This window comes from Hyla sarda, chromosome 1 (assembly GCF_029499605.1).
Source record: "Hyla sarda isolate aHylSar1 chromosome 1, aHylSar1.hap1, whole genome shotgun sequence".
Taxonomy (NCBI): domain Eukaryota; kingdom Metazoa; phylum Chordata; class Amphibia; order Anura; family Hylidae; genus Hyla; species Hyla sarda.
In genome coordinates this window covers 195,889,459-195,957,358 of record NC_079189.1, presented here as the reverse complement: position 1 = coordinate 195,957,358, position 67,900 = coordinate 195,889,459, and the positions used below count along the sequence as shown (strand labels likewise).

At 43.6% G+C, this 67,900-nt stretch overlaps 2 protein-coding genes and 1 non-coding gene across 5 annotated transcripts in view; all 3 read right to left on the bottom strand.

Annotated features, from left to right (window-relative positions):
* Positions 1-1,007, bottom strand: part of DNAJB14 (DnaJ heat shock protein family (Hsp40) member B14) — a 49,033-nt gene extending 48,026 nt beyond the window's left edge. The window contains exon 1 of the mRNA XM_056566613.1: positions 777-1,007. Within this exon, the coding sequence (XP_056422588.1) occupies positions 777-924 (148 nt within the window). The 5' untranslated portion in view covers positions 925-1,007. The remainder of the gene's footprint in view (positions 1-776) is intronic.
* Positions 1,008-21,504: 20,497 nt separating this feature from the next.
* LOC130303511 (histone H2A.Z-like) lies at positions 21,505-30,699 on the bottom strand. Of its 3 annotated transcripts, none has more exons than XM_056551829.1 (5): positions 30,549-30,699; positions 29,211-29,288; positions 25,916-26,029; positions 24,315-24,444; positions 21,505-22,244 (listed from the first exon to the last, which is right to left on the bottom strand). In XM_056551829.1, the coding sequence occupies exons 1-5, from the start codon at positions 30,549-30,551 to the stop codon at positions 22,183-22,185; spliced, it is 387 nt and encodes a 128-aa protein (XP_056407804.1). In that variant the 5' UTR covers positions 30,552-30,699; the 3' UTR covers positions 21,505-22,182. The 3 variants fall into 3 exon arrangements, with proteins under 3 accessions (XP_056407804.1, XP_056407803.1, XP_056407796.1); XM_056551828.1 differs by lacking the exon at positions 30,549-30,699 and adding an exon at positions 30,290-30,483; XM_056551821.1 differs by lacking the exon at positions 30,549-30,699 and adding an exon at positions 30,358-30,481.
* Positions 24,549-24,631, bottom strand: LOC130345587 (small Cajal body-specific RNA 18). The gene has a single exon (XR_008884280.1). It is a non-coding gene; the product is annotated as a small Cajal body-specific RNA 18 (non-coding RNA).
* Positions 30,700-67,900: the final 37,201 nt, after the last annotated feature.

The window sequence follows — 67,900 nt, the reverse complement described above, 5'->3', positions numbered from 1 at the left end:
GCAGTCTCTATATATGACAGGTCTATAGGTTCCCAGCAGTCTCTATATATGACAGGTCTATAGGATCCCAGCAGTCTCTGTATATGACAGGTCTATAGGATACCAGCAGTCTCTGTATATGACAGGCCAATAGGATCCCAGCAGTCTCTCTATATATATATATATATATATATATATATATGACAGGTCTATAGGATCCCAGCAGTCTCTATAAGTGACAGGCCTATAAGAACCCAGCAGTCTCTATGACAGGCCTATAGGACCCCAGCAGTCTCTCTATATATATGACAGGTCTATAGGATCCCAGCAGTCTCTATATATGACAGGCCTATAGGATCCCAGCAGTCTCTATTTATGACAGGCCTATAGGACCCCAGCAGTCTCTATATGTGACAGGCCTATAGGACCCCAGCAGTCTCTATATATGACAGGCCTATAGGACCCCAGCAGTCTCTATATGTGACAGGCCTATAGGACCCCAGCAGTCTCTATATATGACAGGCCTATAGGACCCCAGCAGTCTCTATATATGACAGGCCTATAAGAACCCAGCAGTCTCTATTTGTGACAGGCCTATAGGACCCCAGCAGTCTCTATATATGACAGGCCTATAGGACCCCAGCAGTCTCTATATACGACAGGCCTATAAGAACCCAGCAGTCTCTATGTTACTTGACATAGTGAGCGGACACGTACACCTGACCTGTATGTAGGTGACATATAGACTGTAAACACTCTCCCCATCACTCCTATAGGACAGGCCGCTCTCCGCTCACCTCGGGCTTCCGCACTCGGGTACAGCCGCTCAGCCTTGCTGAAGAACTTGCGGGCCTTCTCCCGGTCCCCCTCCAGCAGCGCCGCTTTCCCGATCTGCAGGCAGCGGTCGGCTTCATCCTTATTGCTCTCCATGGTCCCGGGGCTCATCTCCTCCTCCAGCCCCGGCAGGTCAGTCGGCAGGAAGAAGGATTGGGGCGGGGTTATGGTGCACGGCCCCTCCTTCCCCAGGCTCCTCCCCCCGAGCGCCATCTTTCTACTCCTGTGAGTCTGTGCCGTCTTCTGGAGGAGTCGCCCCCTTCCGCATTGCCGCACTGTGTGCACTGACATGAAATACAATAATGTGTACAATAATCTGATAATACGCCTGCCTACTAACTTGGCAGAAGGTCCTGTGGACCGCGCATTACTACATATTTCACAGCAGATCAGCCCTAGTTGTGGAGGTAGGCTGTGTTCATACTGCACGTTTGCAGCGTTTTACACATTGGCACTGTCAAAAAAAACAAAACGCAGCAGCAAATCAGCCTTATAGCCTCCTCATAAACGTGCAGCCATGTTCACACTGTGTGTTGTTAGGTTTTCTCTTGTGAATGGGGATCTCCCAGGAGTTCACAAATAAAAACATAAAACGCTGCAAACTTGCAGTGTGAACACAGCCTACCTCCACATCTAGGGCTGATCTGCTGTGATATATGCAGTAATGCCACTTTAGTAGGCAGGTGTATTATCAGATTATTGTACACATTATTGTATTTCTTGTCAGTGCAGCAATGCGAAGGGGAGCCACTCATCCAGAGAGGACCCCCGCGATCTCCCATACGGGGAAGTGGCATTGCCGCTACTCTGCTCGGTTAAAGGGGTAGTCCAGTGGTGAAAAACATATCCCCTATCCTAAGGATAGGGGATAAGTTTGAGATCGCGGGGGGTCCGACCGCTGGGGCCCCCTGCGATCTCTCTGTACGGGGGCCAGGCTCTCCGGCCAGATAGCGGGTGTCAACCTCCGCACGAAGCGGCGGCCGACACACCCCCTCAATACATCTCTATGGCAAAGCCGGAGATTGCCGAAGGCAGCGCTTCGGCTCTGCCATAGAGTTGTATTGAGGGGGTGTGTCGGCCGCCGCTTCGTGCGGAGGTCGACACGCCCCCTTCCCGCAGGCTGTCGGGGCTCCGTACAGGAGATCGAAGGGGGCCCCAGCGGTCAGACCCGCCGCGATCTCAAACTTATCCCCTATCCTTAGGATAGGGGATAAGTTGGTCACCACTGGGTCACCACTGGACTACTCCTTTAATGCTCGTGTCGCCGACCACACTGAGGTCAATGACACGCCCCCTCCATACAGCTCTATGGGAGAGGCGGGGATACATGAACGCTGCATCTCCGCCTCTCCCATAGAGATACATGGAGGGGCGCGACGGCTACAGCATCATCCTGCGGCCGACACACATCCTGCATGGGAGAGCCGAGCCCCATACAGGGGATTGTGAGGGGTCCCAGCATTCAGACCCCCACGATCAGACACTTATCCCCTATCCTGCGGATCTCACCTGCCCATCTCTAGCCTGTTGGCAGCCTGCGAAGATGGTTGGGTGACAAAAACAGGCTCTTAGGCAGTTTATCTCCAAGCGAGTTATGCTGATAACATAAAGGGGTACTCCAATGGGGAAAAAAATATTTTAAATACACTGGTGCCAGAAAGTTATACAGATTTGTAAATTATTGTAAATTAAAATGCTCCAGAAAAAGATTGTGTAGTTCTTTCCAGTCTGACCACAGTGCTCTCTGCTGACACCTCTGTCCATGTCAGGAAGTGTCCAGAGCAGGATAGGTTTGCTATGGAGATTTGTTCCTACTCTGGACAGTTCCTGACATGGACAGAGGTGTCAGCAGAGAGCATTTCCTGTGAAACACTGCAGCCAGGAGCAGTTGGTGTCGGGCGTGTCCATTTTTGAGCTCCTCCAGCCCTCCACACAGAGCAGCGAAGATGTTTCATCAGCCTTTCCCAGGAGCGTGGCAGGCTCCTGGGGAGGGCCTTTCCTGCATGGAGCCCCGGGCTTCTACCTCTTGATCCAGGCTGGCGAGAGGGGGGAAGACAGTGTCTACAGCCGGTCCCAAGGTCAGGGTGAGACGTTCTAGCAGGGCCCGTAGAAATGTGGAGCCCATGTGGGGGTTTGCTGAGAGCTATTGTGCAGCAAGAGTCACCCACCCACTTTGAGGATTTTGGCTTTGGTGAAGATCTTGTAAAGGATGATTTAGTACGGAAAAAGAAGCAGAAAGTTCAGGAAACTGTATTATTTGTGTTTCATCCATTCAAGCAGTCTGGGCCAGCTGTGAAGTTGGTTCAGGCTGCTGGGCTCCCCAAACTGCCAGACCCTGTTCCTGTCTTGGACCGGGGCCAGCAAGGGGGGTACAGCATATCGTCAGAAAAGGCTGCAGGCGCAATAGATGTGAAAGCCCACCCATCCTGCCGGTAGGGAGGGGCAGGATGAGCTCATGGTGGGCAGTGGCGAGGCAAGCTATGCCGCCCTGTGCTCAGGGGGCAGTTCCCCGAGTGCTGTGGGCATTACCGGTGCTGCAGGGCACTCCCCTGTGAGGGGGGGGGGGTGAGAGTGTCCGGGCGCTGGTGGCACAATCGACACAATCTCCTCCCCCTCCTTGGATTTGCAGCCTTTGATTTGCTCGGCCGCGTTAAAGCCGACATTTTATTTTTACAGGAGACCAGGTTGTCAGATCTAGCCTCTCTGGTAAAAGCCAGAAGAGAGTGGAGGCGCGGTCCCTCCCACTGGTCTCTTGCGGCTGAGCCGTATAATGGGGTGGCGGTCCTTTTTACCCCTCCTGTTGAATGCCAACTGGTTATTGAATTAGAAATGGGGAGGTGCCTTATCTTAGATGTCTTCATGAAGGGACAAGAGCTCCGGCTCATTAACATCTACGCCCCACAAACTAAGCGGGCCGTAAAGATCTCTTTATGAGGATTAAGCCCTTTCTTTTTACGAGTCGGCAAGTGATCTTTGGAGGGGACTTTAATACTGTCACAAGGTCCCAAGATCGGAGAGGCTCCAATGGTCCGCTGACTTGTGATAGTGTGGCACTGATTAGCATAGCTAGAGAAGCTTGCCTAGAGGACGTCAACATCCGAAGCCCCTCGGGTCACACGGGTTTCACCTATCATCAAGGTAGTCGCAGGTCTAGGATAGATAAGTTTTATTTAAAGGGGGAAGCCGTCTCTTCCGCAGTGTCCATGGTTGAGGTGGAGTTCTCCGATCACTGTATGATTTTGTTTTCCCTTATTGTTTCAGAGACCCCCGGATGGGAAAAGGTTATTGGAATCTGAATTCGTCCCTCCTGGAGGAAGCGGAGGTAAGACAGTCCTTTGACGATTTTCCTCAGAGTCAGGTACCTTTACTGGATCTTTGTAGTAATAAATTGGAGTGGTGGGAGATATTCAAGAAGCGCGTGGCGGGGTTCTTCCGCCAGCTCTCGAGCCTCAGGTCCCTGAACAGGTATCGCTTGTATCAGGGTCTGAGGAGGAAACTCGAGCTTCTCGTCTCGACTGGAGGTAGCCGAGAGGATATCTCCAGAGTCAAATCCTTGCTGATGAGGTGTCAGTACGATACGCATGCATCTTACGTTTTTGAGAGGGATTTCGGGAAGTACTGTTCGCCCGACCCTTACAGAAACTGTAAGATGTCAGTGAGTAGTAAAGTAATTTCAGGACTGATTGATAGTACAGGATCTCTGAATCGGTCCAGATCAGGGATCTTGGAGGTCGTCAGATCCTTCTACTCACACCTCTTGGGAGGAAGGATCTAGATCGAGACAGGATGTCGGTTTTCCTGACTGAAACCATTCCTGAGCCAGGGGTAGACCCTTCTCTTGATGTTTTGGCAGAAGAAATCAGGGAAGAGGAAGTGAGACTGGCGATCGAGGGGCTTGTCGCTAAGAAGTCGCCAGGTCTGGATGGCTTAACATCCGAGTGGTACAGGACCTTTAAGGAGTCTTTAGCTCCCCTCTTGACTGAAGTATTCAATGAGTGTCTCTCCTGGGGCACTCTGCCGAATTCAATGAGGAGGTCAGCCCTGATTCTTCGGTCAAAGGGTAAAGATCTTAGCCATATTGAGAATTGGAGACCCATAGCTCTTCTCAATACGGACAGGAAGCTTCTGGCTAAGATACTGTTATATCGGCTGGTGAAGTTTGCACCCCGACTCAGCACTGCTCTGTTCCAAGCCGAAGCACCTTAATTGATGTTCTTAGTGTCAGGGAGGCAGTGGAGCAGAGTAGTGAAGGTCTCTGGAAGGGGTACCTGCTGTCCTTGGATCAGGCCAAAGCATTTGATCGGGTGAACTACGAGTATCTCTGGTCCGTCCTCCTGAGATATGGCTTACCGAGTAATTTTGTTAATTTGCTTAAGATCTTGTATGCAGGGGAAGAGTTTCCCTCTGGTGAACGGTTGGTCTGGCCGCTCTTTTGAGGTGGGGTCCGGAGTCCATCAGGGTTGTCCTTTGAGCCTGCTCTTATATGTGTTCGTGATCGATCCCTTCCTTAGGAGGGTGAGTCGCGGACCATTGGCAGGAGTCGAGATGAGTCTGGCAGAGCTGGATGTCACCCAGAGAGTTGTGGCGTACGCTGACGATGTCACAGAGAGGAGGTCGATGTGGTGATGTCGGAGGTGGACCGCTACTCGAAGGCATCCGAGTCTAAGATCAACCGGGATGAGTGTGAGAGTCTCTGGCTGGGAGGGGGATCCCACTTTTGATCTCCCGGACACCCTTTCAGGGACCCAAGAATCAGCAAAAGTCTTAGGCATCGCATTCGGCCAGGATGATTATCCCACCAAAAACTGGGATGGTAAGCTCCAGGATGCCGCTCAGAAGGTGGACCAGTGGAAGGGTTGGTCTATGACCCTCAGGGAAAAGGTACACCTGATCAAATCGTACCTGCTCCCTTTGTTTATCTATCTGGGCAGCGTATGTATCTTGCCAGAGGCTTACTATACTAGGATCTACAGCCTGTTTTTCCAACTGTTATGGGGGAACAGGATGAACCTAGTCAAGAGGGAGGTTACGTACCGCACGAGGAGACTAGGGGGTTTATCTATGGTAAACCCAGTGGTGTTCTTTACGAACACCTTCTTGAAAGCTAACATCGCTAACCTCTGGAAAGAGAGGGCTCCTCCGTGGCTACTCTCCTGCAGGGAATGGTTTCAGCATTTCTTCCAGGAATGGGAGAGAGGAGGGCGAGTGAAGGACCTCTGTACGCCCCATGGATATCTTCCGGCTTACGCTACCCCGACTCTGAAGGCGATACGTCGGTGGGGTCTGGTTCAATGTGTATACGTTAGTATGTATAAGTTTGTGCACAAGTTGGTTGGGAGGAGTGCTAGGTGGGGAGGGTGTATTTGTGGGTGGTGGTCTTTTGCTTTTCTTTTGGGGGCCTGACATGGGTCAGTTAAGGGCAAGACTTTGTGTACGAACGGTATGGACTCTGACCCATGTGCAGGAGAGGCGGTGTGGGAGAGGGTACAGTTTTAGTGTTGAGATTTTAGTAGGGTTTTCTATTGTTTTTGTAGGTTTTCTGTAGTGTATATTTCTATTTTTAGTTAAATACTATATTTTATTTATATATTATGTTTATGTGATAGGCCTGATGAAGCGCCCTTTGGCGCGATAAGGGACCGTGGCCACCATCCGAGCTTTCCCCTATTCCATCTAGCCTTCCTGCAGAGGGTCCTCATGCTGAGCCCTCCGTGAATACAGTTTGAAGACCACCACCATCAGCAGTGTGAGTGCTCCGTTTTTCCTTTTCTCTTGTTGCTTCAATATCTGTACTTACATACGCGATGTACCATTAAGATATACATGCTGGGTCATTGACCTCCTATCCGTCCACTTGGATACATAAGGATTTATTGCCGCTGCCGACTTTTGTCACTACCTTTTTTGCCTCTGTGCTTTTCTCTGGTTGCTACATATTGTCTATATATTGTTTTTAAATTATATAGCATTACAGTAGTTATGGCAGTCGGACCAGTTATTGTGTTGATATTTTATTTAACCCCTTAAGGACGCAGCCCTTTTTCACCTTAAGGACTGAGACCTTTTTCGCAATTCTGACCACCGTCACTTTACAAATTAATAACGCGAAAACGCTTTTACCGAATATTCTGATTCTGAGATTGTTTTTTTGTGACATATTCTACTTTATTTTGGTGGTAAATTTTCGGCGTTAATTGCATCCTTTTTTGGTGAAAAATCCCAAAATTTCATGAAAATTAAGAAAATTTAGCATTCTGCTTGTAAGGAAAATGGATATTCCAAATAAATTTTATTTTTCTTCACAAATACAATATGTCAACTTTATGTTGGCATCATTAAATGGACATACTTTTGCTTTTTGAAAAAATTAGAGGGCTTCAAAGTAGAGCAGCAATTTTCAAAAATGTCATGAAAATTGCTAAATCTGAAGGGACAGATGTTACAGAACTACAACTCCCAGCATGCCTGGGCAGTCGAGGCATGCTGAGAGTTGTAGTTTGGCAACTTCTGGAGGGCTACTGTTTGGGCACCACTGTAACAGTGGTCTCCAAACTGTGACCCTCCAGATGTTGCAAAACTACAACTCCCAGCATGCCCAGACAGCCTTTGGCTGTCTGGGCATTTACTTTCACTTACTTTCACTTTCAATCCCCCCCACTGTCGATTCCCTACCTGATCAGGATCCTGCAGGCTCCAGCAAAGATCCCAGGTCCCCAGGCATCTTCTCCTGCAGGTACGGCCTCCATCTTCTTCCCAGAGCCCCTCGACATCCAGGGGCGGGCAGAACGGGGGGTTGCCATGGCAACCCCCTGTCCTGCGCTGCCATTGGTCAGAACTCCGTTCTGAGTAATGGCAGGGGATAGGAGTAGATCGCAGCTTTGCGATCTCACTCCAATCCTTTAGGCTGATCGGGGTTGTTGCTGACAACTCCGATCAGCCCTATTTTCCGGGTGATCGGGTCACCAGAGACCCGATCAGCCCGGAATTGGAGAAAATCGCATGGCTAGCGGTGGGGACCGGATTTCCCACGGGCGTATGGATACACCCTCGGTCCTTAAGGACTCGGAATGCAGGGCGTATCCATACGCCCTGTGTCTTGAAGAGGTTAACATTTTTTCCCTTTCTCTCTTTCTTTCTTTCTTTTTTTGTAGCCAGGTAGTGCTAAATTTAATGTTTATGTTTATATTTTGCTAAGCCAAGTGTGTTTTTTTTTTTTTTCTTGTAGAGTGTGTTTCCCGAGTATGGATGTTTTGAGGTATAGCCAGGTAGTGCTAAATTTTATTTTTATATTTTGATAAGCCAAGTTGTGCTATTTTTATGTTCATTTTTGGTATGTGTGTAAGTGTGTTGTTTTGTTCGGTTAGGTGGGTTGGTATATTTTAGGTTTTTGTAAAGCTGGGCTGGCCGGTTAGGCAGAGTTCTGTTTTTGTGTTTTTGTACTAGTGTATTTCTTATTTATGTTATAGCTGGTTAAGCTTGTTTTGTGTTCTTGTATAAGTTTTGTACTTTTATAATAAAAAAGAGTGTCAGCAGAGAGCACTGTGGTCAGAATGGAAAGAACTATACACCCTGTTCCAAATTATTATTCTATTTATGTGTCACAATGATTAAATATTTAGTTTTTCAGTTTAACTCATGAATGGCATTGTGTCTCAGGGCTCTTTTGATCACTAAAAACAATCTTGGACGCCTGTGAGCCCAATTTAAGGAAAAATTACTAAAGGTGGGTGTTCCACATTATTAACCCCTTCCCTCTTGGGCCATTTTTCATTTTTGCACTCTTGTTTTTCCCTCCTCACCTTCTAAAAATCATAACACTTTCAATTTTCCCCCTACAGACTCATATGCTTGTTTTTTGTGCCAATTTTACTTTGTAATACCATTAATAATTTCACCACAAAATCTACGGTAAAACCAGAAAAAAAAATTTGTGGGGCAAAATTGAAAAAAAAAAAAAAAGCATTTTTGTTAATTTTTGGGGCTTCTGATTCGACGCAGTGCACTTTTCAGTACAAATTACACTTTATCTTTAGTCTGTAGGTCCATACGGCTACAAGGATGCCTAATTTATATAGGTTTTATTTTATTTTACTACCTAAAGGACATGTCCAGTGCTCAATTTTCTTATTTCATCCGTTCCGGGCTGCAAAAAAAAAAAGAAAATAAGCTTTCTCTTACCTGCCTACGCTCCCCCGGTGCTCCGGTACAGGTGTTCGGTCCCCGGGCTGTATTCTTCTTACTTTCTGTTAGCCCAGCACGTCACATGGAGCTTCAGCCTATCACTGGCTGGGGCGGGACATCGCTGCGGCCGGTGATAGGCTGAAGCTCCGTGTGACGTGCCGGGCTAACAGGAAGTAAGAAGAATACAGCCCGGGGACCGAACACCTGTACCGGAGCACCCGGGGAGTGTAGGCAGGTAAGAGAAAGTTTGTTTTCTTTTTTTTTTTGCAGCCCGGAACGGATACAATAAGAGAAGTGAGCACTGGACATGTCCTTTAAAAAAAAATGTATAACTACATGCACCAAAATTATGTTTCAAATTGTCATCTTCTGACCCTATAACTTTATAAATTTTCCGTATATGGGAAGATATGAGGGCTCATTTTTTGCACCGTGATCTGAAGTTTTTATCGGTACCATTTTTGTTTTCATGAGACATTATATTTTCATAGTTTGGACATATGCACGTGGCGATACCACATATGTTTATTTTTATATTTTTTTTACATATTTTTTTTTTAATGGGAAAAGGGGGGTGATTCAAACTTTTAGTAGGGAAGTGGTTAAATCACATTTATAATTTTTTTTTTACACTTTATTTTTTTTTGTCCCCATAGGGCACTATTACATGCAATACTTTGTTTGCATACATTGAACAATGCTATGCCATAGGCTGGAATTCCAATTGATTTTTTTTTTCTGGGGGGGGGAACGCCAATTCTGCCGCATGGTGTTTTTTCAGCCCAAAAACTCTGTGGCCAGATGTTAGCTGTAAATCAATTAAAAAATGCAAAATTCTTTTCCCACTTTGCGTTTTTCAGTTTGTTTTTTATATACTTTCAGCATTGTTTCACTCTTTTTCAGATCCTTGGCGGTTTTGCAAAATTGCAGTATGTTGAGCCTGTGGCGTTTTTTCCCTGAAATTGTGGCGTTTTTCTCCCATAGATGTCTATGGGAGTAAAAAAGCGCCAAGAAAAACACCATGTGGGTTTAAACTTTGGCATTTTTACAGGCAGTTTTTATTCTTTTTTTGGACTTTAGCGATCCAAAAAAATGATGGAGATACCTTTTTTAATAAAATTTCGTAGGGTACCATTATAAAAAAGATACAGTAGTGATAAAAAAAATTGTATTTTACAAAATTTCGCTTTTTTATAACGAAATTTTCAATTTTATCAATTTATGGGGGGCAGGGCGCTAAAAATGTAGCCGACAATAATAAAAATGTAGTGTGTGTGTGTGTTTTTCACTTTTTATTCTTTATTTTTTATATTTTTTAGGTAGTACTACTACTCCCAGCATGGAACACACTGTTCCATGATGGGAGTAGTAGTACCTGTACTAATTGACAGATCGCCCTGGGTCTGTAGCGATCCTTCTGTATAATTTATAGATGATGCCGGCCGCTCTTCTATGGTCCCCTGCACTGACGTGTATATATACACCTATTCATATTTCCTACAGAGAGCTGTGATTGTCCAGATGGTTCCAGACAATCACAACTCTCTGTGGGAAATATGAATAGGTGTATATATACGTCAGTGCAGGGGACCATAGAAGAGCGTCTGGCAGCATCTATACATTATACAGGAGGATCACAGCGGGTATCAGGAGTGACACCTGCTGTGACCTGTCATTAACTGCAGGTACTACTGCTACCAACATGGAGAACACTCTGCTCTATGCTGGGAGCTGTAGTACCTGCATTAATAGACAGATCACAACAGGTATCAGAAGTTACACTCGCGATCTGTCTATGATTGCAGGTACTACAGCTCCCAGCATGGAGCAGAGTGTGCTCCATGTTGAGAGTAGTACCTGCAGTTAGGGACAGATGACAGCAGGTGTTACTCCTGACACCCAATGCGATCGTTCTATCTATTGCAGAGATGCGGAGCGGCTTTCTCCTGCACTCCGCATCTCTGTTCTGTACTCCGGCCAGTGATATGAATAGAACATCACTCATTCATATTTCCCTCTGAGAGCAGTGATTGGCTGCCACCATCGGGCCAATCCCCACTCTGGGCGGAAAATATGAATGAGTGAGGTGAATTTCTATTCACATCACTGGCCGGAGTACAGAGCAGAGATGGGAGCGCTATATAGAGCCGCTCCGCATCTCTGCTATACTATGGACGATCGCTCCTTACATCCAGGGAGCGATATGTCTATTAGGACAGGTACTACTACTCCCATCATGGAACAGTCTGATCCAAAGAATGTAAAAAAAATGTAAAAAAGAGGGGAAAAAAGTGAAACACACACACTTTATTAAACATTTATTAAAATGTTGCTATAACAAATATTCGTAAAATTTTTTTTTCTTTAAATACATTTTTTCCCCTCCCTACTGCATCTTTTTTTATTTTTTTTTTGGTACCCAACAAATTTTGAAAAAAAATGCCAAAGGGGCCAAAAATGCAATTTCCATTCAAATGCAAAAACACCAGAAAAAACTGCTGAACAGCCCACTTAGATAACCGGCAACAACAATCTCCCATTTTAGAGGGTTAATACCCGACATCAGCTTGATCGGTGATGTCTGGTATTAGCCGTGAGTCCTGGTTGCTAATAGCAACTAGGACCCAGCAGGTATGATGCGCGCTCAACTGCTGAGTGCGCATCTTACCACGGGAGCCCGCAGTTGACATAAATAAACATCCATTTGCGGGAAAGGGTTAAGCAGAACACCATTTTCAAACAATATGGGGAAGAAAAAGGATCTCTCTGCTGCCGTAAAGAGTGAAATAGTTAAATGTCTTGGACGAGGTATGAAAAATTAGATATTTCACGAAAACGTAAGCGTGATCATAGCACTATTAAGAGATGTGTGTCTGATTCAGAGCAACTGTGCATAAACCTTCTATTCGGCCACCACTAAGCAATGCTCACAAGCAGAAACGGCTGCATTGGGCAGAAAAATACATGAAGACTATTTTTCAAACAGTCCTTTTCACTGATGAGTGTTGTGCATCCTTGGATGGTCCAGATGGATGGAGTAGTGGATGGTTGGTGGACTGCCACACTGTTCCAACAAAGCTGCAATGTCAGCAAGGCGGTGGTGGAGTCATGTGTGGCTCCATCCTCCCCTGACCTCAATCCTATTGAGTACCTGGCAGTTTACATCCAAACAGCAGCTCTGGGCAATTCTGACATCTTACAAACAAATTCAAGCAGAAACTGTCCAAAAACTCACAAGTTCAATGGATTCAAGACTTGTGAAGCTTCTATCAAATAAGGGGTCCTATGGTAAAATGTAACGTGACCTGTTAAAAATGTTTAAAAAGTTAAAATGTTGTTAAAAGTTTGATTGAAATAGCTTTTGATTTTAGTAAATATGCTGCAAACACAACAAATGACAATTTTCAATTCTTTACAACCTAAAAGTGTTTTGAAACTTACTGTACATAATAATTTGGAACAGTACATTGTACGTTTTTTATGTTTTAAAAAAAAATACTGTTATCATTAGGAGATTTGTTCAATAAAATCTGAATTGTACTCTTAATAGTTGATAACATGAAAATTATGCTGACTGTTACTTATTTAGGTAAATGAGAAAAATATAATTTGCATAATAATTTGGAACAGAGTGTACAACTTACAGCAGCTGATAAGTACTGGAAGGATTAAGATTTTTTAAATAGATACAGTATAATGAGACACTCCCACAGTTACAGTTTCATTCTTTCAAAGTCACTCCCATGCTTACAGCATAATAAGCCACACCCACAGTTACTGTATAATTCTTCCAAAGCCACTCCCATGGTTACTGTATAATGAACCTCTCCCACAGATACAGTAAAATGAACCACAGTTACAGTATAATGAGCCTCTCCCACAGGTACAGTATAATGAACCACTCCCTCAGTTACAGTATTATGAACCTCTCCCACAGTTACAGTATAATGAACCACTCCCATAGATACAGTATAATGAGCCTCTCCCTCAGTTACAGTATAATGAGCCTCTCCCTCAGTTACAGTATAATGAGCCTCTCCCTCTGGGCATCTTAGCCATCAGAATACGGCTCCTTGGCTGATACCTTGGTTAGTGCCTAGGTTGAAGCCAGGAGCATTTTTGGCCCCTAAGTAGCTTCAGTGAAAAGGGGCATCAAACCTGGATCCTTGCAGGTGCCTTTTCGCCCGGAGGTGAAGGGTAGGTTTGTTGTGGGGCCTCTCTCCTGTTGGAGAAGGGCCTAGCTATAGACAGCTTCCTTTGTGCACGTTTTGTAGTGTGACACGTTTACACTTTTTCTTGCACTTTGGGTGATAGAGCACTTGCCTCTGCAAAAAAAATAAAAATAAAAATAAAAGAAAGAATGAGCCTCTCCCTCAGTTACAGTATAATGAGCCTCTCCCACAGTTACAGTATAATGAGCCTCTCCCACAGTTACAGTATAATGAACCACTCCCTCAGTTAGACAAGCCTGAAGAAACAAGTTCTGTGGACTGATAAGGTTAAAATTGAACTTTTTGGCCGGAATGAGCAAAGGTACGTTTGGAGAAGAAGGGGAACAGAATTTAATGAAAAGAGCCTCTGTCCAACTGTTAAGCATGGGGTGGATCAATCAGGCTTTGGGGTTGTATTGCAGCCAGTGGCACAGGGAACATCTCACGAGTAGAAGGAAAAATGGATTCAATAAAATTTCAGCAAATTTTGGATGCTAACTTGATGCCATCTGTGAAAAAGCTGAAGTTAAAGAGAGGATGGATTCTGCAAATGGATAATGATCCTAAACACACCTCGAAATCCATGGGGGATTACATCAAGAGGCGTAAACGGAAGGTTTTGCCATGGCCTTCACAATCTCCTGACCTCAACATAATTGAAAATCTCTGGATAGACCTTAAAAGAGCAGTGCGTGACAGACAGCCCAGAAATCTCAAAGAACTGGAAGACTTTTGTAAGGAAGAATGGGCAAGGATACCTCAAACAAGAATTGAAAGACTCTTGGTCGGCTACAAAAAGCATTTACAAGCTGTGATACTTGCCAAAGGGGGCAGTACAAGATATTAACTCTGCAGGGTGCCCAAACTTTTGCAGATGCCATTTTTTTTTTTGTTTTCTGTTATTTTGAAAGTGTAAATGATGGAAATAAAATCTAACTTTTGTTGACATAGTATAAGAATGTCTAATCTGTAATTTGATGCCTTTTGGAGATTTTTCCATCTCCAAACTTTTGATCCCCACTGTATGTATGAGCCAGGAGCATGTTCTCGAGCCTCAGTGCCCTGCTTGTCCTGTCCTCGCTTCCTGTATTTGGACTCCTCATTGAGACACACATGCTATAGCTGCATAATACACATTTTTTTTTAACCAATGTATATTACAAATATACATATAATGGTATTATGTACATTATATAAAAAGGTTTTTGTTGATGACAGGTACACTTTAAGTTTCGGGAGGTGGTCACCTACAATGGTTTTCAGGTAATAGGTGTGCCTTGTCAATAGTTATTTAGTGGATTTTTTTGTGACTATCACAGGGGAAGTTTTGGCTAAAATCAAGTGTACCTTTTCTGTTTATTGGCGATGTGGAAAACCACCAAGGCAGAATAGGGAACCACAGAGAGCAGGTGAACTGGGGATGGCTATAAGAGCACCAGCCATCCCCGAAACAACCTGTTCCCTCTGGATTTGGCCCTAAGGTCCAAGTAGGAAAAAAGCTGAGGTGCAAAAGTGCCCTGGGAGTGGTGAACCCAGGGTGCCAGAATTCACTTGGGAGTAGCAACCCCACTTGAAAGTTGACATCTCAACATTAAGGCCATGTTCACATGGTGGAAATGACCGCACGGAAAATTTCTGTGCAGACATTCCACAGATAGCTGAGCCCTGGTATAATATACTAGGACCACTCAGAAGACGACAATGCATTTCCTTGAGGAACATCGAACCTGTTCATTGTATTTCCGCTCCAGATGTTGCTGTCGTGGAAATAACGGGATTATCCACCATAAGGTGACTTATCTGCCAGTCGTTGCCTTCTTTTTGTGAAATGGCTATTTCTTGTTAGTTCCCTCCAACTACAAGTCCCAGGATAAGTGTGAGTTCACTTCTCTTCCTCTCACACACCACCCCACCCTTTGCAGTACACCTGAGCTACAAGTCCCATGCAGCTATATTATCAACAATACTACATTTTACAGCCTCTGTAGCAGACCAAAAAAAAATAATATATATATATATCCTGGAATACCCCTTTAAGGGTGTATGGTGCAGCTCCTGACACGACCCCTAGCCAATTACAGTAGCAGAGGGCCACCACTGATATCCAACATGAACTGCATTGATCTGTGTGCTCCAGCCAGGCCCTGGGACTGAAGCCCTCCAGCTACTTCAACAGTGGATCGATCAAGCTGCAGGGGTGGGGTTTTGTGAACCAGAAAACCGATCAGCTGAGAGGACGGCAGGAGGAACCTTGGCTTCCACCAAGTTATCCGATCGACGCTCCAGTCAGCCATGGCAGACTGGAGCGCCAATAACACTGAACATTGTTTTGCTATAGCATTGAACAGTGTACGCAATATAAGGATTGTATGTAATAGTTCAGTATGGGGACTAAAAAGTGTATAAAAAAAGTTAATGTGAAATAAGTTTAACACCCTTTTTCCCATTCAAATAAAAAGTCAAACAAAACATGTGTTCTCACTGTGTGCTTAAATATCAGAACTCTAAAAATATAATGTTAAACCGCACAGCCAATGGCATTTAAGTAAAAAAATAAAGTCCCAACAAGACAAATAGTACAGATATAGCAAAAAAAAAAGAAAAACAAAACAAACAAAAAAAAAACAAAGAGCCCTCATTTATAGAGATGAGCGAAGTTAATGATTCGATTCGTCACGAACTTCTCAGCAGTTGCTGACTTTAGCCTGCATAAATTAGTTCAGCTTTCAGGTGCTCCGGTGGGTTGGAAAAGGTGGATACAGTCCTAGAGAGTCTCCTAGGACTGCATCCATCTTTTCCAGCCCACCAGAGCACCTGAAAGCTGAACTAATTTATGCAGGAAAAGTCATCAACTGCCGAGCCGAGAAGTTTGTGACGAATCGAATCATTGTAACTTCGCTCATCTCTACTCATATCTATGTATACATAAAAATGGGTCAGGACTATTTTAAACATACTAATTTTGTTAAAGTTATTTTTTAAAGTAAAACAAAAGTCAAATCTATATAATTTGTGCATAATTACTATATGGCCCAACAGAAGATAATGTGGCATTTTTACCGAAAAGTGCACTGCATAGAAACAAGCCAAGTTGTAGTGGCGAAACTGGAGGCACCGCGTTGAAACCAATATTTTTTTGTTAAGGCCGCTACCCTGAACCCCCCCCCTCCCCCATTGCCACTGCTCAAGCCACTTTAACCTCCCCAAAAATCAATTAGCAAAATGCAGGGGTGCAGGATAGTCATGAGGCAGCAACAGCAGCAGTATCTGCCGGGAGCCAGTGGGCATGCATCCTGCCAGGCAGGGAGCGAGCACAGGCTGATTGGCTGACTGAAATAGGACCGATTGCCCGGCCGGTGTCGGTCCTAATTCAGTCGTGACGTCACGGCAGGCTGCAGCCGGCCACTAGGAGGGAGACCCCTAGTGGCTGGTTTTCAAATAAAAGAAACTATTTTAATAAAAAATAAAGTATATTCGAGATGTTGCAGTACATAAGTACTACAACATATCCAAAAAAAGGTTGGTGACAGTGCGCATTTAAATTAAACAGTATCTGACCTTCACTTACAGCAACAGTCAAACATTTAAAAACGAATGACCGCCTACTTTGCTGTCCATTTCTACAGATACCAATAAACTGTAGAGGTTCATGTCCTAAGACCCTCTGGGGGATATTTATCAAAGCTGTCTATGTCCTACCTCAATATAGACCAACCTACAGAGGGTTAGGCTGGTCTATTGTGCACCTAATTGATCAGAAGGCGCACGGCTCTTCATAAATTCTGCGCACAGACTGAGATCTATGCTTTAGACTATTTAAACCTGCGCCAGCATGGTCTGACATTTCGGCGTACTTTCAGCCGATGCGACTTGTCTCTGAAAAGTCGCTTTTGATAAATTCAGACCCAATGCATTTCTGTTTAAAATAGACTAGCATGCATCATGTTCTAAAAATCCTCTAGAGCAAAAGTCACAAAAAAGTCGCACATATTTAGACCGACTTTCTGTGCGACAAATTTAGACAGGAAAAAAACAGTCTAAATCCTTTGATAAATCTCCCCCTCTATATCTGAGCTGCCAATCTTACTAATGATAGCCATGTATACAATAAAGAATGTGCCTGACTTTCCTTGCCAGGTCAAAAGCCACTGCCAGCACACAAAGGACATTGAGGGGCATATCAGATTTGTATTTACAAACTTTGCTTAATGACCACAGAACTGTTCTACCTTAAAGGGGTACTCCACCAAAAAAAATATCCCCTATCCAAAGGATAGGGGATAAGATATCTAATCCCAGGGGTCCAGCTGCTGGAGACCCAGGCAATCTCCAGGCCGGCAGAGACCATGTCCGGAATACGGAAGCCTCCGTGTTAGACATGCCACACCCCTTCCATGCACATCTATCGGGGGGGGGGGGCAAAGGTTAGTATGTAGCAGTCACGCCTCCTCCCACAGACCTGAATTGAGGGGCATGGAGACTAGTTGACAGTCACCTGGCACAGAGTGGAGTTTGCTCCATGCACTGGATGACTGGGGGGCTGCAGCAGAGATCCTCAGTGGTGGGACCCCCACGGTTAGACATCCCCTATCCAATATATAGGAGATAAGATGTTTTCTGGCAGAGTAGTAGTAGGTGTTCCATAGTGTAGCAGCTGTGCAACAATTGTATTAATGTTGCACAGACCTTAAAGGAAAACTGTCAGATATTTTCTCCTGCACTATCCACAGTACTGGTGGATAGTGCAGGAGACTTTAAGGACCGGGGTTTTTCCGTTTTTGCATTTTCGTTTTTTGCTCCTTGCCTTTAAAAAATCATAACTCTTTAAATTTTGCACCTAAAAATCCATATTATGGCTTATTTTTTGCACCACCAATTCTACTTTGTAATGACATCAGTCATTTTGCCCAAAAATCTACTGTGAAACGGAAAGAAAATCATTGTGCGACAAAATTGAAAAAAAAAAACACCATTTTGTAAGTTTTGGGGGCTTCCGTTTCTACGTAGTACATTTTTTTGGTAAAAATGACACCTTATCTTTATTCTGTAGGTCCATACGATTAAAATGATACCCTACTTATATAGGTTTGATTTTGTCGGACTTCTGGAAAAAATTATAACTACATGCAGGAAAATTAATACGTTTAAAATTGTCATCTTCTGACCCCTACAACTTTATTTTTCCGTGTATGGGGCGGTATGAGGGCTCATTTTTTGCGCCGTGATCTGAAGTTTTTAGCGGTACATTTTTGCATTGATAGGACTTATTGATCGTTTTATTCATTTTTAAATGATATAAAAAGTGACCAAAAATACACTATTTTGGACTTTGGAATTTTTTTGCACGTACGCCATTGACCGAGTGGTTTAATTAATGATATATTTTTATAATTCGGACATTTCCGCACGTGGTGATACTATATGTTTATTTTTATTTACACTTTTTTATGGGAAAAGGGGGGTGATTCTAACTTAATAGGGGAGGAGTTAAATGATCTTTATTCACTAATTTTTATCACTTTTTTTTTGCAGTGTTATAGCTTCTATAGGGACCTATAACACTGCACACACTGATCTTTATCATTGATCACTGGTTTCTCATAGTAAACCAGTGATCGATGATTCTGACGCTTGACTGCTCATGCCTGGATCTCAGGCACTGAGCAGCGATTCGGCGATCGGACAGTGAGGAGGCAGGTAGGGGCCCTCCCGCTGTCCTGTTAGGCTGGGTCCACACTACGTTTTGTCCCATACGGGAGCGCATACGGCAGGAGGGAGCTAAAACCTCGCGCTCCCGTATGTGACCGTATGCGCTCCCGTATGTCATTCACTTCAATGAGCCGACCGGAGTGAAACGTTCGGTCCGGTCGGCTCATTTTTGCGCCGTATGCGCTTTTACAACCGGACCTAAAACCGTGGTTGACCACGGTTTTAGGTCCGGTTGTAAAAGCGCATACGGCGCAAAAATGAGCCGACCGGACCGAACGTTTCACTCCGGTCGGCTCATTGAAGTGAATGACATACGGGAGCGCATACGGTCACATACGGGAGCGCGAGGTTTTAGCTCCCTCCTGCCGTATGCGCTCTCGTATGGGACAAAACTTAGTGTGGACCCAGCCTAAGCCGTTCGGGATGCCGCGATTTCGCCGCGGGTATCCAGAACAGCCCACTGAGTTAACCGGCAGCTTTTACTTTCACTTTTAGCCGCGTGGCTCAGCTCTGAGCGCACAGCTAAAGGGTTAATAGCGTGCGGCGCCACGATCGGCACTGCGCGCTATTAACGCCGGGCCCACCGTGATATGATGCGGGGTTACCGTGTAACCCTGCGTTATATCACAGGAGCAGGACCAAGGACATGCCTGTACGTCCTTGGTCCTTAAGGGGTTAAAACAAGCCCTACCTTACCGGGATCCGCCCAGCCGTTCGCCCGCAATTTTAGTTTTATTCTATGGGTATATCTTGCTGTAACTGGCACTGATGTCATATTCATCCCCCCTCCCTCCAGTTAGGAGAGGCGAAGAGAGGGAGAGCTGGAAGGAGGGGGGGGGGGGGGGGGGGAAGAATATTCATAAGCGGTGTTTATGTAAGTGCAGAAGCCCCGCCTGTGCCAGTTACAGCAAGATACACAGAATAAAACTATAACCAAAGTTATGGCACAGTATAGTATATATTAGGGATCTATGATTCCTATATACAATTATTACATATAGCCCTGCTATACACTCCCTAAGAATATGTACAAGAGAATGGGATGGAGTAATAAATTGATATTATGACTTTATTAATAATTCATTACATTATAAAAACAAGAAAAATCATAAAAGGGAAAAGCCAACTTGTGGTGGAAAGAGGGCGTCACTCCAGGAGGTCCACAATGTAAACTACAGTATTAGACACATTTCATAAGTTGCACTACTGCTCATTCTATTGCACAATCCCATAGAGGATATACCTCAACAACTATAAAGTGCTTAGAGACATTATACATACCAATAAATAAAATCAAAGTGCAAATGGAGGGACCACTGGAGAGACGCCACCCCAACGTACGTTTCGGGTTGTCCGTCCTGGGGGTGGCGTCCTCTCAGCAGGAGCTGCTTTTTATATGGTTCCCGTCCAATAACATACATCCACGTCATCCTTACATATATTACCAGGTAAGACATACCTTTCTATTGGCGCATGACGCCTGGATCCGAAAGCTCCGCTACTTCGGCTGTATTCTATCCGGCCGGTCATGTGACCGCCATCATGGCCGTGCCGGGGACGCGGCGACCGGAAGTAGCGGAGCTTTCGGTGTCATGCGCCAATAGAAAGGTATGTCTTACCCGGTAATATATGTAAGGATGACGTGGATGTATGTTATTGGACGGGGACCATATAAAAAGCAGCTCCTGCTGAGAGGACGCCACCCTCAGGACAACCCGAAACGTACGTTGGGGTGGCGTCTCTCCAGTGGTCCCTCCATTTGCACTTTGATTTTATTTATTGGTATGTATACTGTCTCTAAGCACTTTATAGTTGAGGTATATCCTCTATGGGATTGTGCAATAGAATGAGCAGTAGTGCAACTTATGAAATGTGTCTAATACTGTCATTTACATTGTGGACCTCCTGGAGTGACGCCCTCTTTCCACCACAAGTTGGCTTTTCCCTTTTATGATGTTTTTTAATGAATTATTAAAAGTCATAATATTTTTTATTAATTACTCCATCCCATTCTTTTGTACATATTCACAGAATATAACTACAATCGCGGGCGAATGGCTGGGCGGATCCGGGAAAGGTAGGGCTTGTTTTTATCTGTGTATCCCGCACTATCCACCAGTGCTGTGGATAGTGCGGCAGAAAAATATCTGACAGTTTTCCTTTAATACAATTGTCGAATAGAGTTATAGGGCAGGGTTGAATTGCCCTGTGAGATTTCACAAAAAGTCGCACATTATAAATTAGGGAAGACTGCACACAAAGTGATCTAAATAAGAACACTTCATGATCAGGAAGAGAAAGTTGAGTTGCCCATAACCGGATAGCTTCTTTCATTTTTCAGAGGCCTTTTCACAAATTAAAGCGACCTGATTGTTTGCTATTGACTCAGCAACTTTCTCTGGACAGGTTTTGATAAGTCTCCCCCATGGTGTATAGAGGATTGAGTTAAACAGTAGTATGCATGGCCTCATGGAAATGCAGTGAGCCCATGGAAGCTAGTCAGAGCAGTGTACAGATCAAAGGAATACTGAAGCAGCTGTCCAACCTGTGACTGCAAGGAAATCCCACAGCATATCCAGAGAGCAGAGAATCTTTTTTGCAAGTGTTTTATTACACATAGGAATCCAGTAAGTGACCATAGTGAAATACTTCCTGTTTATTAAATTCTTTGTGATGCACTTAATGTAGACATTTTTATAGCATAACCACATGTCAGTGTCAGCTAGATGTGGATCCACAAATGGAAACTGCACCTCAAGATCAAACCTTCCACAGCCTGCTCTTAGTAGCCAGGATCTAAACCATTTGTGCAATTTAGGAGTGGGTATGCCACAATATCCCAGATGGGAACAGCAGTTAGGCATTTAAATGCAGTCAGGAACTTCCTAATAAGACTGAGTTGCTATGTTTTAATGAACAAGTGCCACTACGATAAGCGTGTCAATTTTCACTAACAGCCAAAACTGATTCCCTAAGGATCAATGTTGCAGGTGATTTAGAACAGTAAGTCAACCCATCTAACTAGACTTTACAACACATCTACACAGGAATCTAATATTTATTTAGAGTCAGCAAAACAATTAAAGTTCCATAGAAAAAAATCCAAAGCTTAAAAAGTTAAAAAAATCCCAGCCGATGCAATACAGAACTGGCTTCCTTGAAGCCAAAACTTAAAACTGGTTACTCCAAATGCCTGGTTGTAACTCCGATGGTAGGTCAAGCATATTCCAGAAAAGAAGTCAAGTCTATATCCATGTCCGATTTTTAGTTATACAGTCTTTTGCTGCCCTTTCTTGCCGATCAAAGACTTGTGAATATGAGGAATGACACCTAGAAAGAAAGAAACAATGAGGTAAACCCTTGTATTAATTAAACTTCAGCAGTGACCACCTAATAACCACATATTTCTGTCAGCTCATTTGAGCAAAGTTTATGGCTCAGATTTATGAGGATGTGAGAAACTAAAGAGATTTTGGCTAAGAACCAATCACAGCTCAGCCTTATCTTCAGGTCTGGTAAAGTGAAAGCTGAGCTATGATTGGTAGCTTTAGGGGAATCTCCAGTTTTTATCACACAATTTGATAAATCTGGTCTTGTGTAGGAAGTGTCAATCCTTCATATTCAGTTCAGGGTCAGATACGATACCATTACATATGGACATTTCGGTTACTTGACTTGTCAACAGGTACAAATACAAAACATATTCGTATATATCAATGAATAGAAGAACATGTCAATGTTTGTCTGTATTTACAAAGTATTCCTTGTTCTATACCAATATGCTTTGACACTTTGACCCTTGTCAACGGGTATAAATCCAAACAACCATATGTAATAGTATCTTATATGAACCTAAAGTACAGTAATTCAAAAAGTTGCCATCTTCTGAATATGAAATAGAGCCGAACAAATTTGTTTCAAAATGTTGGATATTGCAATTTATTCACAAGTTTGTGGAATTATAATTGAAGGATTTCTGCCTATTTCTACACGATGTTCTGGATTATCAATCTGCCTTACATCAAAACTATAGTTTTGCCCAAACAACCACAAATTTTACCAGAGCTCATTAACATATGAAACCTGAGCTGTGATTGGTGCCAGAGATTGATAAATCTGGGCCATTGAGCCTTACCAGCCTACATATTAGGGGCATTATCGGTAGCCTACTTATTTGGGCATTATCGGTATTGGCAATTACCTTGCCGATAAGCCCACAATGCCGCCCCTGCACCACTCCCACCGCGACCCCCCCCAGTTTTACAATTACCTGTTCCCGGGGTCCACGCTACTTCTGGCTCCTGCTGTGTCCTGCGTTATGCTGTGCGCAATGACGAATGACGTGACACCACCGTCAGTGCGCACAGTGACAGCTCAGGAGGATGCCACCGGAGCCAGATGTAGTGGACCCTGGGCCCCGGGAACAGGTAATTATAAAACCAGGGATGGGGAGGCAATAGGGCCGGGGCAGTGCGGCGGAGCGGTGATAGGACTCAGGACCCCCGGACAGGGGGAGCGTAGTGGGTGGCGGCAGCGGTCTATGGCACCGCAAAAGCCACTGCAGTTCATTGATTTAAAGCGCCCGCTTTAAATCCATGATCCGCAGCAACGTCGTGCAGGGGGGGGGGGGGGGGGGAGGTTTGGGGGGTAAATAGCCGATAACTTATACCGGAACAACAGTATAAGTTATCGGCTATCGGCCCTAACCTCCACCGAATATCGGTATCAGCCCTAAAAAACGATATCAGGCAATCCCTACTACATATAGCATTCTAAAGGGACAGAGCATTGATATTTTCTTGAATGTGAGTAAGATCATCATCAAGGTCAGGCTGATTTTACAAGAATTTAAAGCAATTTCATCCTTTCTAAAATGCCTGTCATTTAAGCATACAAGTTTGGCTCTTATGACCTTCACATGGAATTTATAAACTAAAGGTTGCATTTTTAATGCATCTTTTTTGAAGACACTGTTGACTTGTGACAGATTGCAAGTCACATCTATTTGATCAGCTTAGAATGCAGCATTACATTCTCAACTAAGATTTATGCTGTAAGAGTTGAACCACCTAAAGCCACATTTAACTGCAGGCCTTAAGCACCATCAACAGAACAAATTAATAAATTCACAATCTCTCATATTTCATTTGCACCTGTAGACCTCCCCTTATATGGAATTGTGGCTGATCTAGCCTGCCCTTGCATCAGTAACTGGCCTTTTTCAGATTTTTTTAATCATTTCATTGCTGTCAGCCACAAGTGCACTGGATAAGTGAACTATTGGCAGTGCAGAAGAGTACATACTCCTGTAAATTTAATTGTCATTATTTGTGTTTTCCTAGATCATTTGAGCAGACTCTAGTAACAAGTTTGCTCTAAGGTGTTGATCAGAATACTTACCACCGCCAGCAATAGTAGCCTTAATGAGGGCATCAAGTTCTTCGTCACCCCTTATGGCAAGCTGCAAATGACGTGGTGTGATACGCTTCACTTTGAGATCTTTTGAAGCATTTCCTGCCAACTCAAGTACCTGTAAAGTGAAGCGAAAGGAGTCTTAAGATGTTTTCTATATTTGGGTTATGCAGATAATTGTGGAAATAAGTGTTACAATGCAGAGTACTTTACATCAATAACTGGTCTCAGAAACACACAGCACTATTTCTACCATATTGTTCATATGAACTAAGATTGCGCAGTGGGCTAGTCATCACTGACCAGTTATCAAATTTAGTACCAAGTTTTAACCCTGCAGCAATTTTTGTTCTATCAAATTTGCAATGTGTTCTATTGCCTCCAATTTTAAGTATTATTTTTAATTATAAACCTCTACTTACCTTCAATGCTCCCACAGTACCTCTGGTGTCCTGCTAAAGTCCCAATGTGTCCTAGTATGACACATTGGGTCTGGATGCCTCTTTGCCTCACAGCTCAGAAAGACAATCCCATCTTAGGGAGTTTATTTTTGTTTTTATACCCCACACAATGAGCATAGTTTTGAAACAGGCTATATTTTAACAGGACAGTGTACTTTATAAGAGTACTGACAGCAGAGTCAATGATGCTAATATACTGGTACTAGGTAAATGCAGATGAGCGATCACATCAGTGTTTCTCAATATACAATAGCAAGAAAGGGAGTACAGCACTGTCTAGTTATCTTTATTCAGAACATAAAGACAGCAGGGGCGTGAAAGAAGATTACTAGACAAGCTGGGTGGCACTCATTTTCTTCCTATTGTATATTGAATGAACTGTCTTCAAATAGTACACTAGAATCGCAGATAGCATTACCATCCACAATGTGTCAAGTGATCAAATTGTGAATAGTGCGGCATATACTGCAGTGCCAGCTACTCCTTCCTACTGCCAATTTGTGTTAGTCATGCCATTTAAGAATATGGATGAAATTTTACTATGCAAGCTAGTTTGGTGCACCCTGCTACACCTGCCAGACTGGTCCAGTAAGGACACCCTTCTAATATGCATAAACTGAGTTATGTAGCTGCTATGTGCTGTGGCATTCCACACTTGCTGCCGAGAATGTTTATAAATATTAAGGGAGGTTCTTACGGGACCTGGTGTAATGCGTAGCAGTGCACTTAGGGCAGAACAATGCCCTGTGTACAGCAAAGGCTAATGTTGGCTATTAACCATTTAGATACCACTGTAGTATCACAGCGGCATTTAAACAGACTTCCTAAGTGACATTTGTGGTGTAATAACTTGGAGCAGCTCCCCACAATATGTTCTGTTGTGACTGCCGCCTAAAACAGGCTGCCATTAGAGCATAGATATATTTGCTGCAAAACAGAAAAAAGTACTGAACTTATGTTATGGAAAAATTAGTACAAAGGTCGGCCCTGCAAAAAAAAAAAAAAGCTCTCATAAGGATATGTTGTGCAATCCACAAAGTTATGGCTTTTATAAAAAAAAATATAAACAAAGATGTACTGGCCATTAAGGGTTAAACATTCTCGTTAAAGACTTCTCATTTAGTTTACCTCAGCAGTAAGATACTCCAGAATTGCTGCTGTATACACAGCAGCTGTTCCACCAACACGTCCATGACTGGTTGTTCTGTTTTTCATAAGCCGATGGATACGACCCACTGGAAACTAAAGAGGAAGTTACGTTAGATTTGTAGGTTAACAAGTGTGAACTCTAACATGGTGAACATTTCTGCACACCATCTAAAGATAACCGACCGCAGGATCACAGATACTAGTCTGAATACAGTGACCCCTCAACTTACAATAGTTTCTACATACAATTGTCTATTCTGAACCATTGTAACTTGAAACAAGACTCAACATAAAATGCTACAGACAGTCCAGATCTTTGAGACCTGTCAATGGCGGGAAGAACTAACCAATTAGAATGGGCATTTTACTGGTAAACCCTTGTATTACTGAAGTGTATGCACTGACTGGCTGTCTGGTAGCACCCCCTACAGTACAGGGTGGTATTACATATTCAGTACTCTACCTGTGCCACAGTTAGCTGCTCCTTTGGACACCAGGTGAGGGCGGCTCCATTTTACTTAGGTCATTGTATGTACTGTACAGGACCCTGAAGAAGCTCCTGTCCTCTACATAGACAGTGATTACAGCAGCTCTTATATTATAGATAAAGTAAGTCCTTATAGATAGTTATCTACTTTTCTCTTTAATCTTCACTTTTTCCTATTTTTGGATGACATTTTGGTGGCTTCAGAACCGATTACCAGGTTTCCATAGAGTTATCGTCTTAACATACAATGGTTTCAACATACAATGGTCATACTGGAACCAATTAATAATGTTAACTTGAGGGAACAATATACAGGTATATAGTTCAGTCAATCCTCAAACACTACCTGGTTCGGATACGTTCATGGATTCTTGAGTCATCTTCCTTATTGCTCATATGCTAATGTTTAGTGAAGGCAGCTCCTATCCTTTCAACAAACACTTTCCCCTTGGTCCTGGCTGCCCCCTGAACAGCTGACGTGAGAGAATATCATGGATATTCATGAACGGGAGGAGTGAGCGGGACCCAGGGGATGGGAAACAGCTAGCGGAAAGTGCAGGAGTCGTCTCCATAGCATGGAATAGCAACAAGGAACATATCACAAGAATCCCTAAATGCATCAAAACCAGGTAAAAAGCATTTTAAAAGGGGATCCCCTTCAATATTGGTATATTCGTGTTAGTTTTACTTTAAAGCCATGCCTTCACTAGTGGAAATGTTTGTGCAATGCTAAGGCCAAGAACCCCCTTGTCTCAGTTCTGCCAATACATTGATTCATTTGTTGCAATAAAACCAGCCAAGACTAGGCAAATATTCCAACTTGTGGCTGTGCCAAAACTAAGACATTGCCACTTTAGACAGATATTCCACAGTCTCATACAGCCTCAAAATTTTGTTCCCATGCATACAAATTGTGAGGATTAGTTTATAATGAAATGCTATCTTCCCCTCCATTCACTTGCCCCATTCTGCCTCCAATCTCTTTAGGAGCAGAGGTCACGCTCCATACACCTGGCATTGCTGCTTAGTGATGGGAGCCATGATGCCAGGAGTATGAAGCTTGACCACTGAGGCCACGGCAGTCATGAGATGTCTGCTGCTTAACCCCTTAACGACCATGGACATTTCTTTACGTCCTGTGGCCGGCTCCCGATCTGTGAAGCGCGTTCAGAAGCTGAGCGCGCTTCGTATCTATGGTGTCCAGGTTGCTATCAGCAACCAGGCCCCGCTGCTAATAACAGACCGACGATCCAGCTGATGTCTGGTATTAACCCTTTGAATCCATGATCAAAGTTGATTGCGGCTTCTAAAACGCGAGAATACACTGCCGGTTAGCTCAGCTGACCGGGATCACCGCGGTGAAATCTCGGTGTCCCAAACAGCTGACAGGACAGTGGGAGGTGGCTTACCTTGCTCCCGGCTGTCCAATCGGCGTTTAATTGCACCAAGCCTGAAATCCAGGCTTGAGCAGTCAAGCGCAGAATGCATTGAACAGTGTATGAAGTTTTATAGCCACTAGAGGGGGCTTTAACTCTGCATAAAAAAAGTAAATAAATGTGATTTAACCCCTTTAATAAAAAATCAGAATCACCCCTTTTCCCAATAAAAAAAAGTGTAAATAAAAACGTGTATAACCACGTGCGTAAATGTCCGAACCATAAAAATATATCGTTAATTAAACCGCACGGTCAACTGCGTACATGCAAATAAAATTCCAAAGTCCAAAACAGCGTATTTTTGGTCAGCTTTTATACCATTAAAAAGTTTGAGAATAAAAGATTGTACCAATAAGAACTTCAGCTCATGGTGCAAAGTTAGCCCTCATAACGCCCCGTTCGTAGAAAAATAAAGATATAGGGGTCAGAAGATGACACTTAAATGTATAAGTTTTCCTGCATGTAGTTATGATTTTTTTCCAGGAGTAAGAAAAATCAAACCTATATAAGTAGGGTATCATTTAAATCGTATGGATCAACAGAAGATAAGGTGTCATTTTTACCGAAAAATATACTGTGTAGAAACGGAAGCCCCCAAAATCTACAAAATTGTCACTTTCTCTCCCTGTTTTGACAGATTTTTGGGTAAAATGACTGATTACAAAGTAGAATTGGTGGCACAAAAAAAAAAAGCCATAATATGGCTTTTTTGGTGCTAAATTGAAAGATATTTTTAATGTAAGGAGGAAAAAATTAAAGTGCAAAAACTGAAAGACTGTCCTTAAGGGGTTAAGAAACATTTGAACAGAGTAAGAACAGTGGATCAGCACAGGAGTGTTATTTTAACACATTTGGGGACTTAGAGTACTCTGGTGCAGAGTATCCTGCAAAAAAAATAAAAAATATCAACCATCACCCACCTTCCTGGGTTCCCGCGGAGAGCCACTACAGCTGATCAGTCCTCCGGTCCATCTCCTTCATACTTCCGTGTGAACGAAGCGTCACATGGCGCTCAGCCTATTATGGGCCGAGGCAGAACATCGCGGCAGCCGGCGATAGGCTGAGCGCCATGTGACGCTTCGTTACACACGGAAGTATGAAGGAGATGGACCGGAGGACCGATCAGCTGTAGTGGTGCTCTGCGGGAACCCCGGGAGGTAAGTGATTATTTTCATTTTTTTGCAGCCCGGGCAGGACAGAGCAGGAGTACTCTGCACCAGAGTACTCCTTTAAAGTTAAACTCTTACAGAGAAGAGTTTTAAAGACTCCAAATATTAAGGATTGAGATACCATTATTTTCTATCCATACAAACCTTAGACAAAATGATTATTTTTTTTAACTCTTGCATACCTGAAGTCCTGCTCTTGAAGAGCGGGTGATTGAAGAGTTTTTTGATTTGCCTGAATCTTTACCAGCCTTGCCACCAGCCTGTAAAAAAAAAATAATAATTAGAAAAGCTACTAACACACACACACATTAGGATTATAGTCAGAGCTGGGCATAAAAACAAAGTCCCTACGATCTTGCATACAAACTGCTTGCACATCTACCATGTTTTTGATTCCCACTTAAATACTAGGTCTCAACGTTCCAAACCCAATCAGTTCATTAAAGTAAATGGGGAAACAAGAGTTAGTTTTATAACAAGCTTTGTGATGGGTGCTGACACAACTACCATGGTGCAAAGATCGTGATATGATTGAGGCCCTATAGCAGTAGTCTTCAACCTGCAGACCTCCAGATGTTGCAAGACTACAACTCCCAGCATGCCCAGACAGCCAACAGCTGTCCAGGCATGCTGGGAGTTGTAGTTTTGCAACATCTTGAGATCCACAGTTGAGACCACTGGCATAGACAAACCCTGTTGTATTAGGAATAGAGTCCCCCCCCCCCCCTCCATGGAGGAGCAAACATATGTGCCCACTATTAGTAATGGGCATTCTGTGGGGTCTAGGGGGAGATCAAAACTTGTGTAGAGGCAGAGTGGTGCAGTTACCCATAGCAACCAATCAGATCGTTTCTTTCAATTCACAAAGGCATCTTTAAAAGTGAAAGCAGCAAGCTGATTGGTTGCTGTGGGTAACCGCACCACTCTTCCTCTACACAGATTTTGATAAATCTCCCCACAGGCCCATAATATAAATTAATTTAATATATATATATATATATATATATATATATATATATATATATATATATACACATATATATATACATATACATATATACACACATATATATACACACACATACACACATATACATACATATATATATACACACACACACACACACACACACACACACGTTCTCTCCATACTCTTTGGTTACAGATACATGGGATCAGCAGATGGGTAGGGGCAGCAACCAACACACCAGGGTACAGATAAACTAAAAAGGGAGAGGAGCCAGGACCCTGCATTGTATACCAAGGAATAAGACATTGGAGATGGGCTGCACCATTAGTGAACAATAAGCCCACCCATGTAGCCATAACCTGGTAGGACGGACGCTGGATATATAGGATAAAACCACCAAAGTGAATAAGCACGTGCATGGCCATAAAAAAAAAAAATGTGTGAGTCACACAACCGCAGCCTCTACCGCACATAAACCCCAACAAAGCGTCAGCACGCGGAGCCCTGCTCACCGGCCGCAGCCTCCCGTTACATTACCGCGCACACTTACCATGATCACAGCACACTACGAAACACAGCTCCGGAATCAAAGCACAAGCCCTCCCGCGGCCACAACCACCATTTATATGGAGTTGTAGCATCCGGGCACTCGAGTGCAAAAACGGACCAATGGCGTGCCTCCTCTCAGTTTAGAGGCGGAGTTGGGTGGGGGACGACGAGAGGTGGGCGGAGCTACACCACAAAGCGCGTTTGCTTCAGCTTGATATGAGCGGGAAAAATTAAACAGTGTGGGATAGTGGGAAGGAATAGAGAGGGACAGTACTATGGAATTATGATACTTGTCTTATATGTGAGCAGTTCTCAACCTGTGTATAAAGACTTAAAGGGACAGTAATGTGAAATTGAGATGCATGTCTTATACATTTGCAGTCCTCAACCTATGTATAAAGACTCAAAGGGACAGTAATGTGGAATTGAGATACGTGTCTTATACATAAGCAGTCCTCAACCTGTGTATAAAGACTTAAAGGGACAGTAATGTGGAATTGAGATACATGTCTTATATGTGAGCAGTTCTCAACCTGTGTATAAAGACTTAAAGGGACAGTAATGTGGAATTGAGATACATGTCTTATACATGAGCAGTCCTCAACCTGTGTATAAAACTTAAAGGGACAGTAATGTGGAATTGAGATACGTGTATACCTGAGCAGTCCTCAACCTGTGTATAAAACTTAAAGGGACAGTAATGTGGAATTGAGATGCATGTCTTATACATGAGCAGTCCTCAACCTGTGTATAAAACTGAAAGGGACAGTGATGTGGAATTGAGATACATGTCTTATACGTGAGCAGAACTCAACCTGTGTATAAAGACTTAAAGGGGTATTCCAGGCAAAACCTTTTTTATATATATCAACTGGCTCCGGAAAGTTAAACGGATTTGTAAATTACTTCTATTAAAAAATCTTAATCCTTCCAATAGTTATTAGCTTCTGAAGTTTTCTGTCTAACTGCTCAATGATGATGTCACATCCCGGGAGCTGTGCATGATGGGAGAATATCCCCATAGGAACTGCACAGCTCCCGAGACGTGAGTCATCAGAGAGCAGTTAGACAGAAAACAACAACTCAACTTCAGAAGCTAAGAACTATTGGAAGGAGTAAGATTTTTTAATAGAAGTAATTTACAAATCTGTTTAACTTTCCGGAGCCAGTTGATATATAAAAAAAAAGTTTTGGCCTGGAATACCCCTTTAACCCCTTAACGACGCAGGACGTAAATGTACATCCTGGTGACGTGGTACTTAACGCACCATGACATACATTTACGTCCTGAGCATAACCACAGGCGTCGGAGCGATGCCGGCATCATGCGCGGCAGGTCCCGGCTGTGGACCGCAGCCAGGGACCCACCGGTAATGGCGGACACCCGCGATCCCGCGGATGTCCGCCATTAACCCCTCAGATGCCGTGATCAATACAGATCACGGCATCTGCAGCATCGCGATCACTTAACAGGATGATCGGATCGCCCGCAGCGTTGCCGCGGCGATCCGATCATCCTGCACGGCAGATGGAGGTCCCCTCACCTGCCTCCGCTGCCTTCCGGGAGTCTTCTGCTCTGATCAGCCTTCCCGCAGACCAGAGCAGAAGATGACCGATAACCCTGATCAGTGCTGTGTCCTATACATAGCACTGAACAGGATTAGCAATCGAATGGTTGCTATAAATAGTCCCCTATGGGGGCTATAAGAGTGTAAAAATAAAAGTAAAAAAATAAAGTAAAAAAATTTGAAAAACCCCCTCCCACAATAAAAACGTAAATTGTCCCATTTTCCCTATTTTACCCCCAAAAAGTGTAAAAAATTATTTTATATACATATTTGGTATCACCGCGTGCGTAAATATCCGTACTAATAAAATAAAATGTAAATGATCCCGTATGGTGAACGGCGTGAACGTAAAAAAAAAAAAAAAAGTCCAAAATAGCAGCTTTTTTTTATAACTTTTTATTCCCAAAAAAATTTATAAAAAATGTAATAAAAGTTTTGTATAAGCAAATATGGTATTAATAAAAAGTACAGATCACGGCGCAAAAAATTAGCCCTCATACCACTGCTTATACGGAAAAATGAAAAAGTTATAGGTCTTCAAAATAGGGGGATTTTAAACGTACTAATTTGGTTAAAAAGTTTGCGATTTTTTTTAAGCGCAACAGTAATAGAAAAGTTGTACGGCGTGAAAACAAAACCTTCCAAAATTAGCAAAATTGCGGTTTTCTTTTTAATTTCCCCACACAAATAGTATTTTTTTGGTTGCACCATACATTTTGTGGTAAAGTGAGTGATGGCGTTACAACGGCCAACTGGTTGCACATAAAACAAGCCCTCATACTAGTCTGTGGATGAAAATATAAAAGAGATATGATTTTTTGAAGGGGAAGAGGAAAAAACGAAAGCATAAAAATAAAATTGTCTGAGTCCTTAACCCCTTAAGGACCAAGGGCGTACAGGTTGCTCCCTGGTACTTAAGGACCAAGGGCGTACCTGTACGCCTGTGGGAATTTCGGTCCCCGCCGCGCGCCGGGCGGGGAATGGGTCAGGGTGACTACTGATATCTATCAGCAGGCACCCGCGCAAATGCCCAGGGGGGTCATCAGACCCCCCCATGTCGGCGATCGCCGCAAATCACAAGTGAATTCACACTTGCGATTTGCGGCTATTTCAGGTCATACGGGTCTATGGTGACCCGGTGACCCGGAAAATAAAGGGGATCGCGGATGTCCTAGACACCCACGATCCCCTTGAAGCAATAGGAGTGAGGTGGCAGAGGTGCCACCCCTCCTATCTCTGCTATTGGGGGTCTAGACGCGACCACCAATAGCAGATCGGGGCGGAGGGGTAAACTTTCGGTTTCCCCGTTCTGCCCACCCACAATAGGCGGGGCAGGACGGGGAAACCGACAGGGACCGGCGCCGAAGATCCACTTACCCATCGGCGACAGCAGCGGGCGACGATCGGCGGAAGAAGAGCACGGCGACGCAGCTCCCTGGATCCCACGGAAGCCGGTGAGTTACTTAGCAACATCTGGAGGGCTACAGTCTGAGCCACTATAGTGGTCTCTAAACTGTAACCCTCCAGATGTTGCAAAACTACAACTCCCAGCATGCCCAGAGAGCTGTTTAGGCATGCTGGGAGTTGCAGTTTTGCAACAGCTGGAGGTCTAGAGTTTGAGACCACTGCACAGTGATCTCTATACTGTGCACCTCCAGATCTTGCAAAACTACAACTGATAGCATGCCCACACAGCAGTTTGCTGTCTGGGCATGCTGGGAGTTGTAGTTTTGCAACATCTGGAGGTCCACAGTTTGGAGACCACTGTGCAGTGGTCTCTAAACTATAGCTCTCCAGATGTTGCAAAACTGCCACTCCCAGCATGCCTAAACAGCAAACAGCTGTCTCTGCATGCTGGGAGTTGTAGTTGTGTACCTCCAGCTGTTGCATAACTACATCTCCCAGCATGCCTTTCGGCGATCAGTACATGCTGGGAGTTGAAGTTTTGCAACAGCTGGAGGCACACTGGTTGGAAAATACTGAGTTAGGTAACAGAACCTAACTGAAGGTTTTCCAACCAGTGTGCCACCAGCTGTTGCAAAAGTACAACTCCCAGCATGCACGGTCTGTCAGTACATGCTGGGAGTTGTAGTTTTGAAACAGCTGGAGGTTTTCCCCCCCATGTGAACGTACAGGGTACATTCACACTGGCGGGTTTACAGTAAGTTTACTACTTCAAGTATGAGCTGCGGTAAATTTTTCGCCGCAGCGCAAACTCCTAGCGGTAAATTCACTGTAAACCTCCGCCAGTGCGAATGTACCCTAAAACCACTACACTACACTACACTAACACATAATAAAGGGTAAAACATTACATTTACACCCCCTTACACTGTCCCCCCAATAAAAAAAAAAAACTTGTTGTACGGCAGTGTTTCCAAAACGGAGCCTCCAGCTGTTGCAAAACAACAACTCACAGCATTTCTGGACAGCCACTGACTGTCCAGGCATGCTGGGAGTTTAGCAACAGCTGGAGGCACCCTGTTTGGGAATCACTGGTGTAGAATACCCCTATGTCCACCCCTGTGCAATCCCTAATTTAGTCCTCAAATGTGCAAGCGCTCTCTCACTTCAGAGCCCTGTTGTATTTCAAGGAAACAGTTTAGGGCCACATATGGGGTATCTCCGTACTCAGGAGAAATTGCACTACTAATTTTGGGGGCTTTTTTTTCCCTTTTACCCCTTATGAAAAAGAAAAGTTGGGGTCTACACCAGCCTGTTATTTTTACACTAACATGCTGGTGTTGTCCTTTACTTTTTATTTTCACAAGAGGTAAAAGGAAAAAAGACCCCCAAAATTTGGAACGCAATTTCTCCTGAGTACGGAAATACCCCATATGTGGGCGTAAAATGTTCTGCGGACGCACAACAAGGCTCAGGAGTGAGAGCACACCATGTACATTTGAGGCCTAAATTGGTGATTTGCACAGGGGTGGCTGATTTTACAGCGGTTCTGACATAAACCAAAAAAAATAAATACCCACATGTGACCCCATTTTGGAAACGACACCCCTCACGGAACGTAACAAGGGGTATAGTGAGCCTGAACACCCCACAGGTGTTTGACAAATTTTCATTAAAGTTGGATGGGAAAATGAAAAAAAAATGTTTTTTTCACTAAAATGCTGGTGTCACCCTAAATTTTTCATTTTCACAAGGGAAAATAAAAAAAAGCCCCCCAAAATTTGTAAACCCATTTCTTCTAGTAAGAACATACCCCAAATGTGGATGTAAAGTGCTCTATGGGTGCACTACAATGCTCAGAAGAGAAGGAGCACCATTGGGATTTTGAAGAGAAAATTTGTCCAAAATTGAAGGCCACTTGTGTTTACAAAGCCCCCATGGTACCGGAACAATGGACCCCCCCCCACATGTGACCCCAATTTGGAAACTACACCCCTCATGTAATGTAATAAGGGGTACAGTGAGCATTTACGCCCCACAGGTGTCTGACAGATTTTTGGAACAGTGATCCGTGAAAATGAAAAATGTAATTTTCCATTTGCACAGCCCACTGTTCCAAAGATCTGTCAAACGCCAGTGGGGTGTAAATGCTCACTGCACCACTTATTAAATTCTGTGAGGGGTGTAGTTTCCAAAATAGGGTCACATGTGGGGGGGGGTCCACTGTTCTGGCACCACGGGGGGCTTTGTAAATGCACATGGCCCCTGACTACCATTCCAAGCGAATTCTCTTTCCAAAAGCTCAATGGTGCTCCTCCTCTTCTGAGCATTGTAGTTAGCCCGTAGTGCACTTCAGGTCAACTTATGGGGTACCTCCATACTCAGAAGACATGGGGTTACAAACTTTGGGGGGTATTTCTGCTATTAACCCTTGCAAAAATGTGAAATTTGGGGGGAAACACACATTTTAGTAAAATTTTTTTATTTATTTTTACATATGCAAAAGTCGTGAAACCCCTGTGGGGTATTAAGGCTCACTTTATTCCTTGTTACGTTCCTCAAGGGGTCTAGTTTCCAAAATGGTATGCCATGTGTTTTTTTTTTTTTGCTGTTCTGGCACCATAGGGGCTTCCTAAATGCGACATGCCCCCCGAGCAAAATTTGCTCTCAAAAAGCCAAATATCCCTCCTTCTCTTCTGAGCATTGTAGTTCGCCCGTAGTGCACTTCAGGCCAACTTATGGGGTACCTCCATACTCAGAAGAGATGGGGTTACAAATTTAGGGGCTATTTTCTGCTATTAACCCTTGCAAAAATTAGAAATTTGGGGGGAAACACACATTTTAGTGGAATTTTTTTTTTTTACATATGCAAAAGTCGCGAAACACCTGTGGGGTATTGAGGCTCACTTTATTCCTTGTTACGTTCCCCAAGGGGTCTAGTTTCCAAAATGGTATGCCATGTGTTTTTTTTTTTTGCTGTTCTGGCACCATAGGGGCTTCCTTAATGCAACATGCCCCCCAAAAACCATTTCTGAAAAACGTACTCTCCAAAATCCCCTTGTCGCTCCTTCACTTCTGAGCCCTCTACTGCGCCCGCCAAACAATTTATATAGACATATGAGGTATGTGCTTACTCGAGAGAAATTGGGCTACGAATGTAATTATACATTTTCTCCTTTACCCCTTATAAAAATAAAAAAATTGGGTTTACAAGAACATGCGAGTGTAAAAAAAGAAGATTGTGAATTTTCTCCTTCATTTTGCTGCTATTCCTGTGAAACACCTAAAGAGTTAAAACACTTACTAAATGTCCTTTTGAATACTTTGGGGGGTGCAGTTTTTATAATGGGGTCATTTGTGGGGTATTTCTAATATGAAGACTGTTCAAATCCACTTCAAACCTGAACTGGTCCCTGAAAAATAGTGAGTTCGAAAATTTTGTGAAAAATTGGAAAATTGCTGCTGAACTTTGAAGCCCTCTGATGTCTTCCAAAAGTAAAAACACGTTAATTTTATGATTCAAACATAAAGTAGACATATTGGAAATGTGAATTAAAAAAAAATTATTTTGAATATCCATTTTCCTTACAAGCAGAGAGCTTTAAAGTTAGAAAAATGAAAAAAATTTCAAATTTTTCATCAAATTTTGGGATTTTTCATCAAGAAAGGATGCAAGTTAACCACAAAATTTTACCACTATGTTAAAGTAGAATATGTCACAAAAAAAAACAGTCTGGAATCAGAATGATAACTAAAAGCATTCCAGAGTTATTAATGTTTAAAGTGACAGTAGTCAGATGTGCAAAAAACGCTCTGGTCCTAAGGTGTAAAAATGGCCTGGTCCTTAACCACTTAAGGACCTAGGGCGTATGGATACGCCTTGACGTCCTGGTACTTAAGGACCCAGGGCGTATCCATACGCCCGTGGGAATTTCGGTCCCCGCCGCGCGTCGGGCGGGGACCGGGCCGGGGTGACTGCTGATATCAATCAGCAGGCACCCCGTGCAAATGCCCAGGGGGGTCATCAGAACCCCCCCACGTCGGCGATCGGCGCAAATCGCAAGTGAATTCACACTTGCGATTTGCGCCGATTCCGGGTCATACGGGTCTATTGTGACCCGGTGACCCGGAATAGAAGGGGGATCGCGGTTGTCTAACACACCCGCGATCCCCCTGTAGGCATAGGAGTGGGGTGGCAGGGTTGCCACCCCTCCTATCCCTGCTATTAGTCTGCTATTGATCGTCAGAGGCGACGACCAATAGCAGACCGGGGGCGGGGGGGGTTAACTTTCGTTTTCCCCGTCCTGCCCACCCACAATAGGCGGGGCAGAACGGGGAACCGAAGGGGACCGGGCGCCGACGTCCACTTACCCGTCCGGAGGCTGCGGCGACGTTGATCGGCGGGCGGCGTCACGTGCATCTGAAGAGGACGGCTGCCGGGATCCTTCGGAAGCCGGTAAGTAGATCTGGAAGGCTACAGTCTGAGACCGTGGTCTCTAACTGTAGCCCTCCAGATGTTGCAAAACTACAACTCCCAGCATGCCCAGACAGCTGTTTGGGCATGCTGGAATATGTAGTTTTGCAACAGCTGGAGGGCTGCAGTTTGAGACCACTATACAGTGGTCTCTAAACTATATCCCTCCAGATGTTGCAAAACTACAACTCCTAGCATGCCCACATAGCTGTTTGTTGTCTGGACATGCTGGGAGTTGTAGTTTTGCAACATCTGGAGGTCCACAGTTTGGAGATCACTGTGCAGTGGTCTAAAAACTGTAGCTCTCCAGATGTTGCAAAACTGCAATTCCCAGCATGCCCAGAAAGCAAACAGCTGTCTCGGCATGCTGGGAGTTGTAGTTGGGTACTTCCAGCTGTTGCATAACTACATCTCCCAGCATGCCCTTCGGTGATTAGTACATGCTGGGAGTTGTAGTTTTGCAACAGCTGGAGGCACACTGGTTGGAAAATATTGAGTTAGGTAACAGAACCTAACTGAAGGTTTTCCAACCAGTGTGCCTCCAGCTGTTGCAAAACTACAATTCCCAGCATGCATGGTCTGTCAGTACATGCTGCTGGGAGTTGTAGTTTTGAAACAGCTGGAGGTTTGCCCCCCCATGTGAACCTACAGGGTACATTCACATAGGCGGGTTTACAGTAAATTTCCTGCTTCAAATTTGGGCTGCGGCAAATTTTTTGCCACAGTGCAAACTCCTAGCGGGAAATTCACCGTAACCCGCCAGTGTGAATGTACCCTAAAAACACTACACTACACTAACACCTAATAAAGGGTAAAACACTACATATACACCCCCTTACACTGTCCCCCCCCCAAGAAACAATTTAAACGTCTTGTAAAACGTCTTGTACTGACTGTCCAGGCATGCTGGGAGTTTAGCAACAGCTGGAGGCACCCTGTTTGGGAATCACTGGCGTAGAATACCCCTATGTCCACCCCTATGCAATCCCTAATTTAGTCCTCAAATGCGCATGGTGCTCTCTTACTTCGGAGCCCTGTCGTATTTCAAGGAAACAGTTTAGGGCCACATATTGGGTATCTCTGTACTCGGGAGAAATTACACTACAAATTTTGGGGGCTTTTTTTCCTTTTACCGCTTGTGAAAAGGAAAAGTTGGGGGCTACACCAGCCTGTTAGTGTAAAAAAATAAAAAAATTTACACTAGCATGCTGGTGTTGCCCCATACTTTTTATTTCCACAAGCGGTAAAAGGAAAAAAAAGACCCCCAAAATTTGTTACGCAATTTCTCCTGAGTACGGAAATACTCCATATGTGGGCGTAAAATGCTCTGCGGGCACACAACAAGGCTCAGGAGTGAGAGCGCACCAAGTACATTTGAGGCCTAAATTGGTGATTTGCACAGGGGTGGCTGATTTTACAGCGGTTCTGACAAACGCAAAAAAAAAAAAATACCCACATGTGACCCCATTTTGGAAACTACACCCCTCACCGAACGTGACAAGGGGTATAGTGAGCCTGAACACCCCACAGGTGTTTGACGAATTTTCATTAAAGTTGGATGGGAAAATGAAAAAAATTATATTTTTTCACAAAAATGCTGGTGTTACCCTAAATTTTTCATTTTCACATGGGGAAATAGGAAAAAAGCACCCCCAAATTTGTAAACCCATCTCTTCTGAGTAAGAACATACCCCATATGTGAATTTAAAGTGCTCTGGGGCGAACTACAATGCTCAGAAGAGAAGGAGCGCCATTGGGATTTTGTACAGAAAATTTGTCCGGAATTGAAGGCCACATGTGTTTACAAAGCCCCCATAGTGCCAGAACAATGGACCCCCGACACATGTGACCCCGTTTTGGAAACTACAACCCTCACGTAATGTAATAAGGGGTACATTGAGAATTTACGCCCCACAGGTGTCTGACAGATTTTTGGAACAGTGGTCTGTAAAAATGAAAAATAAAATTTTTCATTTGCACAGCCCACTGTTCCAAAGATCTGTGGGGTGTAAATACTCACTGCACCCCTTATTAAATTCTGTGAGGGGTGTAGTTTCCAAAATGGGGTCACATGTGGGGGGGGTTCCACTGTTCTGGCACCACGGGGAGCTTTGTAAACGCACATGGCCCCTGACTACCATTCCAAACTAATTCTCTTTCCAAAAGCTCAATGGTGCTCCTCCTCTTCTGAGCATTGTAGTTCCATACTCAGAAGAAATGGGGTTACACATTTTGGGGGTCATTTTCTCCTATTACCCCTTGTAAAAATGTCAAATTTAGGGGGAAAACTGCATTTTAGTAAAAAAAATAAAAATTTTCATTTACACATCCAACTTTAACGAAAAGTCGTCAAACATCTGTGGGGTGTTAAGGCTCAGCGGACCCCTTGTTACGTTCCTTGAGGGGTGTAGTTTCCAAAATAGTATGCCATGTGGGTATTTTTTGCCATTCTGGCACCACAGGGGCTTCCTAAATGCGACATGCCCCCAAAAAACCATTTCAGCAAAAGTTGCTTTCAAAAAGCCAAATGTGACTCCTTCTCTTCTGAGCATTGTACTTCGCCCGCAAAGCATTTTATGTCCTAACATGTGGTATTTCCTTACTCAGAAGAGATGGGGTTACAAATTTGGGGAGGCATTTTCTCCCATTACCCTTTGTAAAAATGGTAAATTTGGGGGAAAACTGCACTTTAGTGAAATTTTTTTTTTTTCATTTACACATCCGACTTTAACGAAAAGTCGTCAAACACCTGTGGGGTGTTAAGGCTCACTGGACCCCTTGTTACGTGCCTTGAGGGGTCTAGTTTCCAAAATGGTATGCCATGTTGGGGTTTTCTGCTGTTCTGGCACCATAGGGGCTTCCTAAATGTGACATGCCCCCCAAAAACCATTTCAGCAAAATTCCCTCTCCAAAATCATATTGTCGGTCCTTCCTTTCTGAGCCCTCTAGTGCACCCGCCGAACACTTGACATACACATATGAGGTATTTCCTTACTCGAGAGAAATTGGGTTACAAATTTTGGGGTGATTTTTCATCTATTACCCCTTGTAAAAATTCAAAAACTGGGTCTACAAGAACATGCGAGTGTAAAAAATGAAGATTTTGAATTCTCTCCTTCAATTTGCTGCTATTCCTGTGAAACACCTAAAGGGTTAACACACTTACTGAATGTCATTTTGAATACTTTGAGGGGTGCAGTTTTTATCATGGGGTCATTTGTGGGGTATTTCTAATATGAAGGCCCTTCAAATCCACTTCAAAACTGAACTGGTCCCTGAAAAATTCCGATTTTGAAAATTTTGTGAAAAATTGGAAAATTGCTGCTGAACTTTGAAGCCCTCTGGTGTCTTCCAAAAGTAAAAACACGTCAATTTTATGATGCAAACATAAAGTAGACATATTGTATATGTGAATCAATGTATAATTTATTTGGAATATCCATTTTCCTTACAAGCAGTGAGCTTCAAAGTTAAAAAAATTCTAAATTTTCAATTTTTTCATCAAATTTTGGAATTTTTCACCAAGAAATGATGCAAGTATCGACAAAATTTTACCACTAACATAAAGTAGAATATGTCACGAAAAAACAATCTCGGAATCAGAATGAAAGGTAAAAGCATTCCAGAGTTATTAATGCTTGAAGTGACAGTGGTCAGATGTTCAAAAAATGGCCGGGTCCTTAAGGTATATTTGGGCTGGGTCCTTAAGGGGTTAAGGGGTTAAAGGGGTATTCCAGGCAAAAACTTTTTTTTATATATCAACTGGCTCCGGAAAGTTAAACAGATTTGTAAATTACTTCTATTAAAAAATCTTAATCCTTCCAATAGTTATTAGCTTCTGAAGTTTTCTGTCTAACTGCTCAATGAGGATGTCACGTCCCGGGAGCTGTGCATGATGGGAGAATATCCCCATAGGAGCTGGACAGCTCCGGGACGTGAGTCATCAGAAAGCAGTTAGACAGAAAACAGCAACTCAACTTCAGAAGCTAATAACTATTGGAAGGATTAAGATTTTTTATTAGAAGTAATTTACAAATCTGTTTAACTTTCCGGAGCCAGTTGATATATAAAAAAAAGTTTTGGCCTGGAATACCCCTTTAACCCCTTAAGGACCGGGGTTTTTTCCGTTTTTGCATTTTCGTTTTTTGCTCCTTGCCTTTAAAAAATCATAACTCTTTCAATTTTGCACCTAAAAATCCATATGATGGCTTATTTTTTGCACCACCAATTCTACTTTGTAATGACGTCAGTCATTGTGCCCAAAAATCTACGGTGAAACGGGAAAAAAAATCATTGTGAGACAAAATTGAAAAAAAAACGCCATTTTGTAACTTTTGGGGGCTTCCGTTTCTACGTAGTACATTTTTCGGTAAAAATGACACCTTACCTTTATTCTGTAGGTCCATATGATTAAAATGATACCCTACTTATACAGGTTTGAATTTGTCGCACTTCTGGAAAAAATCATAACTTCATGCAGAAAAATGTATACGTTTAAAATTGTCATCTTCTGACCCCTATAACTTTTTTATTTTTCCGTGTATGGGGCGGTATGAGGGCTCATTTTTTGCGCCGTGATCTGAAGTTTTTAACTGTACCATTTTTGCATTGATAGGACTTATTGATCGCTTTTTATTCATTTTTTCATGATATAAAAAGTGACCAAAAATGCACTATTTTGGACTTTGGAATTTTTTTGCGCGCACGCCATTGACCGTGCGGTTTAATTAACGATATATTTTTATAATTCGGACATTTCCGCACGCGGCGATACCATTTATGTTTATTTTTATTTTTATTTACACTGTGTTTTTTCTTTTATGGGAAAAGGGGGGTGATTCAAACTTTTAATAGGGAAGGGGTTAAATGATGTTTATTCACTTTTTTTTTGCACTTTTTTTTTGCAGTGTTATAGGTCCCATACGGACCTATAACACTGCACACACTGATCTTTTACATTGATCACTGGTTTCTCATAAGAAACCAGTGATCGATGATTCTGCCGCATGACTGCTCATGCCTGGATCTCAGGCACTGAGCAGTCATTCGGCGATCGGACAGCGAGGAGGCAGGTAGGGGCCCTCCCGCTGTCCTGTCAGCTGTTCGGGATGCCGCGATTTCACCGCGGCTATCCCGAACAGCCCACTGAGCTAGCCGGCATGCTTTCGGTTTCACTTTAGACGCGGCGTTCAACTTTGAACGCGGCGTCTAAAGGGTTAATAGCGCGCGGCACAGCGATCAATGCCACGCGCTATTAGCCACGGGTCCCGGCCGTTGTTAGAGGCCGGGCCCGAACCGCTATGACGCGGGGCCACGCCGTGGCCCCGCGTTATAGATCGGGAGTGGACACATGACGTTCCAGTACGTCATGTGTCCTTAAGGGGTTAAGGTCCAAATGGGCTGAGTCCTTAAGGGGTTAAAGGGACAGTAATGTGGAATTGAGATACATGTCCTATACATGAGCAGTCCTGAACCTGTGCATAAAGACACAAATGTTTCCCTCATAGCTGCAAGCAAACCCCATTTAATCCTTCATGGATGATTTGGAGTAATATGGGTTACAGATTGAATATCTAGAAGCACATGCCTAAGTAACATGGAGAGAAAAGTCATTGACACTTTGAGAAATTTCCCTTTCTAAGTGTAAACTGAGAAGCGGGAGATTTATCAAGACCTGTCCAGAGGAAACGTTGCTCGGTTGCCCATAGCAACCAATCAGATTGATCATTTTTGAAAAGGCCTCTGAAAAATTAAAGAAGTGATCTGATTGGTTGCTATGGGCAACTCAGAAACTTTTCATCTGAACAGGTTTTGATAAATCTCCCCCAGAAGAGCATTTTTCTTTGTCCCTGCTGCCCTTAAAGGGGTAGTCCAGTGGTGAAAAACTTATCCCCTATCCTAAGGATAGGGGATAAGTTTGAGATCGCGGGGGGTCCGACCGCTGGGGCCCCCTGCGATCTCTCTGTACGGGGCCCCGGCTCTCCGCCGAGATAGCGGGTGTCGACCCCCGCACGAGGCGGCGGCCGACACGCCCCCTCAATACATCTCTATGGCAGAGCCGGAGATTGCCGAAGGCAGCGCTTCGGCTCTGCCATAGAGTTGTATTGAGGGGGCGTGTCGGCCGCCGCCTCGTGCGGAGGTCGACACGCCCCCTTCCCGCGGGCTGTCGGGGCTCCGTACAGGAGATCGCAGGGGGCCCCAGCGGTCGGACCCCCCGCAATCTCAAACTTATCCCCTATCCTTAGGATAGGGGATAAGTTGCTCACCACTGAATCACCACTGGACTACTCCTTTAAGGGGAAGCGTTTGCACCTCCACTAACACATAGGTTTCACCTAACATAGACTCTAGGGGGAGATTTATCGATACCTGTGCAAAGGAAAAGTTGCCCATAGTAACCAATTTGATCACTTCTTTCATTTTATAGAGGCCTTGTTAAAAATGAAAGAAGCGAGCTGATTGGTTGCTATGGGCAACTTTTCCTCTGGACAGGTTTGAAACATATCTCCCCCTAGGTGTGTATTCAGGAATAGATGGAGCGTATGCGCTATTTTAAGCAGACTGGACATCGCAGCAGTGTGAACCTTTGAGTCTGCTTAAAGGGACTGTGTCACTTTTTTTTTAAAATATATTAAATAGCGCATATATCCTGAGGGGAGTCACTAGGGGAGACTATGTTAGAGCCATTGAAATGAATGATCCCCACTGTTTTCTGTTACAGTATACATCGCAATCCCATTTTTGGCAGGATGCAGACAGATACGTCTTACAAGAGATAAAATGCAGTGTGAATGGTGCCTCAGACAGCGTTCTCTTAACTGTTTCAAAACTACAGCGAGACAATGCCAGGGTTGGTGTAGTTTGTTAAATCCGCTTAGTAAATAATGAAAAGGAAAGTGATCAAAAAGTCCTATGTACCCACTGTTTTTGGATTACAAATACTGACCAACATATGAGTGTTAAATAGGCCTTATTGTTTACCCTAGTAAAAAAAGAGGATGCCTAGTAATAAGGCTAGGTTCATATCATTTCAGTTTTCAAAAAAGTATTTAGACGTATTTAACAGTGTACTCATTGCACAACCCAAGACTTTAAAGGGGTATTCCAGGAAAAAACTTTTTTTCTTTTATCAACTGGCTCCAGAAAGTTAAACAGATATGTAAAATACTTCTATTAAAAAATCTTAATCCTTTCAGTACTCATGAGCTGCTGAATTTGAGTTGTTCTTTTCTGTCTAAGTGTTCTCTGATGACACGTGTCTCGGGAAACAGCCAGTTTAGAAGCAAATCCCCATAGCAAACCTCTTCTACTCTGTGCAGTTCTCGAAACAAGCAGAGATGTCAGCAGAGAGCACTGTTGCCAGACAGAAAAGAACAACTCAACTTCAGCAGCTGTCAATTATTGAAAGGATTAAGATTTTTTAATAGAAGTCATTTACAAATCTGTTTAACTTTCTGGTGCCAGTTGATATAAGAAAAAAAAGTTTTTTCCTGGAATACCCCTCTAAATAGACCAAATAAAGCCTACTCGTCATGTTTTGTTTGCTTCACAACCATATGCATTTTTTACAGGTCTCAAAATCAAAGTCTACAACTAATGTGATCAAGATGGTCACATAATGCTAGTCTATAGGCCCGTCTTGCTATCCTAGACAGAGTTATTGAGAGGGGTCAGAACACTCAGGCCTTGACCAATACAAACTTTTGACATATTTTCAAGGATAGGCCGTTAATATTTGAGCAGTGGGCATCTGATGCCTGGCACCCTACTCTTGAGCTTTTTATGGTGCGCTCCCACCTGGCGTATACGCAGCGTATTACATACTGCACAAAATTTGCGGCAGCCTGGCGAAGTACCCTGCGTATTCCTTGCTCAATATACACACAGGGCTTTCTGGTGGCAGCCCTATGTATGCAGTGGTGAGTTTTGGAAGCGGGGCCATGTGCCGGCGTGACTGTGATGCATGGCTCCTCCCCCAAAACTCACTACACGCATAGGGCTGCCACCGGAAAGCCCTGTGTGTATAGTGAGCAAGGAATAAGCAGCGTACTTCCCACTGCTGCCACAAATTTTGCGCAACGTGAAATACGCTGCGTATATGCCAGGTGGGAACGCACCCTTAAAGAGATTGTAGAGCTCAGTTGAATGGGACAATGTTGCAGTAATTTGCACAGCTGCTACAAGTATTACAGTATTATTTGCAAGTTTGAATAGATTTGCAGTCAAGGTTAACTTTAGAGGGTGCCATGGTCTCTTCAAAGAGCCAATTGGTAGGGCTGCCAGGAAACGGACCCCACCATTGTAATGGTGATTGCTTATCTTGTGAGCTCATGATTGCCTATCCTCGAATAACCATTTTAATAATTGAAATGCAACTATATCCGATATCAACAAGCTTGTAAATGGTGGCTAAAATCTACGGCAGCTCCCAGCTGATGTAGATTTCAATGAGGGCACAAGGGCCTCAGATCCCACCAGGATTTGTGTAGATGCATGTACCTCTAAACAAATTAAATATTTAAGACTGGCATATGGATGCCATTCTTGGTAAATCCCCCCCTCCAAATATTTCAAGACGACTGTAGGTAGTGTGATGGCCCAGTAAGGGAGATGTTGCCCTGTACCCTTGCTGCCCTGTCAGACAACCTCCTTCAGTGTTCCCAGGGCCCCTTGCACCTGTCCCCCCTATATGTTCTGCATATATGTTATATACGTTTTATATATATATATATATATATATATATATATATATATATGTATATATAAGTACATATGTTCTGCAGTGTATTGTATTATAAAATGTGTTGTATCTTTAAGAGTTATGTCATGTGATTGTTACCCAGAAGGGACCAGTGACCAGGTGATCCCAAGAGTGACCTATGGGCTCCCTGCTAGTCTCCCCCATATAAGCCCTGGGTGGAGCTAGCTCTCTCTCTTTCCTTACAAGTCTTTGCTGAGGTCCAGTGCAGTCGTGCCTAGTGTGTGTGTCCAGCATGTTGGAGGCCTCAAAGTCAAGCCCTGCAGTCACCATCAAGTCACAGCTCTATAAGTCAAGTCAGTCCCTATCATCTGTCAAGTCAGCGTGGTCTGCATTCAATTGTCCAGTCCTACTACAAGTCCCAGCTAGCCCTTAAGGTCTCTGCATCACTGGTCACCTCCTTGGGCCCTGGCTGACCTGTATAGACTTTACCAACTGTCTACCCTCAGTAAAGCTACCGTTGTCTGTAACTTGGCGTCGGAGTCTTTATTGCCCCGTGCCTAGCCCAGGATCCAGCTGTATACCTTCGGGTGGTTATAGGCTAAACCACGCCCTGGCGTCACGAATACAAGGGGTTAATGCCATCTGCCCCTCATCACACCCCACTACCACAGTAGCTGCAGTCCCAGGCCTTTACATATTACGCAGGAAATGAAATAAATCTGTTTAGAATGGAAAGAACACAACAGCTGCTGAGCATTCAACAGGTAATGTACTTGTATCAGACAGAGCAGAATCACAGCAGGAGGTGAGAAAAATAGATCTATTCAGATGTAACTGAGCCACACACAGGATTAACTGAATAGACCAAGTTTTTAACAAAAGCATAGAAACACCCAATAATGTCATGTAAATTGATGCAGCAGTGTATAAAATGTGCATATCTCAGTCAATCACATACAGATTTACATTTGCTAAAAGCATAAACACTAGACCGATAATTCATATCAAGCTTGTAGAGCATTGCTCATCTCAAAGAAACAGGTCGGGCTGGCTGAAACACCTATTCTCTGAACTTTTATATAATGTCAATCAGATATCTATAATTTAACTATCTTATGACCATGGGCTGCTTGAGGTGTTACAAAAAGTCACAGCATACAGTGTCAGCTAAAGTAAGACAGAAATCGCAGGACTTTTGTGCCTTGTTGATGTGGTATAGTGTATAGCATAGGAAAACTGTGCTGTATATTGTACTGTCATGATATATATGATTGTAATTTATTGTATGATGTGTAATGACGACTGTGTGGTTATCAAAGCTCTTTCAATAAACTTTGTGCCGTGTTGACAGGGTCTGCTTTTACTCACTTTTGAAGTTGATAGAGAAATAAAAAAAAGTTGACAAACCAATTCTCACCTGACCAGATAGCAGCTCATGTCTGCCATGCTTTGTTACATACATGGCCCACTACTAACGGGGTACTCCAGTGGGAAAAAAAATGTCAAATGCTCTGAAGCCAGAAAGTTCAACAGATTTGTAAATTACTTTTATTTAACCACTTAAGGACAAAGGATGTACATGTACGATATCGATCAGCAGACACCCCGCGCAAATGCCCAGGGGGGTCATCAGACCCCCCCATGAACTCACACTGGCTGTCCAAGACACCCACGATCCCCCTGAAGGGATTTGTAGTTTTGCAACATCTGGAGGGCCACAGTTTGCAGTGGTCTCTAAACTGTGGCCCTCCAAATGTTGCAAAACTGCAAATCCCAGCATGTCCAAACAGCTGTCTCTGCATGCTGGGAGTTGTAGTTGCGGACCTCCAGCTGTTGCATAACTACATCTCCCAGCATGCCCTTTGGTGATCAGTACATGCTGGGAGTCGTAGTTTTGCAACAGCTGGAGGCTCACTGGTTGGAAAATACTGAGTTAGGTAACAGAACCTAACTGAAGGTTTTCCAACCAGTGTGCCTCCAGCTGTTGCAAAAGTACAACTCCCAGCATGCACGGTCTGTCAGTACATGCTGGAAGTTGAAGTTTTGAAACAGCTGGAGGGTACATTCATACTGGCGGGTTTACAGTAAGTTTCTTGCTTGAAGTTTGAGCTGCGGCAAGTTTTTCGCCGCAGCGCAAACTCCTAGCGGGAAACCTACCATTCGAATGTACCCTCAAAACACTACACTACACTAACACATAATAAAGAGTTAGAACACTACATATACACCCCTTACACTGTCCCCCCAATAAAAATGAAAAACATATCGTACGGCAGTGTTTCCAAAATGGAAGAGGCTTTTCCAGCTGTTGCAAAACAACAACTCCCAGCATTTCCAGACAGCCACTGACTGTCCAGGCATGCTAGGAGTTTAGCAACAGCTGGAGGCACCCTGTTTGGGAATCACTGGCATAGAATACCCCTATGTCCACCCCTATGCAATCCCTAATTTAGTCCTCAAGTGCTCTCTCACTTCGGAGCCCTTTTGTATTTCAAGAAAACAGTTTAGGACTACATATGGGGTATTTCCGTACTAGGGAGAAATTGCACTACAAATTTTGGGGGGATTTTTCTCCTTTTACCCCTTACGAAAATGAAAAGTTGGGGTATACACCAGCCTGTTAGTGTAAAAAAAATAAAAGTTTTTACACTAAGTGTTAAAAGGAAAAAAAGACCCCCAAAATTTGTAACACAATTTTTCCTGAGTACGGAAATAATGCATATGTGGGCGTAAAATGCTCTGCTGGCGCACAGCAAGGCTCAGGAGTGAGAGCGCACTATGTACATTTGAGGCCTAAATTGGTGATTTGCACAGGGGTGGCTGATTTTAGGTTGGTTCTGACATAAACGCAAAAAACTAAATACCCACATGTAACCACATTTTGGAAACTACACCCCTCACGGAATGTAACAAGGGGTATAGTGAGCCTTATCACCCCACAGGTGTTTGACGAATTTTTGTTAAAGTTGGATGGGAAAATGTTTTCACAAAAATGCTGGTGTTACCCTAAATTTTTCATTTTCACAAGGGAAAATAGGAAAAAAAGCCCCCCAAAATTTGTAACCCCATTTCTTCGGAGTAAGAATATACCCCATATGTGGATGTAAAGTGCTCTGCGGGCAAACTACAATGCTCAAAAGAGAAGGAGCGACATTGGGCTTTTGAAGAGAAAATCTGTCCGGAATTGAGGGCCACGTGTGTTTAAGAAAAGCCCCCAAAGTGCCAGAACAATGGACCCCCCACATGTGACCCCAAATTGGAAACTACACCCCTCACAGAATGTAATAAGGGGTACAGTGAGCATTTATGCCCCACAGGTGTCTGACAGATTTTTGGAACAGTGGTCCATTAAATAAAATTTTTCATTCGCACAGCCCACTGTTCTAAAGATCCGTCAAACACCAGTGGGGTGTAAATACTCACTGCACTCCTTATTAAATTCTGAGAGGAGTGTAGTTTCCATAATGGGGTCACATGTGGGGGGGTCCACTGTTCTGGCACCATGGGGGGCTTTGTAAACGCACATGGCACCTGACTTCCATTCCAAACAAATTCTCTTTCCAAAAGCTCAATGGCGCTCCTCCTCTTCTGAGCATTGTAGTTCGCCCACAGAGCACATGACGTCCACACATGGGGTATTTGCATACTCAGAAGAAAAGGGGTTACACATTTTGGGGGTAAATTACTCCAATTACAGGGGTGTGGAAATTTTATAAAAAACTGCTTGTCCACGGGACAAAAATGGAGCAAAATCTACTTGTCCCTCATAAGGATCCACTTGCCCAGGCCAATTTTCGCTTTAATGCTCTAATTTTTTCCTCCTCGCCCTATAATAGCTATAACTACCTACTATAAGGACACCTTTTAATTTTTCAATAACATATTCTCTGAACCAAAATATATATATATATATATATATATATATATATGTATATATCTATATATATATATTAAGGGAAGTGAAATTGAAATAGTAAAAGATAATTTTGCAGATTTGTTGGTTTTCTTTTCTACGCCATTTACCTTGTGGTTGAGGTAACATGTTACTTTTATACTTTAGGCGCCTGATTACAGCAATACCAGATTTGTATAGTTTACGTCATGTTTTACTAATTCTGAACTTTTCAAATCTTTTTAATTGCCATTTTTTTAACCCCTGTAGCTTTATTTTTTTTCCGCATACCAGGCTGTATGAGGCCTCATTTTTTGCGCCATAATCTGTTTTTTGTATCGGTACCATTTTGGTATTGATCTGACTTTTAAAAAGCGATTAAACTTTTTTTTCTGGGATATTATAAAAATTGCAAATCTGTTTATTTATTTTTTTTTTTTTACATTTACCGTACGGGATACATAATGTTCTATTTTAATAGGTTGTGCAATTACGCACGAAGCGATACCAAATATGTTTATTTTTATTATGTTTGCATGTTTTTATATAGGAAAAGGGGGTGATTTAAACTTTTAACATGGAAGGGGTTAATGCAGCGGTCTTCAAACTGTGGCAACGGCTGTCCTGGCATGCTGGGAATTGTAGTTTTGTAACATCTGGAGGGGCACAGTTTGAAGACCACTGGGTTAATATGTGTCTTTCAACCTTTTATTAAAACTTTTTTTTTTTTTACACTTTATTAGACTTATGAGGAATCATTAGATTCCTCAGACAGATGAATAGAGTTCTATTGAACTCTATTAATCTGTGTGCTCTGTGATCCATTGATAGAGCCTAGTCCAGCCAGGCTCCATCAATGACAGAGCCGGACAGCAGGGAACAGAGGTAAGTCCTCCGGCTACCTCTATAGTGGATCTCCCCCCGCGATCGCGCTCCGTGGGGTGGGGGGGGCGGTCGATCCACCCCACTAGCCCACCAGGGAGCATTCACATGTCCCTTTAGATGCCGCTGTCAGCTTTGACAGCGGCGATCTAAAGGGTTAATAGCCAGCCGCAGCGATCGCCGCATGCTGGCTATTAGCGGTGGCCCCCGGCTACTGAGAACAGCCGGGGGCTGCAGAGTATGGAGCGGGCACGAGTCCCGAGCCCGCTCCATACATACTGCAGAGCACCGCAAGCATCTCCCCGTGCAGACGCGCCTCCTCCCCTCAGCTCTTGTAGTTCGCCCGCAGAGCATTTTACGTCCTAACATGGGGTATTTCCATACTGAGAAGAGATGGGGTTACACATTTTTTTTTTTTGGGGGGGGGGGGGGGGGGCATTTTCTCTCATTACCCTTTGTAAAAATGGTAAATTTGGGGGGAAAAAACTGCACTTTAGTGAAAATTTTTTACACATCCGACTTTAACGAAAAGTTGTCAAACACCTGTGGGGTCTTAAGGCTCACTGGACCCCTTGTTACGTGCCTTGAGGGGTGTCGTTTCCAAAATGGTATGCCAAGTGTTTTTTTTTTTTGCTGTTCTGGCACCATAGGGGCTTCCTAAATGTGACATGCCCCCCAAAAACTATTTCAGAAAAACTCACTCTCCAAAATCCCATTGTCGCTCCTTCCCTTCTGAGCCCTCTACTGCGCCCGCCGAACACTTGACATACACATATGAGGTATTTTCTTACTCGAGAGAAATTGGGTTACAAATGAAGATTTTGAATTTTCTCCTTCACTTTGCTGCTATTCCTGTGAAACACTTAAAGGGTTAACACCCTTACTGAATGTCATTTTTAATACTTTCAGGGGTGCAGTTTTTATAATGGGGTATTTTATGGGGTATTTCTAATAAGAAAGCACCTCAAATCCACTTCAAACCTGAACTGGTCCATGAAAAAGTCCGATTTTGAAAATGTTGTGAAAAATGTGAAAATTGCTGCTGAACTTTGAAGCCCTCTGATGTTTTCCGAAAGTAAAAACCTGTCAACTTTATGATGCACACATAAAGTAGACATATTGTGTTTGTGAATCAAAATATAATTTATTTGGAATTTCTATTTTCCTTACAAGCAGAGAGCTTCAGAGTTAGAAAAATGCATAATTTTAAATTTTTTCATCAAATTTTGGAATTTTTCACCAAGAAATGATGCAAGTATTGATGAAATTTTACCACTAACATAAAGTAGAATATGTCACGAAAAAAATTCCTCGGAATCAGAATGAAAGGTAAAAGCACCCCAGAGTTATTAATGCTTAAAGTGACAGTGGTCAGATGTGCAAAAGATCGCTCTGGTCCTTAAGGCCAAAATGGGCCTGGTCCTTAAGGGGTTAAACATCTTAATCCTTCCAGTACTTATCAGCTGCTGTATGCTCCACTGGAAGTTGTGTAGTTCTTTCCAGTCTCACCACAGTGTTCCCTGCTGCCACCTCTGTCCGTGTCAGGAACTATCCAAAGCAGGAGAGATTTGCTCTGGGAATTTGCTCCTGCTCTGGACAGTTCCTGCCACGGACAGATATGGAAGCAGAGAGCACTGTGGTCAGACTGGAAAGATTATAGCAAGATAAAAGACAAAGGGGTCGGCACTACCTTAGGGCTTCTCAGAAGAGAGTGCAGTATATTCCTGGCAACAGCTGCAGGTCCTCTGGTGGTGCTCAGCTTCAAATACGAGGAAAGTCCAATAATCCAAAGAAGAAAGGAAATGCGGTAGCTCACCAGTAAGGTGCAATCAGGATTCTTTACTCTTTAAAACATGTTGCAGGTACAAATCATGTTTAAACAGGGAACAAACAGGTTACGCCGTTTCACACAAGACGTGTGCTTCTACAGACCTGCTCACTTCCTACACCTCGGGTCTGAAGTACTTGACCCCAGTGACGTGTGCAGGACAGGTGAGTTATAATTAAAAACTCCAACATGAACAAAAGTGAATAACAAAATTAAAATCAGAGAAAAACACTAAAATCAACCTTGTCGTTCAAACCTAACATTTCTTGGGCTCTTGTTCTTAGAATAATGTAGGATTCTCGTTGTAACAGTTTCCTATGTCTATCTTCTCCATTAGCAGCAGCGACGCTCTCCAGTCCCAGAAATCTTAGACCGGAGGTGTCGCTGTTGTGTTCGGTTCTTTCATGGTTCTGGAATCTAGGTGAGCCTTTTCCAGATTTTACGGACCATACATGTTCTCTAAATCTGGTAAAGACCGGTCTGATGGTGCTTCCAATATAGAAAAAGATGCAACTACAGAGAATAACATAGACCACAAATTTAGATTTGCAACAGAAAAAATCTGAGATTTCAAAATATACTGCTCCTAAAGTGTTCTTTTTGCAAGTCAAAAAATTGGAACACCAATTGCATGAGCCACATTTAAAATTACCGCTCGGTCTAGATTTGGACAACCAGTCATCTGTAGCGGCACTTTTAAATCTACTTCGAACCAATTCGTCTTTCAGACCCCTACTTTTTCTGAAAGTTACAATGGATCTCTCCAAACGAAATTTTTCAACTAGGGGCCAGTTGTTCAGGATTGCTTTTTTAATGATATTTGCCATAGGGCTGAATTTGAAAGAAAAACAAAAACGTTCACCCTTCTTACTGGGATGTCTCTGCTCTGTCTCCAGGGAAAGATTGGAGACAGAGCAGGCTACGGTGCCAGTAGAATTAGCTGAGGGAATGTGTCTGTTCTTTTTCCATAGAAGGTCCAGACGATTCTTACCTCTCGCTTTCATCAGGGCGTGATGTAGAGGACCCTCGGTATAGCCTCTGAGCTTTAAGCGCTCTATTAGATCAAACGATTGCTCCATGAAAGTATCATCATCACTATTAATACGCCTAAGTCTTAAAAACTGGCTGTATGGGATAGCCCTTTTAGTATGCTGGGGATGATAAATTTCAAGGTGCAAGAGAGTATTAGAGGCAGTAGTTTTTCTAAACCCTTTTGTAGTTAGGTGTCTCTCTTTTATTTAGACCTGCACATCCAAGAAATCTAGGGTGCAATTATCTATATTGTGAGTAAAGTGCATGTTAAAATCGTTGGGAGAATTCAGGTATGTGACGAAATCTCCAAACTCTTGGACCGAACCGGTCCAGAAAATGAAGATATCGTCCACATACCTGAAAAAACATTGTAAATACTTTAGATAGGGTTTAGAGGTAGAAAAAACAAATTTTTGTTGAAACGCAGCTAAATAGAGGTTAGCGAACGTGCACGCGTGCCCATTGCCGTCCCATTTGTCTGGGCATAAAAGTTATGATCAAAAAGGAAGGCGTTATTGCTCAATACGAAGTGGAGGGCATCACAAATAAAATCAACTTTCATGGAGCAATGGTTTGATCTAATAGAGCGCTTAATGCTCAGAGGCTATCCCGAGGGTCCTCTACATCACGCCCTGATGAAAGTGAGAGATAAAAATTGTCTGGACCTTCTATGGAAAAAGAACAGACACGTTCCCTCAGCTAATTCTACTGGCACCACAGCCTGCTCTGTCTCCAATCTTTCCCTGGAGACAGAGCAGAGACATCCCAGTAAGAAGGGTGAACGTTTTTGTTTTCTTTCAAATTCAGCCCTATGGCAAATACCAGGCAATCCTGAACAACTGGCCCCTAGTCAAAAAAGACCCAAGCATAGGCCAATTTCGTTTGGAGAGACCCATTGTAACTTTCAGAAAAAGTAGGAGTCTGAAAGACGAATTGGTCCGAAGTAGATTTAAAAGTGCCGTTACAGATAACTGGTTGTCCAAATCTAGACCGAGCGGTAATTTTAAATGTGGCTCATGCAATTGGTGTTCCAATTTTTTGACTTGCAAAAAGATCACTTTAGGAGCAGTATATTTTGAAATCACAGATTTTTTCTGTTGCAGATCTAAATTTGTGGTCTATGTTATTCTCTGTAGTTGCGTTTTTTTCTATATTGGAAGCACCATCAGACCGGTCTTTACCAGATTTAGAGAACGTGTATTGTCCGTAAAATCTGGAAAAGGCTCACCTAGATTCCTGAACCATGTAAGAACCAAACACAACAGCGACACCTCCGGTCTAAGATTTCTGGGACTGGAGAGCGTCACTGCTGCTAATGGAGAAGATAGACATAGGAAACTGTTACAACGAGAATCCTACATTATTCTAAAAACAAGAGCCCAAAAAATTTTAGGTTTGAACGACAAGGTTGATTTTAGTGTTTTTCTCTGATTTTAATTTTGTTATTCACTTTTGTTCATGTTGGAGTTTTTAATTATAACTCACCTGTCCTGCACACGTCACTGGGGTCAAGTACTTCAGAGCCGGGGTGCAGGAAGTGAGCAGGTCTGTAGAAGGCCACGTGTGTTTACAAAGCCCCATTGTGCCAGAACAATGGACCCACCCCCCACATGTGACCCCATTTTGGAAACTACACCCCTCACATAATGTAATAAGGGGTACAGTGAGATTTACACCCCACAGGTGTCTGACAGATTTTTGGAACAGTGGTCCGACATTTTTCATTTGTTCAGCCCACTATTCCAAAGATCCGTCAAACGCCAGTGGGGTGTAAATGCTCACTGCACCCCTTATTAACCCCTTAAGGACCCAGGACGTACGGGAACGTCCCCGCACCCTGGGCTTTAAGGACCCAGGACGTCCCCGTACGTCCTGGCGTTTTCCGGTCCCTGCCGCGCGCCGGTCAGAGATCGGAACCGAATGCCTGCTGAAATGCTTCAGTAGGCATCCAGGGCAAACGCCGAGGGGGGCCATGTAGGCCCCCCATGTCGGCGATCGCCGCAAATCGCAAGGGAAATCGCCCTTGCGATCTGCGGCGATACCGGGCTGATCGGGTCTCTCTGGGACCCGACCGCCCGGTAATTTTGCATGATCCCGGCTGTCACAGACAGCCAGGACCATGCTAAAGTATAGGAGCGAGGTGGCAAGCCTGTCACCTCCTCCTATCCCCTGCGATACTTCGGTTAGCTAACCGATCAATCGCAGGGGGTGGGGGGGGGGGGGGCGATTACTTTCTCCCGCCCTGCCCGGCCCCTGGAAGTCCGGAGAGGACGGGAGGAAGACCGTAGGACGTGGCGGGGGACGGGGGAGTGCTGGGGCCCAGCCCCGGTACTTACCCCGTCCCTGAAGACCCGGATCCCGGCGATGAAGACGGCGGCGGCGGCGACAGGTGAGTAGATCTTCATCCGCGGTCGGGCCCTTTACAGCAATGCACGTCGCCGTAAAGCGACATGCATTGCTGTAATGGGACCCTGTATACTACAACTCTCAGCATGCCCAGACAGCCCTTGCAACATCTGGAGGTCCACAGTTTTGGGACCACTGTGCCCTTCCAGATGTTGCAAAACTACACATCCTGAGCATGCCCTTACTGTCCAGGCATACTGGGAGTTGTAGTTCTGTAACATCTGGCCCTTCAGATGTTGCAGAACTACAACTCCCAGCATGCCTGGACAGTTTTGGCATACTGGGAGTTGTAGTTTTGCAACATCTGGAAGGGCACAGATTGGGAACCACTGTATTAGTGGTCTGCAAACTGTAGTCCTCCAGATGTTGCAAAACTACAACTCCAAGCATGCTCGGAGATGTAGTTCGGCAACATCTGGCTCTAAAGATGTTGCCGAACTACTACTTCCAGCATGCCTGAGAATGTTTGGGAGTTGTGGTTTTGCAACAACTGGAGGCACACTGGTTGGGAAACATTGTCTGTTTCCTAACTCAATGTTTCCCAACCCGTGTGCCTCCAGCTGTTGGAAAACTATAACTACCAGCATGCACTGATAGACTGTGCATGCTGGGAGTTGTAGTTTTGCAACAGCTGGAGGTTCCCCCCCTGTGAATGTACAGGGTACATTCACATGGGCAGGGGGCTTACAGTGAGAATCAGGCTGCAAGTTTGCAATGTAGCAAATTTTGCACGGCAGCTCAAACTCGCAGCGGGAAACTCGCTGTAATCCCCCGCCCGTGTGACTGTACCCTAAAAACACTACACTACACTAACACAAAATAAAATAAAAAGTGAAAAACACTACATATACACATACCCCTACACAGCCCCCCTCCCCAATAAAAAACATCTGGTACGCCACTGTTTACAAAATGGAGCCTCCAGCTGTTGCAAAACAAAAACTCCCAGTATTGCCGGACAGCCGTTGACTGTCCAAGAATGCTGGGAGTTTTGCAACAGCTGGAGGCACCCTGTTTGGGAATCACTGGTGTAGAATACCCCTATGTCCACCCATATGCAAATCCCTAATTCAGGCCTCAAATGCGCATGGCGCTCTCACTTTGGAGCCCTGTCGTATTTCAAGGCAACAGTTTAGGGCCACATATGGGGTATCGCCGTACTCGGGAGAAATAGCCTAACACATTTTGGAGGGCTTTTTCTCCTTTAACACCTTATGAAAAGGTAAAGTTGGGGTCTACACCAGCATGTTAGTGTAAAAATTATTTTTTTACACTAACATGCTGGTGTTGCCCTATACTTTTCATTTTGACAAGAGGTAAAAGGGAAAAAAGCCCCCCAAAATTTGTAATGCAATTTCTCCCGACTACGGAGATACCCCATATGTGGGCGCAAAGTGCTTTGGGGGTGCACAACAAGGCCCAGAAGGGAGAGTGCGCCATGTACATTTGAGGTGATTTGCACAGGGGTGGCTGATTGTTACAGCAGTTTTGACAAATGCAAAAAAAAAACTAAACCCCACATGTGAACCATTTCGGAAACTACACCCCTCACGGAATGTAATGAGGGGTGCAGTGAGAATTTACACCCCACTGGTGTCTGACAGATCTTTGGAACAGTGGGCTGTGCAAATTAAAAATTTCGTACAGCCCACTGTTCCAAAGATCTGACAGACACCAGTGGGGGGTATATGCTCACTGTACCCCTTGTTATGTTCCTCAAGGGGTCTAGTTTCCAAAATGGTATGCCATGTTGGGGTTATTTTGCTGTCCTGGCACCATAGGGGCTTCCTAAATGCAACATGCCCCCCGAGCAAAAATTGCTCTCAAAAAGCCAAATATGACTCCTCCTTTTCTGAGCATTGTAGTTCGCCCGTAGTGCACTTCAGGTCAACTTATGGGGTACCTCCATCCTCAGAAGAGATGGGGTTACAAATTTTTGGTGGTATTTTCTGCTATTAACCCTTGCAAAAATTGGAAATTTGGGGGGGAAACCCATTTTAGTGAAATGTTTTTTTTTTTTTTTTACGTATGCAAAAGTCGTGAAACCCCTGTGGGGTATTAAGGCTCACTTTATTCCTTGTTACGTTTCTCAAGGGGTCTAGTTTCCAAAGTGGTATGCCATGTGGGTATTTTTTGCTGTCCTGGCACCATAGGGGCTTCCTAAATGCGACATGCCCCCGAGCAAAATTTGCTCTCAAAAAGCCAAATATGACTCCTTCTCTTCTGAGCATTGTAGTTCGCCCATAGTGCTCTTCAGGTCAAATAATGGGGTACCTCCATACTCAGAAGAGATGGAGTTACAAATTTTGGGGGTATTTTCTGCTATTAACCCTTGCAAAAATGTGAAATTTGGGGGGAAACACACATTTTAGTGACATTTTTTTTTTTTTTTTTACATATGCAAAAGTCGTGAAACACCTGTGGGATATTAAGGCTCACATTATTCCTTGTTACGTTCCTCAAGGGGTCTAGTTTCCAAAATGGTATGCCATGTGTTTTTTTTTTTGCTGTTCTGGCACCATAGGGGCTTCCTAAATGCAACATGCCTCCAAAAAACCATTTTAGAAAAACGTACTCTCCAAAATCCCCTTGTCGCTCTTTCGCTTCTGAGCCCTCTACTGCGCCCGCCGAACGCTTTACATAGACATATGAGGTATGTGCTTACTCGAGAGAAATTGGGCTACAAATATAAGTATAAATGTTCTCCTTTTACCCATTGTAAAAATTCAAAAATTGGGTCTACAAGAACATGCAAGTGTAAAAAATGAAGATTGTGAATTTTCTCCTTCACTTTGCTGCTATTCCTGTGAAACATCTAAAGGGTTAATACACTTACTGAATGTCATTTTGAATACTTTGGGGGGTGCAGTTTTTATAATGGGGTCATTTGTGGGGTATTTCTAATATGAAGACCCTTCAAATCCACTTCAAACCTGAACTGGTCCCTGAAAAATTGTGAGTTTGGAAATTTTGTGAAAAATTGGAAAATTGCTGCTGAACTTTGAAGCCCTCTGGTGTCTTCCAAAAGTAAAAACACGTAAATTTTATGATGCAAACATAAAGTGGACATATTGTATATGTGAATAAATTTTTATTTTTTTGGAATATCCATTTTCCTTACAAGCAGAGAGCTTCAAAGTTAGAAAAATGCTAAATTTTTTAATTTTTCATCAAATTTGGGGATTTTTCACCAAGAAAGGATGCAAGTATCGACAAAATTTTACCACTATGTTAAAGTAGAATATGTCACAAAAAAACAATCTCGGAATCAGAATGATAACTAAAAGCATTCCAGAGTTATTAAAGTTTTAAGTGACAGTGGTCAGATGTGCAAAAAATGGCCGGGTCCTAAGGTGTAAAATGGCTGGGTCCTTAAGGGGTTAAATTCTGTGAGGGGTGCAATTTCCAAAATGGGGTCACATATGGGGGGGTCGACTGTTCTGGCACCACTAGGGGCTTTGTAAACGCACATGGCCCCTGATTTCCATTCCAAACAAATTCACTCTCCAAAAGCTCAATGGCGCTCCTCCTCTTCTGAGCATTGTAGTTTGCCCGCAGAGCACTTGATGCCCACACATGGGGTATTTCCATACTCAGAAGAAATGGGGCTACAAATTTTGGGGGTAATTTTCTCCTATTACTCCTTGTAAAAATGTTACATTTAGGGAAAAAACTGCATTTTAGTGAAAATTTTTTTTTTCATTTACACATCCAACTTTAACAAAAAGTTGTGAAATACCTGTGAGGTGTTAAGGCTCCCTGAACCCCTTCTTACATTCCTTGAGGGGTGTAATTTCCAAAATATTATGACATGTGTTTTTTTTTTTCTTGCTGTTCTGGGGCGCTATGCCTTCCTAAATGCGACATGCCCCCCAAAAAACATTTCAGCACAATTTGCTTTCCAAAGCCAAATGTGACTCCTTCTCTTCTGAGCATTGAAGTGTGCCTGCAGAGCATTTCACATCCTAACATGGGGTATTTCCATACTCAGAAGAGATGGGGTTACAAATTTTGGGGGTAATTTTCTCCCTTTACCTTTGTAAAAATGGTAAATTTAGGAAAAAAACTGCACTTTAGTGACATTTTTTTTCTCATTTGCACATCCAAATTTAACGAAAAGTTGTCAAACACCTGTGGGGTGTTAAGGCTCACTGGACCCCTTGTTACGTGCCTTAAGGGGTGCAGTTTCCAAAATAGTATGCCATGTGGGGGCTGTTGCATTAGTTGCAGATTGATCTCTCTCCCACCAAGCGATCACTCCACCCATTGAAGCAGAGAGGCATCCTGTTATCAGCTGACTAGTGAATCAGGTCTCGGCCGCATTGCAACCTGGGAAAAATCTGAAACAACAGTCATTTTGTATGTTGTTAAAAATAAATATTGGGGTGAAAATCACATAAGAATTATGAGAAAACCGTCACACACAGGTACAGACACTATATTATGAACTGAACTACACTAACTTTACAGCCCCTGTAGCATAGTCAAGTAAAAAAAAATTCCTGGAATACCCCTTTAAGACTAGCACATGAGAAGCCACACTTAATGCTCCCCAAAGTGTGAAAGATGCCTTAGGCTGCCATCACAGACTGCAGTATTTTTATTTTTTTTTATGATAACTGCCCCTGCAGTTTTTAACCCCTTAAATGGGCATTCTAATTAAATTTATTTTTGCTATGGCACTCCTTATGGTAAATAAAAAAAATCTACTTTGTTTAACCCCTTAAGGACCAAGCCATTTTACACCTTAAGGACCAGAGCGTTTTTTGCAATTCTGACCACTGTCACTTTAAACATTAATAACTCTGGAATGCTTTTAGTTATCATTCTGATTCTGAGATTGTTTTTTCGTGACATATTCTACTTAAACTTAGTGGTAAAATTTTATGGTAACTTGCATCCTTTCTTGGTGAAAAATCCCAAAATTTGATGAAAAAAATTGAAATTTTGCATTTTTCTAACTTTGAAGCTCTCTGCTTGTAAGGAAAATGGATATTCAAAATAAAACATTTTTGGGTTCACATATACAATATGTCTACTTTATGTTTGCATCATAAAATTTATGAGTTTTTACTTTTGGAAGACACCAGAGGGCTTCAAAGTTCAGCAGCAATTTGGAAATTTTTCACAAAATTTTCAAACTCGCTATTTTTCATGGACCAGTTCAGGTTTGAAGTGGATTTGAAGGGTCTTCATATTAGAAATACCCCATAAATGACCCCATTATAAAAACTACACCCCCAAAGTATTCAAAATGACATTCAATAAGTGTATTAACCCTTTAGGTGTTTCACATGAATAGCAGCAAAGTGAAGGAGAAAATTCACAATCTTCACTTTTTACACTCGCATGTTCTTGTAGACCCCATTTTTTTTATTTTTGCAATTGGTAGAAAGGAGAAAATTTTTACATGTATTTGAAACCCAATTTTTCTCGAGTAAGCACATACCTCATATGTCTATGTTAATTGTTCGGCGGGTGCAGTAGAGGTCTCAGAAGGGAAGGAGCGACAAATGGTTTTTGGGGGGCATGTCACCTTTAGGAAGCCCCTATGGTGCCAGGACAGCAAAAAAAAACACATGGCATACAATTTTGGAAACTAGACCCCTCGGGGAACGTAACAAGGGATAAAGTGAACCTTAATACCCCACAGGTGATTCACGACTTTTGCATATGTAAAAAAAAAAAAAATGTTTTACCTAAAATGCTTGGTTTCCCAAAATTTTTACATTTTTAAAAAGGGTAATAGCAGAAAATACCCCCCAAAATTTGAAGCCCAATTTCTCCCGATTCAGAAAACACCCCATATGGGGATGAAAAGTGCTCTGCTGGCGCACTACAGGTCTCAGAAGAGAAGGAGTCACATTTGGCTTTTTGAAAGCAAATTTTGCTCTGGGGGCATGCTGCATTTAGGAAGCGCCTATGGTGCCAGAACAGCAAAAAAAAAACAAAAAAAAACACATGGCTTACCATTTTGGAAACTAGACCCCTCGGGGAATGTAACAAGGGGTAATGTGAACCTTAATACCCTATAGGTGTTTCACGACTTTTGCATATGTAAAAAAAAACATTTTTTTTTACCTAAAATGCTTGGTTTCCCAAAATTTTTACATTTTTTAAAAGGGTAATAGCAGAAAATACCCCCCAAAATTTGAAGCCCAATTTCTCCCGATTCAGAAAACACCCCATATGGGGGTGAGAAGTGCTCCGCTGGCACACTACAGGTCTCAGAAGAGGAGGAGTCACATTTGGCTTTTTGAAAGCAAATTTTGCTCTGGGGGCATGCCGCATTTAGGAAGCCCCTATGGTGCCAGGACAGCAAAAAAAAAAACCACATGGCATACCATTTTGGAAACTAGACCCCTCGGGGAACGTAACAAGGGGTAATGTGAACCTTAATACCCCACAGGTGATTCACAACTTTTGCATATGTAAAAAAAAAAAAAAATGTTACCTAAAATGCTTGGTTTCCCAAAAATGTTACATTTTTAAAAAGGGTAATAGCAGAGAATACCCCCCAAAATTTGTAACACAATTTCTCCCGAGTACGGCGATACCCCATATGTGACCCTAAACTGTTGCCTTGAAATACGACAGGGCTCCAAAGTGAGAGCGCCATGCGCATTTGAGGCCTAAATTAGGGACTTGCATAGGGGTGGACATAGGGGTATTCTACACCAGTGATTCCCAAACAGGGTGCCTCCAGCTGTTGTAAAAGTCCCAGCATGCCTGGACAGTCAGTGGCTGTCTGGTAATACTGGGAGTAGTTGTTTTGCAACAGCTGGAGGCTCCGTTTTGGAAACAGTGGCGTACCAGACGTTTTTCATTTTTATTGGGGAGGCGGGCTGTGTAGGGGTATGTGTATATGTAGTGTTTTTTACTTTTTATTTTGTGTTAGTGTAGTGTTTTTAGGGTACAGTCGCACGGGCCGGGGGTTCACAGTAGTTTCTCGCTGGCAGTTTGAGCTGCGGCAGAAAATTTGCCGCAGCTCAAACTTGCAGCCGGATACTTACTGTAATCCTCCGCCCATGTGAGTGTACCCTGTACGTTCACATTGGGGAGGGGGGAACATCCAGCTGTTGCAAAACTACAACTCCCAGCATGTAGGGTCTATAAGTGCATGCTGGGACTTGTAGTTTTGCAACAGCTGGAGGCTCCGTTTTGGAAACAGTGGCGTACCAGACGTTTTTCATTTTTATTGGGGAAGGGGGCTGTGTAGGGGAATGTGTATATGAAGTGTTTTTTATTTTATGGTAGTGTAGTGTTTTTAGGGTAGAGTCGCACAGGCGGGGGGTTCACAATAGTTTCTCGCTGGCAGTTTGAGCTGCAGCAGAAAATTTGCCGCAGCTCAAACTTGCAGCCGGATACTTACTGTAATCCTCCGCCCATGTGAGTGTACCCTGTACATTCACATTGGGGGGGGGGGGGGGGGGGGGGGGGAGAAACATCCAGCTGTTGCAAAACTACAACTCCCAGCATGTACGGTCTATCAGTGCATGCTGGGAGTTATAGTTTTGCAACAGCTGGAGGCACACTGGTTGTGAAACACCGAGTTTGGTAACAAACTCAGTGTTTTGCAACCAGTGTGCCTTCAGCTGTTGCAAAAGCTACAACCCCCAGCATGTACGTACAGCGGAAGGGCATGCTGGGTGTTGTAGTTATGCAACAGCAGGAGGCATACTACTTTGGCTGGGGATGCTGGGGACTGTAGTTATGCAACAGCTGGAGACACACTGGTTTGCTACTTAACTCAGTGTGCCTTCAGCTGTTGCGAAACTACAACTCTCAGCAGTCACCGACAGCCAACGGGCATGCTGGGAGTTGTAGTTATGCAACCACCAGATGCACCACTACAACTCCCAGCATGCACTTTAGCTGATTACGCAAGCTGGGAGTTGTAGTTTTACAACAGCTGAAGGTACATTTTTCCATAGAAAGAATGTGCCTCCAGCTGTTGCAAAACCATAAGTTCCAGCATGCCCATAAGGGAATGCTGGGAGTTGTGGTGGTCTGCCTCCTCCTGTTGCATAACTACAGCTCCCAGCATGCCCTTTTTGCATGCTGGGAGCTGTTGCTAAGCAACAGCAGGAGGCTGTCACTCACCTCCTGCTGCTGCTGATCGATGCCGCGCAGGTTAGTCCCGCCGCCGCCGCCGTCGCTCCTGGGGCCCCGATCCCAACATTAACGCCGGGGATCGGGGTCCCCAGCACCCGGGGTGCACGTCCCGCACCCGCTCACGTCCTGCGGAAGAGGGGCGGAGCGGGTGCGGGAGTGACACCCGCAGCAGGCGCCCTGATTGGTCGGCCGCCGAATCAGGGCGATCGTGAGGTGGCACCAGTGCCACCTCACCCCTGCTGGCTATGGCTGCTCGTGGCCGTCTCTGACGGCCCCGATCAGCCAGTAATTCTGGGTCACCGGGTCACTGGAGACACGATTGACCCGGAATCGCCGCAGATCGCTGGACTGAATTGTCCAGCGATCTGCGGCCATCGCCGACATGGGGGGGGGGGCATAATGACCCCCCTGGGCGATATGCCGCAATGCCTGCTGAACGATTTCAGCAGGCATCGGGCACCGACTCCCCTCCGGCTAGCGGCGGGGGGCCGGGAATGGACAGGACGTACTCCTACGTCCTCGGTCCTTAAGGACTCGGAAACGGGGGCGTAGGAGTACGTCCATTGTCCTTAAGGGATTTAAAAAAAAAGTTTTCTATGTTTTATTTGTGTTTAAAAAAGCTGCCACTAGGGATCTCCAGAGCACATTTCCCCCTATCTCTTGCACAGACTTTGGACACCTGCTGGCCTGGCAGAAGTCCAAAATCAGGAAATGCAGTCTGGGGTGCTGAGGGGTGTGTGCGCAGCCTTAGCCAATGGTAGCTCATCTCACACACTGAACTGCTCTGGGCTGTGTGTAGCAGAGTGAGGGAGGAAATTCCCCCTGTATGGCTTCAGATGATGTCGCAGCCTGCTGGGTTACGCCCCTTTCCACTCTGTGAATATGACTGAGACTGAGCAGAAAATACTGAGCAATATCAAGGTAGAAAACAAAAAAATTATTAAAATAAAGGCTGGGGGTAATTTATCATGATGGGGGCAGTGAACTGGGAGGATTATAAAATTTAACAAGTACTCTTTAACCCCTTCCCTCTTTGGCCATTTTTCATTTTTGCACTTTTGTTTTTTCCTCCTCACCTTCTAAAAATCATAACACTTTCAATTTTCTACCTACAGACCCTTATGAAGGCTTGTTTTTTGTGCCAACAATTTTACTTTGTACCATTAATAATTTCACCACAAAATCTATGGCGAAACCAGAAAAAATAATTTTGTGGGGCAAAATAAAAAAAACACCATATTGTCATTTTTAGCGGCTTCCATTTCTACGCAGTGCAGTTTTTGGTAAGTTTTTTTTATACCTTATATTTATTCTGTAGGTTCATACGGTCGCAAGGATACCCAATTAATATAGGTTGGATTTGATTTTACTACTAAAAAAAAATTATAACTACATGCACCAAAATTAATATGTTCAAAATTGTCAATTCTGACCCCTATAACTCTTTTATTTTTACGCATACAGGATGGTATAAGGACTAATTTTTTACGTCGTGATCTGAAGTTTTTATCGGTACCATATTTGTTTTGATTGGACTTTTTGATCACTTTTTATCATTTTTTTAAGGTACACAAAATGACCAAAAATACGCAATTTTGGACTTTGGAATTTTTTACATATATGCCATTGACCCTGCGGTTTAATTAACATTTTATTTTTATAGTTCAGACATTTACACATGCGGCGATACCACATATGTTTATTTTTCATTTTTTAAAGGGGGGGTGATACAAACTTTTATTAGGGAAGGGGTTAAATCACATTTATTAACTTTTTTTTTGCAATGTTATAGCCCCATAGGGGACTTTAACATGCCATACCTTGATTGCAGAAACTGATCAATGCTATGCCATAGCAAAGCATTGATCAGTGTTATCGTCGCTCCATTGCTCCTGCATGGATCTGAGGCATAGAGCAATAGAGTGACGATTGGACAGCGAGGAAGAAGGCAAGAGACCTTCCCCCATCCTCTCAGCGGATCGGGATGCTGCGGTCTCACCGCGGCAGTCCCGATCAGCCCACTGAGCTAACCGGCAAGGGAATTAACAGCTTTTAGATGCCACAATCGCTGGGTCTAAAGGGTTAATGCCAGACATCAGCCTGATCGGCGATGTCCAGCATTAGCCGTGGGTCCTGGCTGCTAATAGCAACCAGGACCCACCGGGTATGATGCTGAGCGTGTGTCATACCCCGGGAGCCTGCAGTGGACGTCCATTCGCGTCCATTTGCGGCAAGGGGTTAAGGACCAGGCCAATTTTCATTTTTGCACTTTTGTTTTTATCTCCCCCCCTTCAAATAACCAAAACATTTTCCATTTTCCACCTACAGACCCATATGAGGGCTTGCTGTTTGCACCACCATTTGTACTTTGTAATGACATAAATTATTTCATAACAAAATCTATAGAGAAACAAAAAACAACCCATTTTGCAACTTTTGGAGGCTTCCATTTCTACGCAGTGCACTTTTCAGTAAAAAAGACAGCGTTGGGCTATGTTCACACAGTGTAAAATTTGCAGGAAAATCAGCAAGTTCCGCTGCCGCTAGGACAGCTCCAAAGTGTGCTATCTCCATAGATGGCAATGCATTAATGAGCAGACTCGAAGAAACAATGAACAGGTTCATCATTTCTGTGGCCGGCAAAATCTGGATTTCTGCCGTATGTGGGTATCACACAGCCAGGACCCTGCTGCACTGCCAGGACCGAAGTAAACTTCGGTCCCGGCAGTTTTAACCCTTACAGCCACGGTCGGAAGTGACCGCGGGCTGTAAGTGTTATGACAGAGGGAGGAAGCTCCCTCTGTCTCCTCTTCAGCACCCCGCATCACGATCGCGGGGTGCTGCGTGTAATACGCGGCTGGCCGGGACCTGCCGCACTGCCGGGAGTGAAGTTCACTTCACTCCCGACAGTTTAACTCTTACAGCCGCGGTCAGAAGTGACCGCGCGCTGTAAGGAGTTCTGACAGAGGGAGGGGGCTCCCTCTGTCTCTCCTGCAGCACCCCGCATCGCGATCGCGGGGTGCTGTGTGTGGCCGCACTGCCGGGAGTGAA

Coding starts and splice junctions, on each gene's coding strand:
- LOC130303511 (XM_056551821.1), bottom strand. CDS start 30,471: ATGTGCGGTAGAGGCTGCGGTTGTGTGACTCACACATTTTTTTTTTTT. Junction 26,030..29,210: donor CTTCAAGAGCAGGACTTCAG/GTATGCAAGAGT, acceptor CTTCCTCTTTAG/TTTCCAGTGGGTCGTATCCA. Junction 22,245..24,314: donor GGCTACTATTGCTGGCGGTG/GTAAGTATTCTG, acceptor CTTTCTTTCTAG/GTGTCATTCCTCATATTCAC.